General features: G+C 43.5%; 1 protein-coding gene across 4 annotated transcripts; it reads left to right on the top strand.

The window, feature by feature from the left end:
- The first annotated feature begins 11,857 nt into the window (after positions 1 to 11,857).
- Positions 11,858 to 67,433, top strand: LOC147459255 (pentatricopeptide repeat-containing protein At4g18520, chloroplastic-like). 4 transcript variants are annotated; one of them, XM_086510549.1, is made up of 2 exons: positions 11,858 to 14,309; positions 66,941 to 67,433. In XM_086510549.1, the coding sequence occupies exon 1, from the start codon at positions 12,016 to 12,018 to the stop codon at positions 14,215 to 14,217; it is 2,202 nt and encodes a 733-aa protein (XP_086366675.1). In that variant the 5' UTR covers positions 11,858 to 12,015; the 3' UTR covers positions 14,218 to 14,309; positions 66,941 to 67,433. The 4 variants fall into 4 exon arrangements, with proteins under 4 accessions (XP_086366675.1, XP_086366674.1, XP_086366673.1 ...); XM_086510548.1 differs by lacking the exon at positions 66,941 to 67,433 and adding an exon at positions 52,397 to 53,463; XM_086510547.1 differs by lacking the exon at positions 66,941 to 67,433 and adding an exon at positions 44,272 to 45,542.
- Positions 67,434 to 72,089: the final 4,656 nt, after the last annotated feature.

Raw genomic sequence — 72,089 nt, 5'->3', positions numbered from 1 at the left:
AAAGTGTTTCAAAACCCAAAACAATCTTGGCTTATTATTGCCAAGCTAGAGCACTAGACTGTTGAGCAGAGAGAACGGTTTCTTATAGAAACTTTGAAGCCTTGGATTTCTCTTTGGCTTCCAACTGATGATCAGACTGGATATTTGCTGATAATGTGTTTGATACATGCTCCGATGCCTTTTTTGGTGCAGACATCAACAAATTGCATGCCATCAAATGAGACAAAATGAGATTTGTCACCAACAAATTATGGAAGCTGACCTAGAAGAAGAGAGGAATGAGAAAGCTAGGTTGGAGAGGGAAAGCAAAGAAAATGAGTAGCATAGAGCAGAACAAGAGTAGAATTTGCAAGATTGTCGAATGAAAAATGTTTCGCTCGTTCTCTACAAGTGCCATCCGAGAGGCATAAAAAGTAGAAAGTATGACCTCTTTATTTTTAAATTTTGCAACAGTAGTCCTTTTGTACAATTGACTCTTTTTGTAAACCGCGGCTTAGTTTTTTAGAGTTGGCAGCACTAACTCTTATTGTAATATTAAAACCTACATAAAGTCATTTGATGTTGAAAATTAATGATAAGATAACATTTTCAACCTCCAAAAGTTAAGTTGGAAACTCACTTCTACTATTCCATTTCTATGTGATGAAAAATGATGTCTTGTATTGGGTCTTTTTGTTAAGTAGCACAATGGTTTTCAAGATAGTATACCTAGTATGCTGGGTAGCATATCTGGTATGCTAGTTACCATACCTTGTTAGGGAATAAATCAACTACTTTGCAAACAAAAATCTAGTTCGGATAGAGTATATCGTAGTTAGCACACACTATATAGTAATTAGCACATAATGTGTGTTAGTATGCATATACTTTATGCTAGTTAGTATACTCTATATGCTAGGTAGCACAATTATATAGTAGTTAGTATACACTGTATGCTAGTTAGCATGCATTGTATAGTAGTTACGATACTTTGTAAGGGAATAGCTCAACTACTTTGCAGACAGAAATCTAGTTAGTTTAATAATGTATGCTAGTTAATATATACAATATATACCAGTCACACACATTGTATAGTAGTTAGCAAATATCGTATGGTACTTAGTATACACTATATGCTAGTTAGCACACATTGTGTAGTAGTTACCATACCTTGTGAGGGAATAAATCGACTACTTTGTATAGTAGTTAGCAAATATCGTATGGTAGTTAGTATACACTATATGCTAGTTAGCACACATTGTGTAGTAGTTACCATACCTTGTGAGGGAATAAATCGACTACTTTGCAGACAAAAAGCTAGCTAGTTTAATAACTTATGCTAGTTAGTATACAATATAGACTAGTTAGCACACGTTGTATAGTAGTTAGCATATACTTTGTGCTAGTAAGCATATATTGTATGCTAGCTAGTATACACTCTATGCTAGTTAGCACAAACTGTGTAGTAGTTAGCATATGCTATATTCTAGTAATCATATACATATGCAGACTGCTAGTAGCATGAATAGTATGCTAATTAGCATACTTATACTTATCAACAAGTATCATTTTGAGTGAAATGTATTAGCCACAACAAAAAGTATATTGAAACTTTATTCGAGACTTTGTTGATCACATTGTTTCATTCATCAATGTAACCATGTTTAGCATTTTCTTTTACTGCAATTCTCTTTATCAATTAAAGGTCTACATTCTCATCATTGGTTGTAGCTTCCAAATTCGTTGCAAAAGTCTTCAAGGGAAACATCAGTCGACGTATCATCTTCATCAGACAAAGTCATCAGAAGGTAATAATCCCAAGGCTACACATGAGATTTGTTAGTGCGGAGATTCCAACCTCGTCTTCATTTCATCCTTAGCTTCATCAGAAAAAGGCATCAAAAGGTAATAATCCCAAGGCTCCACATGAGATTTATTAGTGCAGCGATTCCAACTACAATTCATACATGCACCACAAAAAGCATGGCAATGGTCCTGTGGCAATGGAAGTTGGATCTTGTCGGTTGTAAAAGTGAAAAATTTGCAAGGTACGGGACTTCTCAACTATGGAACAATTTCATCTAACCACCCTCTTTACATCTCCTACTTTGATCTCTGAAAACACGTGGTCCCTTTCTTTTAAAGGATATGTTGCAGTTGCTCCCTTTGATAGGTTGGCTTGGCAATAAGCAACCACATATGCAACACACTTTAAAGTGGCCCCATTAGGCTTCAATTGTTCATGTGCCAACGATCTTTTAACAACCACACCTGCATCGTCATGCTCTCCCTTGCCATGTCCTGATCTGAAGAAGAACCAGTCCATCTCCATTCCTATCAGTCCAAGATACCTTGCAACAAAATAGAAAGGCCTAGCAGTCTCAAACTATGATGTAGCACCATCTGGCCAAACGCAGTGTCGTTTTGGAGTGTCACCTTCTCTTTGACACCAGCCACAATGTAGCATAAAACAATGTCTCATGCACCTTGTCATCTGATAATGAAGAAGTGGATTGCCTTGACTACTTCCCCTTCCCTGCGGTAGTAAGCTATGTGCACAAAAATGGTTACTTGAGGTGAGCGCCAATGCATGAATTGAGAATCTCACTTTTCTCCTTGAATGCACAGTTTTTTGGAAAATCTACAACCGAACAACTAGATCGTCGAGAAATCTAATAACACAATCCTTGAACTATTGTGCTTGCCATTGAGCAATATAGTTATGTTTGATAAAAACCTTGAGCTTGGTCTGTAAGAGTTTAACTCCCAATACTACATTTCTTTATTCACAAGATCTTTCTTTTTTTTTTGCATGCTTATTTGTTGCCTCCACATAGGCGAACAATTTACAAAGATGTTCTTACATGGCCTTTGTGTCTCTAAGAAACATGTTTCCAAATTGTTTATACCACACTTCTTACATTCTCCCATCAAACATCCATGTTGTGGTAACCAGCATCGTCTATCTGCTTTGGGTAGAGAACTGACTCCCATAGATGTGTGACACCAATGTGACATAAAGCCATGCAACCCATGCTAATTTCATCACCTCTAACACAAATGATACATGTACATTTGCATTGGACTCCATGGAGTTCGAATGATTGAGACCACATATGGTTAAATGTGTCTTTTAGAAAGGACATTTGCACATGATATTCACGGCAACATGTGTATCTATCTTTCAACCACGGCACAAAAAATGGCTTCATCATCTCAAACAATCTCATACCAATTTTGCAATCTGGATGTTTTTCGTTGAATCTGTAGTAGAGCTCAACCAGCAAATATGGGAGAAGTTAGAAGATTGTGTGTGTTCTAGCTATACCTTGCATGCATTGTAGTTGAACCCAAAATGCTTAATAGAATCTACCTAATTAGCATTACTAGTATAATAGCTATTACACTCAATAAGATAATTAACATATTTAGGATTCTAACTAGCATACACAGCATGCTAGTTGGCATTTACAATATGCTAACTATGACTTAAAGTATGCTAGCTAGCACATACATTATGCTTCCATGTATGGCTTGTATACATTAGCATTACTAGTATGATAACCAGCACCTCAATAAGCTAATTAACATCTTCAGGATTTTAACTAGCTTACACAGTACTGTATACACAATATGCCAACTACCACATACAGTATAATTCCATGTATGGATTGTATTCTGATTAGCATTACTAGTATATTAGCCAACATACTCGGTAAGCTAATTAGCACATACAATATGCTTCCATGTATGGCTTGTATACTAATTAGCATTACTAGTATAATAACTAGCACACTCAGTAAGCTAATTAACATAGTCAATATTTTAACTAGCATACACAATATGCTAACTTATATACAATATGCTAATTAGCACATATAGTATGCTAACTAGCACATAGAGTATGCTTTCATGTATAGCTTGTATACTAATTAGCATTACTAGTATAATAACCACCAAGACACGTAGTAAGATAATTAGCACTTATAGTATGCTAACTAGCATTTAATAGTATGCTAATTGGCACATATAATATGCTTCCATGTATGGTTTGTATACTGATTAGCATTACTAGTATCATAACTAGCACACTAAATAAGCGAGTTACCATATTTGAAATTTTAATTAACATACACAATATGCTAAGTAGCACATACAATATGTTAGCTATCACTTACAATATGCTTACATATATGGCTTGTATACTGATTAGCATTACTAGTATGATAACTAGCACACTCATTAAGCTAATTAACATATTCAAGATTTTAACTAGCGCACAATATATTAACTAACATTTACAATATACTAACTAGAACTTACAATATGCCTCCATGTAGGACTTGTATGCTAATTAGCATTACTAGTATGATAACTAACACACTCAATAAGGTAATTAACATATTCAACATTTTAACATTTCAACTAGCACATACAACATGCTAACTACCATCATACAATATAACACGTGCTAGCTAAAATAGCCCATATTCTCATTAGCATACTCAGTATAATAGCTAGCAAATCAACATATTTTGGACTTTAACTATCCTATTCAGTATGCACATTAGCACATTGTTAAATAACAACAAAATGTATAAGGTGCTTTATGTAACTTTTTTTCCCATTCTCTTTCAAAAAACATCCTTTTTGTTAGGGTCTCATTAGGGGATACACGTGTCTCATCCCTCCAAAATGTGTAAACCGATTCTTTCATTTCATCCGTGATTACGGTATGACAAGCATGTTTGTGACATGCAGCCAATAAAAACATTACACCATCAACATTCGATCTCACTTGCAATTTAGCCTTGTACAAGGGTCGACATGGAACTTTAAGGACTCAAGACTTTTGACATATACATGTTCTCCTTTGAATTTAACATCATTGGACAATGTTGTATTCTTCAAATACAACTCCTCATTACAACTTGACTGTTCCTCATTACAACTTGACTGATTCGCAAGAGCAAAGGTGTTGCAAACATTGCACATGATTGCACTTTGAATAGTAGACTCCTCTAGTGCAGACTTTGGAGAAATTGCTTTCTTGACTTCTATACTAATGCCTTTGGTCCTCCTCTTGAACATTGCCACAATCTCAATAAGATTTTCTTCTTGTTTTCCTCATAAAAGGCAAGCTCTCCAAAGTGAACTTGTGTAAGCTTTTTCTTCTCTCATTGTTTCCTCTTTCTTTGTCTCTCATAATCCCTAATGATACTAAAAATTGAATCCTCTAAGTTGGGATTCATCATCTGTAAAGGATCCTTTCTGCTACTTTAATTGGCTGCATTTGCACTATATTCGGCTCAATCTTCAATTGCACCTTCCTTGCTTCTTGTTGAAGATGATGAAACAGGAAATAGAAGGAAGACAGCAACTCAGAGTAGGAAGAAGATGGAGAAGGACAAGACACAGAGCTTGCGTACGAGATCTCTGTAGTCTCTCTCTCTGTATTAGAATAATAGTGTATACAAACTCAGAGCTACAAAGCTTATATGAAACCCTAAGAGATAAGGTGTCCTTTTACACCGGATGTCCGGGGGGAAAAACCTAGTGGGAGAAAAGTGCCCCTGGTGAAGCGCGTATACACACTAACACTACTACATGTCTACACTTCTGTGTTGGTCACGTTTAATGACAGTAAGGTATCCCAAGCCTCCTTAGGAGAGTGAGCATCTTGTATGTGCCCAATCATAGTGTCTAGCATACTCATAGAAAGCGAGTGCATGACCTTCCAAGCTCCTTGGTTCCAATCATTAAAGTCCTTTATCTACGCAGTAGTTGCATCTTGCTCTAGGAACATTGGTGCTATCTCACGCTCTCCATCAATGTACTCCCACCAATAACCTTTACGCATAAGGAAATTGGTCATTCTAAACTTCCAAGCATGGAATTTGTTCTTGCTTAGCTTCTTGTTGACAATCTGGTTAAGTCCATCATTGCTTGATCACATACTTACAGAAATTTTACACTCTGCATTATCTCTAAGTAACCCACTAAAAATAGTAAGTTATTGCATGTAACCATAGTATGCGTAAATATACATGTTCTACAATAATTGTATCCGTGAACATTGCAGCCAAGATGAAACCTTTTACACCACTCAAGGATAGATTTGCAGAATCTCAAACCTGAGTATTTTTGCATGCGAACGCATTCTAATTTTAAAACAGGGGTTGAAACGCACTTGAAATGGAAATCTTTCTGTACACAAATCCAAGACACACAATTTCTAAAAATAAGCACCTCAATCAAAGATTGTTTAATGATGGCTCCGGTGAATCCCAAGACCGCTTCTTCTACTACTCTCGCTTGCTGCTCCAAGCTCCTTAGGCACAACCAACCTCTAATACCATGTTAAGAGATAGAGAAGGAGAGAGCTTGAGCTCTTGCGAGTATGCGTGTGCACACACACACACACACACACATGGAGGGGAACCCTGCTTCTTCTTCTTCTTCACTAACTAAAGTTAAGAATTCTACAATGCATTTAAGGGAAAAATACAACATAAAGGGAAAACAGAACAACGGTCTAGTGTGAACCTCTAGTGAGAGAGCTGGATGGATAAGTGTGTCATCACTTCAATTGGTAAATCAAGTCAAGGTAGTCCAATTGCTCTATCACTAGCAAAGATACGCGCATCCACCAAGGCACGAGTGATACTAGTGATGATGACTATCGATAATAATCATCCACGAGTAGTAAATGTTGAGCTTGACATCTCGACATTAAACACATCTACAAGAAGACTTATGGGTATTTCCTATGGAAGCATCCAAAGAAAAAAAAGGGAACTCCTCATCAAGTGGTTTGCGATAGGGCAATGTAATTATAGGTACTTAAAGAATTTTTTGAGTCACTATGGGTAGAATGCAAGGGTGTTTGGGCCACTTTTGCCAAAATCAAAGATCGGTATTTTTGGAAAGGTATGTACAAAGATGTATTGTTGTATGTCAGTTTCACTCAAATGAAAAGCATCATGATGGATTACATCCACCAACGTATCCATTATCTATGCATTTCAAGTGGGTTGTCGATTTGATTACACTACCAGTAGGTTTATGGTAGATGAGATACATCGTGCTTGCCAGAGAAGATTTGACAAACCAAGTTGAAGAGAGAGCTTTGAGAACTAAAGCCACAAATGCGGTACACAAGTTTTTGCTTGATGATGTGATATACAGGTATGGATGTGTTGGTAAGATTACTACAGAAAGGGTGAATTGGATGTCGATGAAGCAAGAGACTGGTTTGCTTGTATGACATCAGACTAGACCTTACTATTGCATACAATCCATAAGAGAATGGTAAGAGTGAAAGGGGGCATCCTCCCATTATCAAAGGCTTGGCTAAAGCAGGTTGAGTTGGTGATTGGCCTCAATTATTGCCATATGCTTTATGGGTGGATCACACTACACATAGTAGAGTTACAGGTTTTATGCGATCACCATCTAATGTACGAACAAAAGCCTATTCTTCCTACAAAGGAGGCAATGACTACATGGAGTGTATTTCCATGGGATACAGAGTTAAGCAAAGAAGGTTCGCTTGCCTTGAGGATTCAACAGCTAGAAAAGAGAAGCGGGGATATTGAAGCTACAAAAGAAAATTGAAGAATGTGCATTTGAAGAACAAAGATGCTTTTGACAATGGCATATACTAAGGCCCAGTGATATCCAAGAGGGTGACTGGGTTCTAGTTTATGATAGCGGGTTGGATAACCAGTACATATCTATATACACAAGATGTTTAACTGATGGTTTGATCCATATGTGGTTAAGCATGCTTTTCCTAATTTGCCATGCTTTATTTTTGCCATGATGGTGACAATAATAGACGTATCAACGCTGACCCGTTTCATTTCTAGCATGGAAAATATACCGTTCTATCATATTAACAATTTTTTTTTAAATGCTTGTATGATATGTTTTTTCTTGAAATTACATAGAAAGTATCTAACTCCTTTTATCTTATTTGTTTTATTGCCTTGTGTTCTCTTACATAACAAAATAGATTTACGACAAACTATAAATCCACAAAACTATCAACCTATCAGGTTTATTATCTTGCTCTGAATTTTAATGTGTATGCATTAGACTTGAATGTGCACCAGATTACAGGGCAGGCACGCTTCTGCTCCTTATACTTCTTGGGGAGACATGGTGCCAACTCTCCACCATACGTCTATACTACACTTTCATAGTTCGTGTACTATATAGTATGCAATATGTGTGATTTTTTTGCGTCATGGATGAATTTTTAACAAGTCACATGGTTCTTTCTGTAGCTTGTCACAATGGTCTTTGTTTATTCTTAAAATTGGGAAAGATACATGCTCAATTACCAAGTTAACTCTCTACCTTGACTTATGCAATTCAATACCACTCCTGATAGTTTACTTCAAGTACATGTTTTGTAAATATTAGATGTCTAATGTCATGCTTATGTGTTGTTTGTGGAAAAAGTGTTGACAAAATTTTGCTAGCTCTAATATGTTCCATGGTAACTTCATTTCCATAACAAAGTTTTGCTTCTTGTGAATATGTATACATGATTTTGAACAAATCAAAATTGTGTGTATCTTTGGAGATGCTCTCTCTCTCTCTCTCTCTCTCTCTCTCTCTCTCTCCACGCATGACAAGTGGCGCATATAGGTGGGAGATTACAAGACAACGGCTGTTGCAAAAGCAATGGAGGATGGGAGATTGCGAGGCACGGCTGTTGTAGAAACAAGGTAACTCTCTCTCTCTCTCTCTCTCTCTCTCTCTCTCTCTCTCTCTCACACACACACACACACACACACACACACACACACACACACACATTCTATGGAGTTGTTGGAGGATGACATCAGGATGTAGATGGTTGGGTGCAAAGAAGAGCCGAGTTAGAGAATGGTATCAAATCGCAAGGAAGAGAAGTTGTAGACGGATGGGATTTAATAAATGAATTTCATAAAAATGAAGCTAGTATGTCTAAAAGTTTAAAGCAATTTTATTGCAAAACTATCATTAAACTTCATATCCTTTCATAATTGGCTTCAAAAAATATATATTCACTACTTGCATAGTGCAAGAACACTCTAAAAAGAAGAAAACTCTTCAAGGGAAAACAAGCAAAGAAAAACACAAATCTTATCAAGGTGCATTGGACCATCTCTATTTATATGGACCATCTCTATTTATATGGACACACACAAAAAGTCTTTTGACTTTCCACTTCCATGGGTCTTTTCATTTCCTAAACTCACCCTTCACTTATGCACTTAAGATGGTTTGAAAGGATTTTTAATTCTCCTAGATTAGGGAGACCTAATTGGCTAATGATAAGTATAATTTTATGTCTTGCATATATAGCAATTTTATTCCAAAACTACGATTAAACTTCCTTTCCTTTCATAGTTGGCTAGTAATATGTCTTGCACATACCGGCTCTTAGTATTTTTCTATTCATACATTCATGAGATTCCTCCCAAATCCCACACTTATGTCTCATTGCCAACCCTCACTAATGAAAGGCACAGGAAATTTAATGAGGCCAAGAGGTGGGATCAACGGTGGGGGGATCGTGCGTGCGAATCTCAAGGAGGTTTAAGGGCTCAAAAAAATGGGCCTCCGGTATCGCGCGCGGGATTTAAACCGGGGTGGGGACCATGCAAGGCATGCCGCCTATCCAAGTCTCCCGTGTGCATATGTTGACCATGATGGGAAACGTATGCATGATAAGTAAACGTGAACATGCTCCCTGCTTGTCCAAGTTTACTTTTTCGTGTTCTAGTTTACTTCTGGGTCATCCTACGGCTACGTGTGTCCCGATCTACATGTTCTAGTTCCCCTGTCGTAGATCCCACTGCTTGGGCTTAATTTAATTGCCCGTGCCCTTTAGTGCTAAGGATTGCCAACCTTGGAATTCATATCTCCCACCCTCTAAAAGAGAGGATGTAAGACTCGAACACGAACTAGCTAGCTCAAGTCAAACTAGGTGACGGCTCTCATAGCCAACACAACAGCCACATGATCTTGTCACAAAGTGTCACCCATAATTTTAAAAAAATTTGTGAATGTCATCCCTGATTGCACGCTCTTGGCCCATCACCTCATGCATCCTCCTTATATGTCCAACCTCACCTGATGCATCGCGTCCCCATGCCCCTGAGAGAGAGAGAGAGAGAGAGAGAGAGAGAGAGAGAGAGAGAGAGAGAGAGAGAGAGAGAGAGAGAGAGAGAGAGAGAGAGAGAGAGACGTCTTCCCATGCACACGACCTCAAATAGGAAGAAAGGGGGTCTAACCGCCATTCAAGAAAGAAAAGAGGGAGAATCCACTTAGATTCCCTTCTTTCAAGATTTTTCATGAATGTAGGGACATACTTCTTTCTATTGGCAAGTTCTCAATTTATTACAAGGAATCCTCCAAAGATTCCTCCTCAACGTCACTGTCACAGGACAAGCATTCCCCTTCTCTCAGCAAAAGAGGGATTTGAACTCGCATGCAAACGACGAGGATTTCAATTTCGTACCCTACACTAGAACTGCCAATGCAGCCATGTGGTAATGTGCTTGCATACTATTTAAAAAAAAACAATATGTTCGCCACTTCACTATGTCCCTCTCCCCTCCGCCTCCTGCTTGCATGACCCCCTACGCTTTTGTCTTGCCTCTTCCGCCTCCTACTTGCATGGTCTATGCCCCCTCTTCCGCCTCCTGCTTCCATAGCCTACGCACCCCATCTCCACATCAAGTGAGATTTTCCTTTTTTCTTGAATCTACCCCAGCTGGTACCCCCTACTGGCTCGTTGTTATTTATATTCGATTTATCTCTAAGATTACTCCCTCTCAAGGGAATCATAGGAATTTCTATCTTACCCTTACCTTGTAAAATGAACAGAGGGAAATTCGAACCCGCACCAAAGGACAAGCATTGACTTTATGTGGCCTCACGTAACCACTCGTGCAACCGCCCTGAGACGCTCTCCTTTGCAACCCATGCAATTAAAAAAAGCTTACACTTGTTACTTCTCTACATACGCCCCCTACCCCCTTTTCGTTTGACCGCCACCCTCAGCCTTTGCGTCCACACTTCTATTCTACCGGCTGCCATGCTGATAGTTGCTCATGTTTACCTGCCATGTCGTGCGTCGATCGCATCTCCCTTGATTCTCGTTGTTTTTTGAATTTAACCCAGCCCGTACCCCCTACTTGTTGGCACCGCCTGCTTGCAAGTAGTGATATAGACGTGGTGCCTATCAAATCTTGTACACATATTTTAGGCTTTTTAGGTTGTTTTTTTAGGCTTTGTAATAAAAATAACGCTTGCGTACAAAAGGCTTTGTCGATAGCAATGCAAAGACAAGCCTCATGGACACGGAGCATTTAAGAGGGGGGTTGAGGGGATATGTGGCCGTCGAGAAATCTGCACCGTAGATGTCTTGTTAAAACTAAACCCGGCCAAGAACTAAACCCGGACATGGGGCCTGTCCGAATTTAGTTCTAAGCCAGTTCAGGTTTATCGTTTATAATACCATGTAAAATGGCATTTCTTTCACATGCACGTGGACGGGCGATGTGGTTAGCTCAAGCCTCAAAAGGATGAGGTCATGGGTTCCAATCCGAGCTCCTCACCTGCGCCGCCATTTTTTGGGGGGCTTGCCCACCTCGGGATCCCTGCCAACCCTCCTCCATCATCGATCCCCTTACCCACCCCCACATGCGCCCTCGTGTCACTTAGTTCCATGGAAAGATGAGAGCAAGCTAACAGTCTCTCTCTCTCTCTCTCTCTCTCTCTCTCTCTCTCCTCTCTAACGTCATTGCCACTTCGCCTCCGACACTCATAATATACCGAGTTGACTTCTAGTTCTAAATTGTCATTTATACCTATATGCGTCTTTTGACCATTCCGACTCCGTTCTTCCAACTCTGTTTTTGCACGTGCGCGCTCCGCCCCGCCGCCCACGCACATGCACTGGATTCGGCACCGCTGGTTTCATGTTCACAGAGCAGTGCCCTGAAATCAGCAATATCCGCTACACAAGCAAACATGGAGAGGAAGAGAATGAACCTTTCTTTAATGAGCTCACTTAAAGACTGTGCTAAGAAGAAGGATTTGTACCAAGGCACTAGAATACATGCTCATATTCGCGATAGTGGGTTACTTGAAAACAACACATACTTAGGCAACACATTAGTCAGTATGTATGCCAAGTGTGGTGCACTTGTCAGAGCGCAACAAGTCCTTGACGAGCTTCCTGTCCGGAATGTGGTCTCTTGGAGTGCATTGATTGCAGGATATGTTCAACAGGGGCATGGCCAGGAAGCTCTGGGCTGTTTTCAGCAGATGCAAAGAGAGGGCATCTCTCCAAATGCAATCACCTACACTTCCATCTTGAAGGCATGTGGCAGAGCGCAAGACACTGATATGGGCAAAAGAATTCATGATGATATTGTCAGTCAAGGGCTGTTGAAAGAAAACGTCGTGCTTGGCTCTGCCTTGGTGGACATGTACGCCAAGTGTGGTGTACTCCAGAAAGCACAACGAGTGCTTGAGGAGCTACCTATCAGGGATGTCATCTCTTGGAGTGCACTGATTGCGGGATACGCCCAACAAGGGCATGGCCAAGAGGCTCTGGGCTGTTTTCAGCAGATGCGAAACGAGGGCATCTCTCCAGATGCAATCACCTATGCTTGCATCCTGAAGGCATGTGGCACTATGCAAGATGCTGATAAGGGCAAAAAAATTCACGACGATATTGTTAGTCAGGGGCTGTTGGAAAACAACGTCCTGCTCGGCAATGCCTTGGTCAACATGTATGCCAAATGTGGAGAACTTCAGAAAGCACAGAAAGTGCTTGATGAGCTGCCTGTCCGGGATGTGATTTCTTGGAGTGCACTGATTGCGGGATATGCAGAACAAGGGCAAGGCCAGGAAGCTTTGGGCTGTTTTCAGCGGATGCGAAGCGAGGGCATCTCTCCAGATGCAATCACCTATGCTTGCATCTTGAAGGCGTGTGGCACTATGCAAGACACAGATATGGGCAAACGAATTCATGATGATATTAATAGTCAGGGGCTGCTGAAAGAAAACGTTGTGCTTGGCACGGCCTTGGTTGACATGTATGCTAAATGTCGTGAACTTCAGAAAGCACAGAAAGTGCTTGAGGAGATGCCTGTCCGGGATGTCGTCTCTTGGAGTGCACTAATTGCGGGATATTCCGAACAGGGGCAGGGCCAGGAAGCTCTGGGCTGTTTTCAGCGCATGCGAAGTGAGGGAATCTCTCCAGATGCAATCACCTATGCTTGCATCTTGAAGGCATGTGGCATTATGCAAGATGCTGATATGGGCAAAAGAATTCACGTTGATATTGTTAGTCAGGGGCTGTTGAGAAAACGCGTGATGCTTGGCATTGCCTTGGTCGACATGTATGCCAAATGTGGTGTACTACAGAAAGCACAAAGAGTGCTCCAGGAGTTGCCTGCCCGAGATGTTGTCTCTTGGAGTGCACTGATTACGGGATATGTTGAACAGGGGCTGGGCCAGGAAGCTCTGGACTGTTTTCAGCGGATGCAAAGCGAGGGCATTTCTCCAGATGCAATCACCTATGCTTGCATCTTGAAGGCATGTGGCATTACACAAGATGCTGATATGGGCAAAAGAGTTCACGATGATATTAATAATCACGGGCTGCTGGAAAAAAATGTCGTGCTTGGCACTGCCTTGATCGACATGTATGCCAGATGTGGTGTACTTCAGAAAGCACAAAAAGTGCTTGACGAGCTTCCTGCCCGAAATGTCATCTCTTGGAACACACTGATTGCAGGGTATGCCCAACAGGGGCAGGGCGAGAAAGCTCTGCGCTGTTTTCAGCGGATGCAAAGTGAGGGCGTCTCTCCAGATGAAAGCACCTATGCTTTCATCTTAAATGCATGTGGCAGTACGCAAGATGCTGATATGGGCCAAAAAATTCATGATGATATTGTTAGTCAGGGGCTGTTGAAGAAAGAAGTGATTGGCTTTGCCTTGGTCAACATGTATGCCAAGTGTGGTGTACTTCAGAAAGCAGAAAAAGTGCTCGAGGAGCTTCCTGTCCGGAATGTCTATTCTTGGAACGCACTGATTGCAGGATATGCCGAACAGGGGCAGGGCCAGAAAGCTCTGGGCTGTTTTCATCAGATGCACAGTGAGGACGTCTCTCCAGATGAAATCACCTATGCTCTGGTCTTGAAGGCTATGCTTACATCTTGAGGGGATGCGGCGTTACGCAAGAGCTGACAAGGGGAAATGAAATCACCTATGGTTTGGCCTTGAAGGCTATACATCTTGGAGCTTGCACACAGGTATGCCATCTGTTTCTCTAGACACTTTGAGTCTCCTCTCTCTCTCTTTCTCTCTCTTGCACTTTTATGCATAGATAGAACAATGTTTTCCTGTTGCTGCAGTCTATCAACATCATTCGGCAAGCATGAGTGGATTTGTGTTGATGTTCACAGTAGCTTCAGATGCAAAGGACTCTCAGATTCCTGTAGTTGTCTTTGACAAGACCTTCACTCTTACCACTCTGGACGACAGATTTTCCAGTTAAAATCGGTACACCTCTCGAGTCGTCCATTCAGTTACAGTCACCGTTCCGCTCTGTAAAGGTGCCAGTTTCCCTCTACGAAATTTCAATAGTTTGTTTCATTTGAGTTGATGGGTCACTGGTAGGCCTAAGCATGTGCTGAGCACATAAGCACAGCCAGCCACTGCAGTCACCCACACACCTTCTACAGGGGCGTCGGCAATGTGGCCACTCCTTTTCGGGTGAGGGTTGCTGCTCCAGCGACCAGAAATTTATGCCTACTGAATTCACAGCCAGCCGGCCAGCAGGGCTTCTTCCTCTTGTTCAACACAAGAGTCTCTACTGTGTTTATGTGCTCAAGTTCTTGGGTGGCCTGAGGCAAACCTGAGAGCGGCTGTGATTATGTGCTCAAGCTTGTAGGCTGAGCACCCACTAGGCCAGATTTCTTGTACGGCTTTATGCGCTCAAGCTATCAGCGTCTAAGATGCCATGCTATGGGTCATTGCCCCATGGCATTGCGGAGACAGGCTAGGCAGCTGAGAGCTAGACCTTCTTGGTCACAATGCAGAACCTTATAGCAGGTAGCACAAGATAGGAGTCAGAGTCTGCAGCAGCAGGATCAGTGTTGGACAGAGAGTTCCGACTTGCAGCTGCAATGACAGAAGGATTTGCCTAGGCAGAGACAACCACAAATAATCTATCGGAGGGAGAGGAGGTTGCAGAGACCAAACAAGCCGGTTTTTTATCGCAGTAGGAAAGAGCAGTTAGCACAAACGCTTCTATCTGAGGGGCCTTCAATGGTTCCACTCACACTTATACACAAAGGCCAGCACAAAGGCAAGAGTAGCCAATCTTTCATCCCAGTAGGAGAGAGCAGATAACACAAATGCCTTCTCTCTCCACCACCTTAACCACGTACCCATGCACTCATGAGGCATAACGTAAGCATGGTAGGTTATGTCAATGCAGCCAACTACCTGGTTCATGCTATCTTCTTGTACAAAGGTCTTGGTTATTGGCACCTCCTCCATCAAAGCCATCTCTTTCTCCTTTTGTGGTTTGGGAGATGCAATTTTAACACTAACACTGTCTCTCAATGCAGACATCCCGAGTTTCAAATGTAAACCACAACTCCTATGCCCTTGGACCGGACCCGCCGCTCTTGCAGCCGGTGTCAAAACGGTGTCGTTATGCTTCGCATCTCCAATGTGAAAGAATCAAGAAAATTTACTTGAAAGATTAACCTAAAGTTGAAGGTTTTTGGTCAATATATGTATGCCAAATGTGGCACTTGTGCGGAGGTTTACATAGCCCTTGAAGAGAATTGTGTTGTGGGTCCCACCTCCCATTATGCTGGGGTTTACAATCCATTTGGGTTCAATTTGAGTCAATTAGGGAGTTTTTTGAGAAGTTTGGGTGACAGAAACGGGGGAATCATTGTGGAGTTTCCTCGTGGCTGTAGTTTTATCCCATGTGCAATTCAAGGAGAATGGTATTTGGGGTATATCTATATGGGGGGATGAAGGCTAAGGGCATCACAAAGACCAGCTGGGGAGCTCCATCAGTCCATGGCTATTCAGGACTCTTGGTTGATGTGTGCATGCGCGTATGTGAGTGTTGTTGTGGTGCTGTACAGTGTTGCCATTTCGTGCCATTCGTCGGCGTGTTGCCGGTTGAGGATGGTCGTTGCCGTCGCGAGGCATTGCTGCTGTCGGATGCAAGTTTCACATGTGGAGGGCAGTTTTGGCACAAGGAAAGAAGTGGAACATATAGTTGTTTTAGGGGAATATATGCATGTGGTAAAAGGAAAAGAAGGGAAGTAGCATCTAAACTGGTTGGATCCATCACCAACCCTAACCTTATTCATATATACTTATAGAAGAGAATAAGGAGGTGTGAGCTTATCCTCATTGTGCTCAACCCAACTCTGTGCTCTCCTGCATCTCCCCCTTACCTGCACGTGCACTCGCAAGAGGCACACCATCTCACAAGTCGTATTAGAGCTTCAGTTGCCATCTTCCCCATTTTGGTGCACGTGCATTGCTCCCAACTTCAAGCTAAGGTGTGAGGTAGTTAAGCTTCTGGACCGGATGAAGCCTTGGGTGAACCAAATCAAGCAAGCAGCAAGTGCTTCTGCAAGCATCGCTAAAGAGGGCAAGTAGCGCTGGGGTTTTTTGTTTTGTAAAACTTCTTGGTAGCGTAAATTAAAAAGACACATAGCAGGGCTGGAAACTCCTTAAAGTAGCGCTGCAGTGCACAGTTGGTGAGTTTGGACAATAGCGCAAGATAAAGAGCAGGGCAGCGTTTCAAATTTGGCAAGGGTGTGTGTGCGTACACTGTTTTGAAGAAGCAGAGTGTGTGAAAACACACACATACATACTGGCTCCTCTCTCCCGGCATCAGATTTGATAGCAAGAGAGAGAGTAGAGGTGTGCTTTCGGATACACACACGTCTCCACTCTCAGCATCGACGGACTCGCCTTCTGAATTGTGGCATCGGCGGTGGATTTCGACATTTGGCTTTTCGTCATCAGCATCCCATCGCATCCTCGCCGTCGGTGGCCTTACACGGCTTACCTTCGATGTTAGAGTTACACCACCGTTGCTTTGCCATTTTGTACGGGTAGTGATTGTCCCGGGTCGGCCACCCATCGCACATCATGTAGATTGCATGGGCGGACACTTTAGCACGTGTCTGGCCGGTCATTTTCTGAGCTTGGCTTGGTGCACACATTTTTAGCCATTTTTGGGCTTTTATGTTTTTTGCACTAGTTACACATTTTTGCCCTACCTCAACCTAAGATTCTATAAATAGAATGCTTAGGGTCTTGTAGTCATTCAGATTGTGTATTGAGAGCACTTGTGTTCTCTCTCTCTCTCTCTCGGCGCATGTGGCTCACACTCTTTCCGTTGCTCACTCACATGGTATCGGTCGCCAAGACGCGGAGAATCTACATCGATTCCTCCTCCTGAGGCTAGGGCTAGCACTCCTGTCGGTTTTTCATCGCGGCAAACCTCAAAAACGTTGATCAACGTTTTTCAGCCCTAGCATTTTTTGCAAGAACAGTCTGATATGCAACCTACCTCTCTAGCGCTCTCCTTCAACAACAAAAACGCACCCCAAATGGCATCAGATCAGCTTGCGTTTTTCAAACCAGGTTGCGTTTGCTGAACAGATTTGTTTTTTCAGATCTTGCTGCGTTTTTTGTGCACTTCTGCGTTTTCTGAGGTTGCTGCATTTTCTGCAAACGCTAAGTCTCTTGTACGATCGGGAGCGGCCACGACTTGCACGGGAGACCCTTCTACCGAGTCCCGATAGACACTTGCAGATCTACACCTTGGATAGGTATCTACACCCAATTGGCACCATTTTGGTACTTATTACTTGCTGTTTTTTCTCTGTTTTTAGCCCTTGATGGTTGAAAAGTGCGAGAACCCCCCCCTCTGACACTCTGCGATGCTCCCGTACCGATCGGTGGCGTACAGGCACGTTGGAATCTCTATTATAGCAGCGTTTTCAGCACCCTCAGTAGCGTTTTTTAGGGTGGACACTTTTAGTACGTGTCCGGCCAGTCATTTTCTGAGCCTGGCTTGGTGCACACATTTTTAGCCATTTTTGGGCTTTTATGTTTTTTGCACTAGTTTGGAGATGGCTCGTGCAATGATTGCGCATGCTTCTTTGCCCCGGGTTTACTGGGCAGAGGCGTGCAACACGACGGTTTACATCCAAAACCGTTCTCCTACCCATGCTTTGCAGGACATGACTCCTTATCAAGCTTACTACGAGCGCAAGCCCTCGGTCTCACACTTTCAAGTTTTTGGGTGTGCGGCCTTTGTCCATGTGTCAAAGGAGAAGCGTTAGAAGTTAGACTTCAAGGCGAAGAAGCTCACCTTCCTGGGCTATTCACGAGAGTCTGACGGATACCGGCTTTACGATCCTAACGCCAATACCACCACAGTTAGCCGTGATGTGACTTTCATGGAGCTCTTCAACACATCTACAGAGGGAGCAACATCCAAGCCTATACCTTCCCTACCTACCTCCTCGTCCACCTCCTACACCTGATCCTGTTCCTGTTCATGTTCCCTCTACACCGCAGCCCGTTACTTCACCCAATCATGCCATGTCAGATTCCGATTCTGATGTGGATGATGGTTCTCCTTGGGTGAAGGCGGTCCCACCTCGCAAGGAGAAGTTAGTTCTTGGTTGGCACTACTCTATGGTTTCTTTCTCTGGCGTCACGAAGTTACCAGACTTGCCAAACCCTGGACAACCTCGAGGTTCCGCACGCCTCAAGGACATGCAAGTTTATGATGGCGCAGAGTTCGTGAACTTTTCCCTCATGTCTCAGATTCAAGCTTCACCAGCTAAGCCTTTCTCGGTGGAGGAAGCACTCCAGCATGGAAGCGTGCCATGCAGACAGAGATGGACGTTATCGAGCTGAATAAAACGTGGACTTTGTTTCCCAGGCCCAACAAGCGGAAGGTGGTTTCTACGAAATGGATTCTCAAGACAAATTACAAGGCCAATGGTTCCCTCGACAAACACAAGGCGAGACTTGTTGCTCGGGCTTTCACACAACGACCGGGCGTGGACTTTGACGAGACCTTTGCTCCCACCGCTCGCATGACTACCATATGCACAGTGTTTGCTCTCGTAGCCAACTTTGGTTGGTCTATCTTCCAGATGGATGTCAAAAGTGCGTTTCTGAATGGAGGTTTGGATAAAGAAGTTTATGTGGAGCAGCTTCTTGGGTTTCGTATACCAGGCAAGGTGTCACAAAAATACGGAAGCGTAAACTGACTTTTAATTATACTTCTAATACTCAAGAGAAGTGGAGAGAGAGAGAGAGAGAGAGAGAGAGAGAGAGAGAGAGAGAGAGAGCTTGACACTTCATTGGGGACCAGAAGATGGGTTGGTCCCCCCCCCCCCTCCCTCCCCCATAAAAAGATTATCTTTATTACTAAGGGAGAATCTTTACAAGCACAAGAACGGGGCATAAGCCTGTCCTCTATTCTTTCTTTTCTGCTTCTGACTGAGAGAGTGCGAAAGCTACTCTCTGAATACTAAGAGGATTTTCCCTCTACTATGAGATTTTGGGAAGCTCTCGAAAAGGAGAGTCCATCTTCCACAAAACTCAACGGAACCTCTTGAAAATGAGAGTCTACCTTCCGCTAACTGTGTCCCTTTATGCATAATCATTCCTGCAATAAAGAAACACGCAAAATGCACGCACACATGCTTGCTGTAACTTTCCGCACATAACTTGAAAATGTTACCTGAGCACATTCCAATGCCGAAATAGAGACCTTTTTTGTGATGGAATCGCACCAAACTTAGTGTACGCGTAGTGTAGGTAGAGAAGAACTAGATTCTATGAGTGCTTTGCTGAAATTCACCCTAATGGAGGTGATTAAGGGCTGAAAACAGAGAATTTGCAGCAGCTAGGTGTGAAAGAAAGAGAGTTTCCTTCTACTTTTTCGCGATGAATCTTCCCCCACAGTAGCCTATGATAAAGAGAAACCTTGTTCTAGGTGATGGGAGCTCCAAGACTCCACATGCACCACAAGGGCTGATTCTCTAGCTTCAATGGAGAGCTTCGATGCGTAGAGCACGCTCACATTTGGGGGGGAGGGGTAGGTGCAGTGCCAACCTGAGATTTTCGGCACGCGTGGCTCACACTCTTTCCGCTGCTCACTCTCACATTCGACATCCTTTTTTCTCAATTTCGGCTTAGCATGTGAGAGAGAGCACATCGGCTCTCCTTTAGCGTTGGTTACATCATCGACATACTCGAGCGAGGTGCCTCTTTTATAGAGGAGTGACACCTAGCATCGCATCGGCGACGATGCGGCATCGACTCCAGATTCTCACAGGCACACAGTCATGCATCATAGAGAGCGAGAAAGAGAGAGATTGTCAGCAGCAGGTACAGGCGGAGTTACAACTTGCCATGAGTAGCAATTCTATGCGTTTTTTTAGAGCAGTTTTTGATTGCCATATATGTTCTTGGCCATGATGTATGTTTTATGCCGTATTGCATATGCATAGCTATTGACGGCTTCTCAAAGACAGTTCACAGATCCAGCATTACACGCACAGAGACAGTCACAGGTTCGTATGACAGCTTACAGATTTGTTGTCGAAGTGTTTACAAGCCTTATACGAGTGATTTCAATTCCAGTGGGAGTTGTATGCATAGGTTTTTATGCATGATTAGCACTTTGAGAGTGCTTGTGCTCTGTTGAGAGTGTAGACTCTCCATAGGTTGTTAAGTTTAGTACTTTTGTGATATGTTATGCTTGCACACTTATTGGCGCTTGTTTTTGTGCGTATGCTACACCGTGCAGTGATTTTACGACCTATTACGTTGTGATGGGGATAGTGTCACTGGACACCCATGTTGTGAAGCCCCTTGGACTGCCTAAGCCTCGATCCTCCACCCAACCTCCCTTTATAGGCCTTGCCCCTAGGATCCCGTATCCATTAGCAGTTGGCCCTTGGCCCGATCCTTGACCTCCAGGGTGGTCCTTGGCCTGACATTACTCCCCCCTTGGAGAAGCATTTTCGTCCTCGAAAACAAGAGTGATGATACACTAATGTTTTCCACAGTGGCATCCTGCATGGATCCAGTTGTTTGCTTGACCGGAACACGGTGTCAGGAGTTTTTTGGAACAAGGAACATGGTGCATTGAATAAAGAATTGTCCATTTTCCAGAGCCAAGTGGTTACGTGGGGCCCACATATGTACAGGTAGGACAGCGTGTACATAGTGCATCGATTTCACTATTACTAGTACCAATGTGTTTTTTCTATAATAATGAGGAGTTGGTAGCGCGTAAAACTTCTCGAGGAAGCTATCCGCGGGCCGACGACATGAGGTAAGCAGGTGCGTCAGATGGCATCTAGTGGCATCAGGAGGTCGAACGGGGTCAATATTTGCACGTGGATGAGTACGCACACAACGTGGATGTTTTCTTGTGATAATTATGCAGAAATGTCATCATGAGGACCATCTTTTGGGGCCACTTCATGTGGTTGCGAGACGCATTATTGGAAAAAGCTGAGTGCCAGGTGTGCGGATGATGCAAAAAGGTGATAACTATGCACTACGAGGTCAGTTTTTGGCATGTTCGGGGTCCGTTTGAGGTCATCTAAAAGGCCAAGGGTGCCCAAGTAAAAAAGCTAAGTGTGGGAACTGAAAAAAAGAAGAGAAGACCAGAAAAAACGTGGAGAAGAGAGGAGGAACAGCCGCAACTGTGTTTTTGGGGTTTTTGGAGCTTGTTTTGGCCGTAAACTGCTCATCCGAGGTCGGATTTGAGCACTTTGACATTGTAGACTGGGGTTTTGGGCCGTTCCGGACGCGATGGCGCTGTCCATTTTGCCAAATTCCTCACTCTTTTTCTGCTGTTTTTCTGTGTTATCTTCTCCTGTGACTGAAGCCTCTGCTTAACTTTGTGGTTGTATCTGGTGTATTTCTCAAATACTGTGTAAACTATTTGTCCCATTGGTGTTGGCCCAAGCTCATTTGTACCTAAACATCAAAAATTCTCCTCTTTTGAGCTGAGGTTTTTGGGTGTGTGTGTGTGAGTGTCTCTCTGTGTGGAGTGGGTAAAAGGATAGTCTCTCTCCTCCCATTCCATCGGTGTGTTCCCTGTCTCGGCCAGGCGGGTCGTGTAAGCCGAGTGGTGCCCCATAGTGTGTGTGTGTGTATCTTTCCAAGAGTGTGTGTCGGGTCGGTATAGAGGCGTTCTGTGTGTTTCCATCCTGCTCACATTCTTTTGGCGCCCCCACGGAGGATCTTCTTCGAGTACCTTTTGCTTCGAGCTTCGAGATTCGAGATTACAGGTTGCAGACTACAGGTTACAGGTTACAGGGACAGGTACAGGTACAGGTACAGGTGATTTACATAGGTACAGGTAGCTGGAGTACAGTGATACACTGCAGTGGTGTCACTTATAGTTGTTGTGGGTATGCATCAGTTGGCGCCTGTTTGAGCGCATTGTCTGTTGGTATCGTACGTTACTTGTGGAAACTGCCATTGTACGCCTTTGTGGAGCCATATTTGGTTTTATTTGGCAATCCTAGCCATTTCTGAGACTTGGTCTGGAAGATAGTCATTTCTGAGACTTGACTATACGCGATTTGCATTAGCCTTCGTGTGAGGGTCGATAGTGTGAGGTTTTATTGAGCTGGGGGATTCTCAAATGTGGAGATCCTTTTGGTGATACAGGTAGTTGGAGCACCCTTTACGTGACCTCGCCATAGGCTATGTACTAGTGGTTCCTACTTGATGCTCGGGTTCTATTGTTGACAGTTTATGCATACGTATACAGTCTATATTTTGGATTCACACTGCTCTACTTCCGGGGAAACTCTGTCAAAATTTTTCCAAGTTGTGATGGTTGGTTTTTTGGTCTTTTGAGCCATTTATGTTGTTATGCTGCTGAAATCTTGGCAAAATCAGAGGATAAGACAGGTCTGCCTTCTTGGGAGCTGCATGGTTGACTTTAATGGATGATCAAAATGGCCCTCAATTCACTCCTTTTCATTTAACTCAAAGAATCTAGATAAATGTTCATGTGTCCAGGAAGATTTTTTCCAGCAGCGCATAGTCTTTATGTTCGGGCCAAGAAGATTAAGAGAGATACTGGAATGTCCTTTGCCTGTTGTGATTCCAATGATTAACTATGAAAACTCATTTGATGTGCCTGTGTTTGACCTTATCTAAAGTTGACCTCCATTGAAGTTTCTGGGAATTGAGTCAGTCAAAAGTTTTGGGTTCTTGCACGTGTGTTCGAAGGGGTTCTCAAAGTATTATAACTTGGGTAGCCATGGCTTTCTCTTATCCGGAGTTTCATGGAAGAAGTGATGAAGATGTGGAAGACTTTTTGGAAAAGATGGAGGTTGCATGCATTAGCAACCAGATTCATAACCCTGCGCAGATGTTACGCCTTCTCCAAATTTGTTTGAAGAGTGATACACGAGTTTGGTCTAAAGCATTTGAAGAGGAGTTGCGTGTGGGTGATCCACCTGTAAGATTGAGTTGGGACAATCTAAGGCATGGATTGAAAGTGGAGTTTGTGAAAATAGAAGATCCTGACAAAGTGTGGCAAGAAGTACAAGGTTTGGTACAAAAGGAAGGTGAGCCAGTAGATGTGTACATCCATAAGTTCTCATTGGCATGGGAGAGGATGTGCAAGGCCTTAGCACCACAGGTACCCCTGCCTGACATGATGAAAAAGGATAGGTTCTTGGCTGGTCTTTGGGAGAATATACGTTGGAGAGTGGAGCTAAAGAAGCCTAGGACATATGAAGATGCATTGGAGGTGGCAAGGAACAAAGAGTGGAAGCTTAGGAAAATGAGCCAGTTAGGGGTGGAGTTTTTGCCCATAAGGTCTGAATTTCAGCCTATGGATTTTTCACAAGGTCGCATGCCAGGGGTTCATCATGAACTAGTGGTTGCTGTTACTCCTCAGGTTCTGCCAGCAATGGTCACCACAGCAGTGCAAGATGATGGGTTAAGGCAAGATATGAGGCAAGTGGTAGATTTGATGAAGAATCTCAGCCTAAACATGCTAGGTCAAGTGGGAAATAATCGAGGTCAAGGGAGGTTTGCAAATCAGCCAGGAGGTGAAGAAAGACCTAGGAATGGTGCTGGACAAAGCAACGGTAGGTTCTGGAGGCAGACGCCCACATGTTATAATTGCGGAGAGTTGGGCCACATCAGCCCGCAATGTGATAAGCCACCAAGGATGGGTGGAGACATGTATCCATTGCCAAGACAAGTGCTAACTAGGTCAAATGATTATGGCATCGAAATTAAGGGAGATGAAGGAACCAGTGGATTAACCCAGGAGGAAAAGGGAAAGACAAAAGTGCTAAGTGTAGTCACCTTGGAGAAGGCATCAAATCTAGAGGATACATTAGTGATGCCTATTTGGAAGAGGACCACAGAGGAAAAGGAAGGAAGAAGTACCCCAGGTCCTAGTAAGAAGAAGGGAAAGAGTCATGAAGGCGAGGATGTCAAGGCTAAGAGGAAAAGAAGGGCCCGTCGCAAGTTTCATGTTTCAGATTTTCCACTAGGGGATGGGCAATTAAGCTATGACTTAAAGGAGGATCTGACAAGCAGGAAGACAGATGTTACTTTTGGGCAGTTTATAGAGATGGTGCCTAAACTAAAGCGACAGTGGAAGAGGATGGTTAACCCAATGGAGAAAGAACCAGAGAGAGGTTCCGTGAAGGTGTTGGCAATGGATGAGCTACCAGATATTTGTCCAATAGTAGATGTGTAGCATAAAAGGAAAAATTTGGGACAAGGTTATGTGGATGGCGGAGCCCAAATATATGTCATTACACACTCATGCGTTGAGAAGATGGATCTTACAGTGAGTGGGGTGTCAGGCTTTCGGATCAGATTGGCCAACCATCAAAAAGTAAAATGTTTGGGTGTTGTAAAGAGTTTAGAAGTGGAGGCATATGATGCGAAGGCAGTGGTTGATTTTCATGTGATGCCAGCAGGGTTGGGAGCATATCCTATTATCCTGGGCAGACCATGGTTGCGTGCAGTGGGAGTTGTTCAAGATTGGCGACATGGTACTATTAGCCTCAATGGAAAGACAGGTGCCAAGAAGCTATACAATATGGACACAAGGAAATGATTAGAGGAGCTTTATGAAGATGAGGATGAGTCTAGTGATGAAGACTCTTCCACGGTGACAAATGAGGACATTGATAGCGCTACCAGTAGTGATGAGGATGTTGATGTTGCATTTCTTTTGATGGACAAAGGAATCCAGGAGTCTGGTGTAGTCGCATTTGCAAATGAGGTTAAAGATGAAAGTGAAGGGTCTTATGAAGTGATTGAAGGGCTGATGCAATCAAACGTTGAATTGTCAAAGAAGCAGGAATTGATGACACGAATGATTAGTGGAGACCTCTCAGCTATGGAGAAGGAGATATATTTGCACATGCTGGCTAGTTTTCCTGATTTGTTCATTATTTCATATGAAGAGATCAGAGGGTTCAAGGGCGAAGAGATGCATATAGAGCTGAAAGAAGGTGCTAAGCCAGTGCGACAAAGGCTAAGAAGGATGGGTCAAGAGCAAATGGAAGCCTTGCGAGAAGAGGTGGACAAGTTATTGAAGGCAGGGTTCATAGTCTCTGTGGAGACCACAGAATGTGTGAGTCCAGTAGTAGTCAGTCCAAAGAAGGATGGGAAGTGGAGGATTTGTGTAGATTTTAAACCCTTAAATGCAGCCACTAAGAAGAACCCATATCCTCTTCCATTCATCGATCAGATCTTGGATTCAGTGGCAGGTTATGAGAGGTGCAGTGTATGTGATGGTTTTTCAGGCTATTTTCAATTGAAGATTGCTCTTAAAGACCGCACAAAGACAACTTTTATTACGCCATGGTGTTGCTATTGCTACACAGTGTTGCCGTTTGGGTTGTCAAATGGACCATCTTTCTATCAAGAGAGAGCAAATTGGGTGCTGGAACCATTCATTGGTAGTTGTGTTAAGGCTTTCATGGACGACTTCTGTGTCTATACCAGTAGGGTTGAGCATCATGAGAAGTTGCAGATGGTATTGGCTAGATACGATGAATGTGGAGGACAACTAAATCCAAAGAAATGTCATCTAGCACAGCCAAGGGTGAAGTTGTTGGGCCACATGGTGTGAGAAAATGGCATTGAGGCTGATCCAGACAAGGTTAAGTCTATTATTCTTCTTCCATCACCTACGAGTACAAAGCAATTGGCAGCCTTTATACACAAAGTGAAGTACATGGCACGGTTTATTCCATTGTCTTCTCAGCTTCTTTATCCATTACAACAAGTGGCAAAGCATGATCCATTGCAATGGGATGACAAGTGTGAAGAAATGTTTCAAGAGGTGAAGGAGGTGTTAGGGGGGTTGTCAGCCATGCAGGCTCATGATTGGGAGCAAGTGTTTTATGTAAATTCATCAGTAGGGAATGATGCCATTGGAGCCATGCTATTGCAAAAGGGGAAGGGCAGCCATTATATGAGGCCAGTGTATTGTGTAAGTCGAGTGAAGTTGGTAGCAGAGAGAAAATTCTCGGAAGTAGAGCTAGTGATGGCCAGTGTGGTATTTGCTTGTCGACGATTTCGTCATCACTTGCTACCACGACCTTTTGTTTTCTTGACGAGTTACGCCTTTTTGCCACATTTAATTAATGGCACTAACATGTCAAATGTGGTGAAGAAATGGGTAATTGAACTGCAAGAGTTTGAGTTCTCTTTTCTAGTGGAAGACAGTACAAGGGCTACCCTAGCTGATTTGTTGACCTACAAGGAGAATCCCCTTATTGTTAAGGCAGAGATGGTGAGAAAGGTAGTTGAAGAAGTGCCACAGATTAGCAATGCACATGTGTTGTTCTTTGATGGCTCATACAGAAAGAGCCATGATGCGGCTTCAGGGGGTATAGCACTTTATGATCCAGAGGGGAAGCTAGTATGCAAGAGAGGGTTCAAGTTGGATGCGCATAGTAACAATGAGGCTGAATATGCTACCTTGGAAGCCGGATTACACATTTGTTTGAAGCATGGGGTTAGAAGGTTGAGCATAAAAGGTGATACCTTGTTAGTGGTGAAGCAAGTGTTGGGTGTGTGGAAGAGCAAGAACAGCTCATTGAAGGAAATGTGTTTCAGAATTAAAGGCCTGTTAAAAAAGTTTGAAGCATGGAGCATCAGACACATTGAACGTTTGAAGCGTGGAGCATCAGACACATTGAACGTGCTCTAAATGGAGAGGCACATGAAACAGTTCAAAGCATCATTGGGGAGCTATTTGTGTTGAGGACCACTTTACCTCTTTATCATGGCCGGGAAATTTTGGCTCAAGAAGAGAAGTTTTTGCTAACAGGAATCATTCCGAAGGACATTCAGAAGTCTAAGAAGTATGGTTTTGTGCGTAGAACATACAGGTACAAATTGATTGGTGATGTCTTATACATGAAAGGGGTTGATCTCGTGTTGAGACGTGTACCTTGGAGGGAGGAGCTTTACAGAGTGTTGGAAGGGAATCATGAAGGCGCACGTGGCGGCCATTTTGCTCTAAAGATCACTTTGCATAAGATCTTGCAAGAGGGGTATGTCTGGCCTAGTTTGCACAAGGATGTTCACCATTGGTGTAGGTCTTGCAATAGGTGTCAAGCATTTGGGAAGAGAGTGTTGAAGCCAGAGCTACGAAAAACCATTATGGCGTTTGATGTGTTTGAAAAGTGGGGGATTGATGCAATAGGTCCATTACCTATCACAAGCAGGGGCAAAAGCTATATTTTGACTGCAGTGGACTATCTCTCTAGATGGGCAGAGGTTATAGCAGTAAAACAAATCACTGCAAAGGATGTGGCAAAATTTGTGTATGATGAAATATGTTGCAAGTTTGGGGTGCCACTGGAGCTACTTTCGGATAAGGGGCCTGGCTTTAGAGCTAAACTGCTAGATTTTTTATGTGCAAAGATGAAGATTAGGCACCAGCATACCACTCCTTATTACCCACAGTGTAATGGCTTAAATGAAAGATTCAATGGTGAGTTGGTACAAATTCTTTCTAAAGTAACAGAGCACCAAGGAAAGAATTGGGATTTGGAATTGCCTAGTGCATTATGGGCTTACCGTACTTCGGTGAAGACAAGTACAGGGTTTACTCCATTTCATTTGGTGTATGGAAAGGAAGCACTATTGCCTGTGGAGGTAGAGTTGCCTACGGTCAAGATGTTAGAGAAGTTGCTTGGGCCACCTAGTGATGCATTCAAAGAGAGGCTCTTGCAGTTACAAGAGGTTCAGTTGGATAGGATGAGCGCATTGGAACATTATGGGCAGATGCAAGATAGGGCTTTGGCAAAGATAAATGAAAAGGTCAAGAGTAAGGGTATCAAGAAGCATGACTTGGTTTTGCGCTACAACAGTAAGCTGGACAACACCTTCCAAAAGAAGTTTCAGATTAAGTGGGAAGGCCCTTTTAAGGTAGTGGAGTGTTTTCCGAATGGTACTTATCAGTTAGCTAACCTGGATGGGATTCTGCATAAGTCAAGGGTAAATGGATTGCGTCTTAAATTGTATCATGCTAGGTTAATGATGGTGGAGCAAGATGAGATGTCTGCAGAACAAATAATGTATGTGAAGGATGAGGAGACTTGTGACGCTGCGAGTCTCATATCTCTTTTTGCTGCTGCTGATCATGAATGATCTAGCAGGCTAGGAGATGGGCAAATGATGTCAGGAGTTTTTTGGAGCAAGGGCTTGCGCATATGTACATACACATGCATGGTGCATTGAATAAAGAATTGCCCATTTTCCAGAGCCAAGTGGTTACGTGGGGCCCACATGTGTATAGGTAGGACAGCGTGTACATAGTGCATCGATTTCACTATTACTAGTACCAGTGTGTTTTTTCTATAATAATGAGGAGTTGGTAGCGCGTAAAACTTCTCGAGGAAGCTATCTGCGGGCCGACGACATGAGGTAAGCAGGTACGTCAGATGGCATCTAGTGGCGTCAGGAGGTCGAACGGGTCAATATTTGCACGTGGATGAGTACGGACACAACGTGGATGTTTTTTTGTGATAATTATGCAGAAAGGTCATCATGAGGACCATCTTTTGGGGCCACTTCATGTGGTTGTGAGACGCATTATTGGAAAAAGCTGAGTGCCAGGTGTGCGGATGATGCAAAAAGGTGACAACTATGCACTGCGAGGTCAGTTTTTGGCTTGTTCGGGGTCCGTTTGAGGTCATCTAAAGGGCCAAGGGTGCCCAAGTAAAAAAGATAAGTGTGGGAACTGAAAAAAAGAAGAGAAGACCAGAAAAAACGTGGAGAAGAGAGGAGGAACAGCCGCAACTGTGTTTTTGGGGTTTTTGGAGCTTGTTTTGGCTGTAAACTGCTCATCCGAGGTCGGATTTGAGCACTTTGACATTGTAGACTCGGGTTTTGGGCCGTTCCGGACGCAATGGCGCTGTCCATTTTGCCAAATTTCTCACTCTTTTTCTACTGTTTTTCTGTGTAATCTTCTCCGGCGAGTGAAGCCTCTGCTTAACTTTGTGGTTGTATCTGGTGTATTTCTCAAATACTGTGTAAACTATTTGCCCCATTGGTGTTGGCCCAAGCTCATTTATACCTAAACATCAGAAATTCTCCTCTTTTGAGCTGAGGTTTTTGGGTGTGTGCGTGTGTGAGTGTCTCTCTGTGTGGAGTGGGTAAAAGGGTAGTCTCTCTCCTCTCAGTCCATCGGTGTGTTCCCTGTCTCGGCCAGGTGGGTTGTATAAGCCGAGTGGTGCTCTATAGTGTGTGTGTATGTATTTCCAAGAGTGTGTGTCGGGTCGTTATAGAGGCGTTCTGTGTGTTTCCATCGCGCTCACAACGGTTCAACAGGAGGTTCAATGAAACCAAGAGTAACCATCTTGTGTTACCGATTCTTGTCCAATCATAGTGTGTAGACTCCATTTAGAGTGCACATGATCATGCTAAACGAGTTATCACAACAAAGATGTACCAGAAAGAGTACCTCTTTTCACTTTTCATGAAAGTAACTTTTTGACATAACTCATCAGCCAAGTTTTAAGTCCTTGACTTGTTCTCAAATTTCATCAGTAAACAACCCCACCATAACTAGTGTTCAAGGTTAAGAACCTGACCTATACATGAAGAGACTAAACCTAGTCGCAAACATGCTTTAACTTATGGTAAGCAAACTCCAAGTAGAGCAATAAATGCTTACTAATTGGATTGCTTAGTGCTAATGTACGCACTTTGCATATCTTTTAGCACAAGATTACACTTTGTAATTTGTCTATCCCCTTGGATAACTGACAGTACTGAGGTGTTTTTCCCCCCGGTTTACACACAGTCTTTCCAGATGACTAGTAAACGGGGATCACAATATCGTACTAGATTGTTGAGGAATCAACAATGACATACATAACCATCTTGGTGAACTTGAAAGATCCACAAGCACCCAAACCGAGCCATGACCTCTATTAGTGATTGATAGATCCAAAAGTAATCTCATAGAGATACTGCACATGGAGTGCAAAATGCTTCATAGCACTAATGCGATGAATATTCATGATGCTCGTAATCAACCTTTGCTAAAACACTAGGGCCCATAACACCTAGTGTGCATGCATAGCAAAAATAGATATAAACCTGTATATCCAAAATCATTTTTGCCAATACTTACGGCGAATGTGATTCTCCTAGCACACATTAAAGAGGAGTGTAAATAGTTTTGAAAAGAAACTAAATAGTTTCCGCTGCAATCATTTGCAAGCCTTTCTAAACCCTAATAGAAGGTGAAACATTAATCACTTCTAGTTGCAAACAATGAAACTTTTTCATTAACAACACACAGCCTTGCTATATGCATAAACAACAATCTGTTAATGTTATTTAGCAGCACTTGTATCTTAACAAGTCATTTTGGGTATCCAACAATTTCTGGCCATTGAAATTGTTCCTGACATGTCGGGCTGAAAACGGTCTATAAAACGGATTCGACCAGCACCTAGGGACAAGTGGGTCTACAACTACATAATGCAAAAACTTATATTGGACACTACAGCCCAAATTTCTTGGCTCTTACTTGACCTTGTCATCTCGCCGAAGAGCAAAAATGGATGAAAGCATAGAAGTTTATACATCCTACTTGGAAAAGGAAACAAAAACATAGAAATAAAACTAGAGTGCTTCGTTAGGCGCATTTGTATTGAATCAAATTGAGGGTTGTCACCTTAAGGTAATAGGATTTGTGGAAAACAAAGCACAAACTCTCTCTCTCTCTCTCTCTCTCAAGCTTTTCTCTTCTATGTTCTTGTTTTCTTGTGTTTACAATGTCACGATCTTGATGTCTCAATTTTGATGTCTAAATATGTCCTTAGTGATTAAATTGTATTAATTCTTTGATCCAATGTCGCTTTATTTTGTACATTCTTGTTATTTGTGTAAGCATGGTTGCGTCATTCGAAGATTCAACTAGTGTATATATTCTTGGAGAAGAAAATGGAGAGAGAGAGAGAGAGAGAGAGAGAGAGAGAGAGCTTGCTACCTTTCGTCAAAGCAAGGCTTTTTGTTTCTTAATTGGTATTGTCTCAAGTGCATTACGATTGTGATGCAACAATTTTGAGTCGTGTACCTCGTCAAAGAACCGTAAGAAGGGTTAGAATTTATATAAAGTGATATGGATCGTTTAAAATATGTTCATTTTTAGATATTGTCCCCTTTTTCATGTTTAGAAGAAAAAGAAAACATGCAAGTCTCCTTGCATGGGGGAGTTTGCACAGTCCTCCCCAATTTTAATAATACAAGGGAACGTGCCATTCCCACGGCAGCGTGCAATTTCCAGTGTGTTCGTTTCAGTGTTCTCAGTAATGAGTAAAGAATACAAAGTATTTACATACCTTCTGTTTCTACATTCATTTATCGATTGTCCTAACCATCATGATGATGTCAGCTAAAGCTCCTTTCCAAAGAGTCTCCTTGTCTTTGTTGCTTTCATGGATCACACCATCTGTCTCACAAAAAGTCTGCACGTCTTTGCCTCTGTTAAAAATTGCAAGAAAGATACAGAGTCTGCCACAGCCATGTTGAGGATATCCTGCAGTAAACACATTCCAAGAGATAACATTTCAGAAAAAGAACTTCTCATGCTTTCATGCGGGTACCAGATTTGGCATACGAACTTCAAAAATGTGTTCCCCAAAAATTGGTGAAGCTTTGTTTGTCCTGTTGGATTGGTTTTGACAGCTCATCGCTTTTGACGCTCTGTCTGTCTATGCTATCAACCATAGTATCACCAATCACATCTTTTTGCACAGCCAACAATTTTGTTGTGAATTCTCCCACATGTAAGTGTCTTGCGTTAGGCCATAAGTCTTCATGGTGTAAGCATAGGAGATTGCAGTAGGAGAAAGGCCTTCCCTTCACATCTGGTTAAAACCACCCAGAGCTTCCTTGTCCTAGCCATGTTGGACATATCCTGCAGTCAATACATTCCGAGTGATAAAAGTCCAGAGAGAATCAACCAAAGCGCCACCAAGCATGTCATTTTGCATATGGAAACATGCCTTCCCTTTGCATCCAATGTGCGTCTTTGCCACAACCGTGTTGGGCATATCAGCCATGACATTCAGGGCAAGAAGCCCATCGAGAGAAAACTTGTGCTTTCGTGAGCTTCGTAAATCTATGTCTTTTTTAAGTAGCGCGTTGTTGAGGAGCTTACTATTTATCCTCCTGATCTAGTACAAATCCTTCCTCTGAGCTGTCGCATTTCTTGCAATCAACACACTCCAAGAAATGGCACAAGAAATAATTTTGATGAAATGCCCTTGTGTTACATCAAAGAAAAAGTTTAGAGCTTTCTTAGTAAGATCGAGCTAGGCATCAAACTTCTATATGAGTACTCCAATTGTTTTTGCCTAGTGAGAAACCATCAAGACGAGTGTATAGGTGACCCAATTTGGAGAGATATAGTTGCTTTGCATCTGCTGAAAACAGCCTAGAGCTTTTTGGCCCTGCTCTTGTCGTGTGTATCCCGCTATCAGTGCATTCGAAGAGGCGACATTCCGGATAGGAAGCTCCTAAAGCATTTTTTGTGATTTCCCAAGCGCACCACATTTGGCATACATATCAACCAAGATAGTGGCAAGCACGACATCCTTTTTCACTATCGTAGAAAAAGCTCATCTAGAACTTTTTGTAGTTGCGTGAGGGCACCACATTCAGCATACATATTGATCAAATCATCGTTAAGCATGACATTCCCCTCCAACGGCCGTGACTAGCAATTACATCATGGATTCTCAAACCCATGTGAAGGTCTTGCATAAGGTGACTAACTTTCAAGGTGCAAGCATGGGTGAATGGAGTTGGAATTGATGTGTGTTGCGAGTATTGCTTCTTCCCTAGAGTTGTTAGTGGATTTTTTGCCTCTCTATGGATATTTGTTGGCACCACAATTGATATACATATCGACCAACGTACACAGTCACCAGTATGATCCTAAATGTACTTTTCTAATGCGAAGCAACATATCTCAATGTTGACTTGGTACAAATCCTTCTTTTGAGCACCTGCTTCTATTTCAAATGCATGAAGACCATGATGAGGACTCAAGCACGCGTATGTGATTGCATCTGGAGAGAGCCCCTCTCTTTTCATCTGCTAAAAATAGCCAAGAGCTTTCTGGCCCTGCTCCTGTTGCGCCTATCCCGCAATCAATGCACCCCAAGAGACGGCATTCGGGACAAGAAGCTCCTCAATAACATTTTGTGCTTTTTGAAGTGCACCGCATCTAGCATATATATCAACCAAGGCATTGCCAAGCACGATTTCTTTTTGCAATAGCCCTTCACGAATAATATCAAAGTGAATTTTTAAACTCATATCAGCATCTTGTGTAGAGCCACATGCCTTCAAGATGCACGCTTAGGTGATTGCTTCTGGACAGAGGCCCTCACTTTGTATCCGTTGAAAAAAGCCTAGAGCTTTCTGTCCCTACTCCTGTTGTGTGTATCCCGTAATTAGTTGACATTGTTCCAAACAGTAAGCTTCTCAAGCACATTTTGTGCTTGCTCAAGTGTCCCACATTTGGCATACATATCGACTAAGGCAGTGCCAAGCACGCCATCTCTTTTCAAGGGCATCTTGCATAGAGCCACATGCTCGCAAGCTACACACATAGGTGATAGTCTGGAAAAAGGCCCTTGCTTCACACCTGCTGAAAACAGCCCACAGCTTTCTAGCCCGCTGGCCCTTGTTGGGCATATCTTGCAATAAGTGCGTTCCAAAAGACGACATCCTGCATAGGAGCACCACATTTGGCATACATATCGACCAAGGCATTGCTAAGCACATTATTTTTTAGCAACAGCCCCTGACTAACAACATCATAGTGAATTTTTACGCCCATATCAACATCTTGCATACGGACACATGCCTTCAAGATGCATGCATATTTCATTGCATCTAGAGAGAGGGCCTCGCTTTGCATTCGCTGAAAAAAGTCGAGAGCTTTCTGGCCCAGCTCATGTTGCGTGTATCTCGCAATCAATACACTCCAAGAGAAGGCATTCGGGATAGGAAGCTCCTCAGGCACGTTTTGTGCTTCTTGAAGTGCACCACATTTGCAACATATCAACCAAGGCATTGCCAAGCACGAAATTTTTTTGCAACAGCCCTTGACTAGCAATATCATAGTGAATTTTTAAGCTCATATCATCATCTTGCATAGAGCCACATGCCTTCAAGATGCATGCGTAGGTGATTGCATCTAGACAGAGGCCCTCACTTTGCATCGGTTGAAAACAGTCAAGAGCTTTTTGGCCCTGCTCCTGTTGCGCCTATCCCGCAATCAATGCACTCCAAGAGATGGCATTCAGGATAGGAAACTCCTCAAGCACATTTTGTGCTTTCTCAAGTGCACCACATTTGGCATACATATCGACAAAGGCATTGCCAAGCACGGCAATTTTTTGCAACAGCCCTTGACTAACAATATCAAAGTGAATTTTTAAGTTCATATCAGCATCTTGCGTAGAGCCACATGCCTTCAAGATGCACGCGTAGGTGATTACATCTTGACAGAGGCCCTCACTTTGCATCCGCCGAAAACAGCCCAGAGTTTTTCGTCTCTATTCCTATTGTGTGTATCCCGCAATCAGTTGACGTCGTTTCGAACAGTAAGCTCCTCAAGCACATGCTGAAAACAGCCCAGAGCTTCCTGGCCTGGGCCTTGTCGGGTATATCGTGCAATTAGTGTGTTCCAAAAGACGACATCCCGCACCACATTTGGCATACATATCGACCAAGGCATTGCCAAGCACGACAGTTTCTTGCAGCAGTCCCTGACCAACAATATCAGAGTGAATTTCTAAGCCCATATCGGCATCTTGCTTCTAGACACATGCCTTCAAGATGCACACGTATGTGATTGCATCTGGAGAGGGGCCCTCGCTTTACATCCACTGAAAACAGTCGAGAGCTTTTTGGCCCTGCTCCTAATGCGCGTATCCCACAATCAATGCACTCCAAGAGATGGCATTCGGGACAAGAAGCTCCTCATGCACCATTTGTGCTTTTTGAAGTGCACCACATTTGTCATACATATTGACTAAGGCATTGCCAAGCATGAGGAGCTTGACTAACAATATCAGAGTGAATTTTTAAGCCTATATCGACATCTTTCGTACCAACACATGCCTTCAAGATGCACGCGTATGTGATTTCATCTGGAGAGCTTTTTGGCCCTGCTCCTATTGCACGTATCTCGTAATCAATGCACTCCAAGAGACGGCATTCGCAGGAAGCTCCTCAACACGTTTTGTGCTTTTTGAAGTGCACCACATTTGGCATACATATCGACCAAGGCATTGCCAAGTACGACAATTTTTTGCAATAGCCCCTAACTGACAATATGAATTTTAAGCTCATATCAGCATTTTTCGTAGAGTCACATGCCTTCAAGATGCACACGTAGGTGATTGCAAGAGACGACATTCCGGACAGGAAGCTCCACAAGCACTTTTGTGCTTTCTCAAGCACACCACAGTTGGCACACATATCGACCAAGACAATGCCAAGCATGGCATCTTGAACTTTTTGAACAACCCTTGACTATAGCACTCTCATCATGAATTATCTCACCCAGGGGGAGGCTTTCAAAGTGCTTGCAGGTCTTTGCTTCAAATCTTGTGTGAAAAGAACCCAAAGCTTCCTTGCCACAGCTATGTTGAGTATACCTTGCAATCAAAGCACTACAAGAGACATCCCAAAAAGGATGCCCATCAAGAACTTACGTGCTTTGGTGAGGGCACCACAGTCGACATACATATCTAGCATACATACTCTCATCCATGTCATCAAGGTGCAAGATGCATCTGGAGACTTGCCTTCGCATCTTCTGAAGTATACGATCTCATCATGAATTCTCTATCAGTTGTTGCTGCCCTACTGCTGGGTCGAGAGGTGCCTCAATTCAAGACTTGCAGTTTGCAACAGAGAGCTGTTTAGATTCAAGGAGTTGTTCAGCAACACGAGGACCGTCGCACGTGAGCTGTGAGCATTGAGTAGCTGTATGTGCGCTTTCTTGTTGTCTTTTTCATGCAGCTCGCCATCATGATGAGGAAAGGTGACGCCGGCCCAGGAGACTACACAGGGTGGAGGTAGCCGCAGGCAAATAGAGCCAAAGGATGATGGCGTAGCACTGTCGAAAAGTATACGAGCCATATAAACAGCATAAATAACAAGCGAACCTGTTGTTTGAAAGTCCACATGTGGATTAATGAGAGGGCAGCATTGATACCCCCAACACGTCGATACCCAACTCTTTCAGTGATTGTACGGCCTCATCAACATTTTTATGAACAAAAAGAAAAATAGAGCTTAGCTGAGAACACGTTGTTGGGTGTGCTTAGCAATTTCTGGAATTGCTTGCAATCGCACTACCTTAATTAAAGAGAAGAAAGCGGAACATGACTTGCAGAAACCCGGTGTTTGGCAGTAATTCAATTACCTGCTTTCGGGAGGAGATAACGAGAGAAGCTCCTTCAAGACCGAGCCGGCAGGCGATCCCGTAGCTAAATGCCCTGCGTGGAGGCAGTTAGTGCAGCCACCTTGCCTTTGATCCGTTTGGGTATCTCTGGCACAGCCATGGATTGCGAAATAGAATGCTGCAGCTCGTTGCAAGTCTGTCTCTCTCGGAGCGCGCTTTTATTTTTAAGCCTTGCGATTAAAAAAGCTTGCGAATGTTATGCTAGCCACGTGGACGAAGGTGCTTCCAGATTTTCGAATTTGCCTTCTACGCTAACGAAGTAACCAAATCAGATGCGTACCTCGTGGTTGAACATAGTGTTCACTTATTTGTAGTGAAAGGCACCTGCCCAAATTTCCCGCTTGCAAAGGCCTAGGAACACTAATTGAAAATTAGTGAAATGCAAGTAGTATTGCACATGTAACCTTGGGTATTGCCTTTGCAATCCAGACCCCTTGGTTAAAATCAACATTGTCAAACCCCTTGGTTAAACTGTGCAGGAAAACTGCTCAACTAGCCCTTGGCCTATGTCCGTGACCCCCCTTGGGGTTGCTCGTATGAATACGAAAGCTTAAGATTATCCACTACCCCTTGGCAGTTGGTGGGACTTCGTTCCTTGAAAGCGTAAGTGTGAAGGTTCCAAGAACTGACCATCAACGCTTAATAAGTGAATTAGTAATCACGAGTTGGGTCTTATCCCAAAGCTGTACTCATGTAGACACTCGTAGTGCAATAGATAAATTAGGACATCACTGAAATTGGAATCATATTCACAACAAAGATCTTTTCCGGACCCAAAAATCCATAATGTCTGGTTTTTGTGAACAGCCGTGCTGTTTGAAATGTTGGCTTCATCTATACACCTTGGGAGAGATAAGCCCTTACGAGTTTAAGACGTCCAAAAACTCAACTTGATGTTCACACACTAAGTGTTGTGTTAAAATAATGCCCAAAAATTTGCTAATGGCAAGACTCTTGCTCGTCCATTAGATTGATGGGTACTTCATCTTAATAGAATTGTTTGATCACTAATGGATTACAAACATATGCCTCTTAGCCATTTCAAATTAGGTGGCAATAGATGATGTGTATTGACACAAAAGGATGTAAATAATATCATGCCTAGTTTCACCTTTCCTGCATAGAAGTGGAAACGAGAGAGAGAAAGAATGCTGGTTGAGGAAAACTCCTTATTTTTGAATGTGTTGTATGCCCCATACATATAATCCAGTGCAGACCATGGCTGTGTCGTAGCTTATCCTATAAGCGTACGACAGTATACTTGTACCATGAAAACGTCAACAACTGAGCTCGTCCTTAATAGAGTAGCTAGTGCTATAGCGGAAGCGTATGCAATGATGGGTGTCGTACGTCCATCGTACTAGTATGCCGTGCATACATTGCAAAAAATAAAATATTAAGCCATTGGCTTCAATGATAGTCTCACCATGTGAGCCTCTGGTATACGTGCCTTGCACGATTACACTGGCAGGATACATCACAATGCGCCATTGTGTAAACTGTGAGCTTATATCCACGTAGTGCTAAAGATGTGTGCCATTATCGTTGATCTAAAGTCAATCGATAATACCTGCGCTCATAAGAGAAGCCTTGTGGCGCATGATATACCTGGCAAAGCACTTTGCGTTGTACAACGGCTTCGTATGGAGTCTACCCAAGCACTTTGCTTTGTAGAGCACAGAGATCGTTTGCAAAGTGAAAAGAAAAAAAGAGACAAAGCAAACATAACTTGACATTTGCTAACCGTGTCGCCCACTTGTGGCCAGGTTTTCGGTAATGCACTCGAATCTGGCTCATAGCCATATGTACTGCTTGAGTGAGTTAGCGGATGTGTTAGATACACCCTCGTGGGATTTAAAAATCTGCAAACATTTTGGCATACGAACTTGGGAAACCGTGATGCCAAAATGTCGAAAGGGTAGCCGTGCTTCACGTAAGTCCACATGGAGTGCTAGTGCTTATAGCTAACACATACTCTTGCCAATGTACAATGGCATACATAACAAAAGAAAGTCGACCTTGTCGAGCATTTACTGATAATCAACCTTGTCGAATTGTAGGTAACGGTTAGTCTTGCTGAGGTACCTGTGCCTCCTTCATCAAAGCTAGCAACAGGCCGTGCCAATCTCCATGACATTCTCAAACACTACCATGCCCTGACACTTTCCATGCAGGGAAGAAGCCTTGCTTGTAAACGAGATCATTTCTCACGCAAGCCTTGCTTGACTATGAATGGTTGTTGCACACCGTGTGTTCAAAAACAAAAATATCATGCTTTTGATAATGTTGACAAGCCTTGCTATAGCTTAACACAAGCCGTGCTTGGCTGATATGATGTTGCAACAGATCATATATGCATAAGCCATATGTTCGTGCAATCCTAGAAATGAACAATCAAGCATGCGTGCCAATCCATGCAGAGAAATGGAATTGACCAGGCTAGTAACAATCTTGTAGGAATGGTAGTCAAGCTATGATTGACAATTTCCAACCAACCCCTTGGGCAACAATCAGTGCGTAAGTTGGAATCGACAAACCTCAACAAAATTCATATGATTGCATAACCATTATGAAATCAAAGTGAAAACTTAAACATGAGTACCTGAAGTTTTGTCGGTAAATCCATGAAGACAGCATAGTTGACGGCATCTACTCTATCCCTTGGATATCCATGCATGCAAGTGGAGACAATATCATCCGATGAAGTCTTACCCATAACGACAATGTTTCTATGCTTTCCGTATTGGTTTGCCTCCCTTTGAGCACTCCTTGCATGCCTTTTGTCGAGTCTTTTGATTCTGAAAGCTCACCAAAATCACTTATAGGCAATGAGCACAGATGTTTTTCAATAACCGCCTCGCTGATGATCAGTTATGTTGTCCAATAACCACTTCAAATATTTTCCGAAGGCACCAGATTCAAACGGTCGTCGGAATCCTCAAGCTGACTGTAAAGACATGGAAGAATTTTTCCCAAAAAGTTTTTCTGCAATCTCAGAAAATACTGAGATTTTGGCCATTGAAGGTATCTTCTATTCCCCGCAGTCACCACAACGCCTCCGTGAGGAGTGTGTGGGGGGGAACTGTGGGTACCCTCCCTTATGCAATTAAAAAGAACCTAAGGCCCTTGGCCTTGGGTGCTCGCTATGTGAAAGCAAAGCATGCCTGGGTGATGGCGACGAGCAGCATGTCGCAGAAGAGAGGAGAGAGAGATGTCGCGCGGGGCTTGCACCCGTTGGAGATGATGACGCAGCGGGAGTTGCTCCCCTTGTCCTCGCGACCCCGGAGATGTCATTCTTGCCTGCTGCCAACACTGTCGACCCATCCCCTCCCCGACTAAGGGTGCTTGCCCACGGTCCTCAAGCTACCTCCCTTCGCCTGCTAAGCGGCCATGCCCGCCTACGAGGTGTCTTCGGCCCTCCTCTTTGTGATTGTCTCATTTTTACAATGTGAAAAATATAAAGCCGTTGTCAAGTCTGATCGTCCTAAGGACAATGCGAAGATTGAGGAGCTCAATGTAGTTGAGTCTCCACCAATAGAGGTGGTTCCTGACGTGCCATAGCCATCAGATGTCTTGATATTCACTGCCGACTTGAGTCCACATGTATTGTTTGCTCTCGATGAGTGTTATACACAAAATTGAATCATTGACTCAAGTGTCAGTTTCCATGTTACTCCTCATAGGGAATGGTTCTCTAGTTATGCTCCTATGCATGGTTTAGTCAAGCTAGGTGATTCGTAATAGCTTGACATTTGTGGCATTCGAGATGTTAAGTTATTTATACATAACGGCATTGCGTTTATGCTTCGAGGTGTCAAGCATATGTCAAAGTTGACTAAGAGTTTAGTGTCAACTGGTCAGCTCGGGATATACTATAGTTTTTAAAAATGGTTCCTAGATTCACAAGGAAAATTTGGTCAGCTTGAAAGGTCAAAAGTATGGCTCATTGTACTCTTTGTACGTCTCTTTTGTGAAAAAGAATTCCGCTTATGTTGCCGAGATGCCTTCTAGTGAGTTGTGGCATAGCCGGCTTGTTTATATGGGTCAGAAAAGAATGAAACAACTTCAATGTTTGGGCTACTTATCTATCTTAAACTATCCTGATTTAGCTTGTGTGAGCATTACATTTATGGCAGCCTATGTCGCATACATCTTTAGAGGGGCATTATATTTTCTAACATTCATAGATGACTCTACTCGGAAGGTATGGGTCTACCTCTTAAAGAGGAAAGATGAAGTTTTGCTACCTTTCAGAAATTCCTTGCAATGGTAGAGATCCAATCATGCAAAAAGCTGAAGGCTTTGTGCACTGACAACGGGAAGAATACGTCTCCATTGAGTTCAAGAATTTTTATAGCAAAAGAAGCATTAGACGACAGTTTACTACGCCCTACACACCTACTCAATGGTGTGTCAGTCTCACGTTTCATATCATCATAAACAAACCGTTCTAAGTCCATGATTATTTCAATAATTTCATCAATTATTGACTTATATATCTCTTAGTCGGGGTGATACTTTGCATGTCACCCTACGAGCTTGATGATACTTGAGGCGTAGTCGTGTAAGTTCAATAAGTGGGAAAGAGGTATTTTGTCACAAATTGGTGAGTGGCTGGCCCCCGGACAAACCCTGCAACTGGTGATGTGGCAACAGCCCGGATAAGGCGCCGACAGGCTGACACGTGGCAGATTGTACTGACCCCCGTAAATTGCAATGACTACTGACATGGCAGTTTTCCGTAAAACGCGCTGACATTGCTGACGTGTCATTCCGTACGGATCTCCGCAAATTACGCTGGCCAGCTTTTGGGATGATGCTTTAATTTTGAGAAGCTTTTAATTTTAAAAGATTTTGGGGCTATGCTTTTGGGCATCCCTTGTACCAATAAATAAGTGGGCTAGGCCTCATTACTCAGAGCATCTAGACACAGAGTCTGAGAGTGAGTGCCTGCCTACTCTCTTGTACTTTGAACACAGATTAATATAAAAAGAAATACCGAAAGGGGCGCCAGTCTTTGGGGCCAATACCTCTGGGCACGGAACTACGCTAGTGCATGTTGTCTTTGTGAACTGTTTGAAGTGAATCTCTGTTGTGTCGGCAGTAGAATCTGGACTTGGGGTGTCCAAGTTTGTTACATATTTTACTAATGTCGTTCACAAATATCGATGAATTGCAATTGGCAATAATTTGATTTATAATTGATGAATCAAACTCACTATATTCATGGGCAACTCTCATGCAACACGCCGTGTTTGATGCACCTTGCCAAGAGATAGGACGGTACGCATTGTCGTCGCTATTTATAATGCTTGTAAACACAGCCGTAAACATAAAGTTAATTTCAAATCTATACTTAACTCGAAAAACGATACATAACCCTAAACCTAAATGTAATCTTCCAAAAAATGCAAATGGACTTCAGAAACGGCTAACAAAAATGCAAACGTCTTGCCCAAACCATCAATAGTCAAGTGAGCAATCTATATGCGAAGCGACAAGCAGCAATGGCAAGCGTGCAAGCCATTTTTGAAGTCTATTATTATTTTTTCTTATAAAAACGCAATCAAACTTCAAAAACGGCTTACGTACTTGCCATTTTTGCTTGTCTCTTTTCACACAGCTTACTCTTATACCTACCGATGGTTTGGGCAAGCCATATGTAAAGTGGCAAACACAAACGACAAGAGGGAAAGCTGTTTCTGAAATTCGTTTGTGTTTCCATGAGAAAAAATGCGAATGTACTTCAAAAAATGGCTTGTTCTCTTGCCGTCTGTACTAACAAGAATGCTTACAGCTTGCCTAAACCAACAATAGACAAGTGGGCCAACCATATACAAAGCAGCAAGCACAAATGGAAAGTGCACAAGCCATTTTTAAGGTTTGTTTATGTTTTTTCTCTTAAAACACAAATGGACTTCAAAAACGGCTTGCACACTTTTCATTTCTACTTGCCACTTTGCACACGACTTGGTTTTCTTCTTTCCTTGCGTTAGTACCACCTATGGATCCTCCAAGCCGTCCCCCAACCCCTCCTCCTTTGCCACCAAATCCCATGGATGCTATGATGCGGATGATGATGGAGCAAGAGGAGGCATGTCAATTAGAGCGTGTGGAAGCGGGGCAGAGCGAGAGGAGCGTCGATTGGCAGCCAAAGCCGAGGCTCGTAGGCTAGAAAGGGATTCCATGTGTGATCTCATCACCACCTTGGCGGTGCGATCCGATACACCACCTTTGGAGCCCGATTATGACAAGCTTGCCAAGACCATTGCGGAGGCGACCAAGGCTACACGATTGGCCAATGACCCGATTCCCGACAAGATCATGTTCAGTAAGTATGATGGTAAGATGGATGCTATTGTCGTTTACTCTTGGTTGCATCAATTTACATCCTATTTTGTGGTTGTTAAAAAGTCTGACAATAACAAGGTTCTCTTGACTTCCATGCATCTCACGGGTGATGCCATCACCACCTGGAAGGATGAATGGATGGAGAAGCAAGAGGTGGCCCATATGGCTGCTCATGCCGAGTCCTACCTCGTTCCCCCTCTCGAGCTTAGTTGGGAGGAGTTTGCGGAGGATCTCAAGACTCACTTCCTCCCTCCTCAGTACTTGAAGCAATTGAAGGAGGATTTTTGGGCTTTGTCTCAACAAGGTAAACCGTGATGTCATATGCTAACCGTGTATCGTAGCTAGGTGGACAATTGCGAAAATCCGATGAGTAAAGGTTAGAGGCCTTTCTCTTTGGATTGGACCACACGATCAAGTTTGATGTGAAAGCCGGTGATCCAAAGACATTGCAAGATGCTATACGCTTGGCTCAACTCCAAGAATGAAGCACAACAAGGGTAAGCTCAAGATGGCCTCGGGTAATGGTAACTTTTCCTCTCAAGACTCGTCTAAAGAAAAGAACTCTAATGGAAATGGTAACAAAAAGAACTCTCTCATTTCTTCTTCTCAATCTAATTCTCCAACTAGGTGTATTTAAGGATCATGAAGCAAACGTCTCAAGCAAGTTGGTAAGTGGTGTCCTAAACTCTCTTTTTGTATGTATGGTTTGTTTCCAATCGTCAAAAAGGTAAATGATGTTTCCATGCAATTACGTTTGTCATCTTTTTGGACAATACATAATGTTTTCCATGTTTCTTGGCTTAAATTGTTTCAAGGTGAACCTCAAAGGAGCGTTCCAAGCGAGGAGCAACCGGAGATTGTTGCCCAAAGTGATGGAACCCAAGCATATCTTTTTGCATCGATTCAAGCACGGAACGAAGAAGCAAGCACAACAATATTTTCTCAAATTCAAGGGTCAAGGGACACATGAAGCAGCGTGGGTGGACGAGGAGTTGTTTACCGATTACCCGGATTTGCTAGCCTCATACAAGGAGGCCACGCAGATCGGTACCGTTACCTCACCTTAAGCAGAAGGGGATGTCACATGCACATGGCTCAGTGTGCTATGTGGACATACTTCATCGACTTGTAGAGCTAGTTTTCCTCTTCTTCCTAAATAGGGATGTCTAGAATCCTAGGAGGATTAATACCGGCAATTTTGTGAGCCTATTTGTAGGACCTGCATGTCCGGACAAGTCCATTAGATTAGGTTTTCCAGTTTTGGAACCCTCTTGCATAAATGGTTTGTACACGCGTTTTGACAAATGTCATTACACTTCGGTGGGAATCTAGCATAATGTGCATGTGGTTCTAGGTTAGAGGAATCCAATGAGCCATTCCCCGTGTCGATCGGATTCCCGGGTGGGCGGATTTGGGACAGTTGGACCCAGATCTGGACCCCTGTACCTATTTTTAATAAATCATTTTTATGATTTATTTGTTGGAAAACTTGGTGGACACTTGTCCTACCTGAAGCCTAATAACTTTATAACCGGCAAACTTTACCTATAAAGGGAACCATCTACTAGCACTTGAAGCAAGAAGGAAGAAGCGCCCAGTTCAGCGAGTGTTTTAGCAAAGGGCAGCCAATGTTTTCTCAGTAGGAGCATCCAGCGTTTTTGCAGAGTTCAGGCAGCAGCCAGCGTTTCCAAAATTCAGCCCCATCGCTGGCAATTCTCAGCCATACCAGCCAGTGTTTTTGGTTTTCAGCCCAAGCGCTGTGGCAGCAGCAGATCAAACATGCGTTTTTCAGTTTTCAGCCCATCCCTCGCCCGGTGTGCAAAAGATCCGTAGCAATTTCCATTGATGGATGCGGTCCAGTACTTCGGCAGCAAATTGAGCCCTCCCCTCAGCTATTCCCTCGCCGAAATTGAGTGCTCCATCGCTGTCCATCATCTGACCCGTCGAGATCTGCGTTTTCAGCCCTTCATTCCTCTCACATCGGGTGCGCATCTCAGTCCCAAATCTTCCCCTTGGTGGCCATCGGCAATCCCACATTGAGACAGTTTCAAAGGTGCATCAAATCAGCCCCGGAGGTGCCTCATCTTGAGGAGTTACCACGGCGACATTCCCTAATCGAGTCGGTAGAGTCCGCATTGAGGTACTGCATGTGTGTACTTCCATTTACGCAATCAAAAGAAAATACCACATCGGTAACGGTGTGAGGGACCCTTGAGAGGGTTGGTTGGGACCCCATCGAGTGTCGCTCTCTCTCTCTCTCTCTCTCTCTTCTCTACACATCTCTATTGCATTCTCTCAGCCCCTCTCCTTAGGGGAACATAAAAGGAACATTCATTGAAGCACAAAACATTCACTAATGCAAGGAAAGAAGTTGAAGGATTGTGGAAGTGTAAAACTGGATCTTCACCATATTCAATTGCACAAATTTCAAACATTCACTAATACAAGGAAAGAAGTTGAAGGATTGTGAAAGTGTAAAACTGGATCTTCACCATATTCAATTTTGCTGCACCTAACATACGGATGCGACCGGCACACGAAATGGAGCCCAAAATAGTAAAATACAGTTTGCTGTGTATTTTTGCAGGTTTAGGGTTTTGACCTTAGTTGATCCCTAATACTCCCAGGAGCTTCGGGGAAGCGAGGGGATCGTTGTATAGGTGTTCTGGTGTATTTTCAGGGCAGAAAACAAAGAATTCAGCGTGCTGCAGATTCTCGCCAAGTTTGGGAAGGTGTCTGTATGCGCCGAGAAAGTCACCTTTGGCATGGGGATTTTGTCTATGAAGCCTCCTACTGTGGTTATTGTTAGACTTACACCACTCTACTGCTTCACACAGGTCTAGGGCATACATGTGCATCCGGGCTGGCCACCCTTTGCATACGCATACAGACTGCACTGTCCGGCCACCCACTTCTGGGCCCGTCACCCACCTTGTCCGGGTGTTCTCATATATTCCTATTTTTTCTTGTTGGGTCGTGGGGGATTTTTCCAGGCTTTGCCCTACCTCCCCTTGGGTACCTATTAATGGGGCTAGGGGGGTACCCACTTCCATCCCCTGGAGTGTATTGGGTCTTCTGCTCATGGTAGTCATGGGGGGTATCGCCCCCTCTTCACCATCTCTGGCATTTGTGCTCTCTCTCTCTCTCTCTCTCTCTCTCTCTCTCTCTCTCTCTCTCTCTCTCTCTCTCTCTCTCTCGCGTGCGAACCCTAGATCTCTCCCTTCCATAGGTCTCCCCGGGGCGATGGGCATCTCTATGGGGGGGCGTCAAGGCATAGCCCTGCCCCTCCTACCCCTCAAGCTTGGCGCGAGCTCCACAGCAGGTCCGAAACGACCCTGCCCGACACCGCTTACAAACTCGACAGTAAATCTGGAACAACATGCCCAACAACAACTGAATGCGTTCTGCTAAGGAGCATTCTCGAAAAACTCCCGACATTGCCCACGCGACCTGCTCAACAGGTCCGACACCCTCGCGTAGCACCCTTGTGTGCCCGACAGTAAATATGGAATAGCATGCTCGACAGTAACTGATTCCTCATGCGGTATAGCTAGTGCGTTCTGCTGAGCAGCAGGCTCAAAAAACTCCTGACATTGCCTGCGTGACCTGCTCAATAGGTCCGACCTCAGGTGGTTATGGAGCGAATGCCTCAGCAGGACAACCGAGTTGCATCAGTGGGGATGCCCAACCAATTAGTGAAACCTTTCGTAGAAAACACAGGCAGTACTGCGACGATGTCCACCCCACGCATGCCAGCTCCCCCTTCTCGCAGGAGCTTTCTTGCAGTGGCAGCAGCACCCAAGAAGGATCCTCTCGCCCGTCAAGAAGCAAGAATCTCAGCCCTTGAGGCCCATATTCACGGAGCTCATTGGGGAAAATGTTGCTCTCAAGCAACGCCTACAGAAGCTTGAGAATGCAAGAGAAATAGAGAGTCAAGCTCTCCTTGTGAAAGCACGAGAGGTCGAAACATCCCTCAATGAATCTGTGTCAACGGTCCATAAGGAACTTCACGAAGTAACCCATGGAATCACAAAGAAAATTGACATCGAGCTACAGGTGGCTCTTCAGGAACGCTAGCTACAAGAATCCCTTGGTCTCAAAGTTAGAATCGGGGGGCTCCTATCACCATGGTGTACTGTCGAGGATACTCTCGAAGAAGCGATCTTCAAGCTCAATAACATACTTCAACCAGTCACTATCGAACCCAGCACAGTCTCTTGGATCAACGACACAAACGGACACTTACCACCCGAGCAATGCATCCTTGCGCTCAAGGACAAAGACGAGCGTTTGAGGTTGTTACGTCAATCTCGCCTCTTCAAGGGAAAGAAGCTCTGGATTGCCGAGGAATTGACGACAAACCAACTCAAACTCAAAGCAAGCGAACTCAAAAAGATGCATGACACTCGCAAACAAGGCAAATGGGTAGTCTATCGAAATGGACGGGCTATCATCCAGGATTTTCGAACTCCGAAGAAGACCTCGCCGCAATCGACTGAAGATATCTCTTAGGTTTATCTTTTAAATTTCTTTCTAGCCCCCCTTATTCTCGTCTTATGTCAACTGGCTAGTACATCCCTAAGTATGATTTCTCAAAAGCTAGAATTTCCCATCCAATCTATGTCCTACCCAAATGAGTTGTATCAATCATATGAGGGAGCCACTTTGTAACGTTTTATTTGGTCCCATAGGTCATATTTGACCTCAGAGGACGATAATCAAATCTCTCTCTCTCTCTCACACACACACACACACACACACTCACGCTTCCCGCACACGCGCACTCTCACATGGTATCAACAGCTTCAGGCTCTTCATGTCCAAGGCGCATCACCCGCATCAGGTTCCTCTCCACAAGGATCAGATCTGCCAGCGTTTTCATGCAAATTCTGCCAGCGTTTTGCAAACAACCAGGCACGCGATGAGATCTGCGTTTTTCCGCACGGAGGATCTCCCTCCACCTGAGTTTTTGCAGATCAGGTCAACGTTTTTGCATCAGGCTGCTAGCGCTTCACTTCTAGGATCATTTCATCGCCAGAAACCTCCTCTGCTCCATCTGCGTTTTTCAGCCAGATCTGCGTTTTTGGGATCTGCTGCGTTTTTGGATAGTTGCATTTTTGCAGCAAGAGGGGGCAGCGCCAGCATCAGCCCACTAAGATCTTGCTATTCCCATCGGCCTTGGCATCTGGTGCCTTGCCGGTTTTGTTCCTCTTCAGATCGACAGATTTCAGCCATATGCACCTGCTGTTTTCTCTGTTTTCAGCCCACCAAGGGTTGTGACATTGATTACCCACCTTCCCCATACCCTCTGCACCGCTTCGGACCCTGCCGAGAGCTATGAGCACGCTGAAAATTGCTGGACAGCAGGGTTTTCATCACCTCGCAGTTGCGTTTTTGGGTGGACAGCAGCCTCGTGGCTTGTGTTTTTCACAGAGGATGAAGTTACCTCATGCCTGGACACCATCCGGTGGTGGTCCATGCGGTCTCTCATTGACTGCTGCAGTATACGGTATCTTTATCGGCTTGATCATTTACGGGCGTACAATCCTTGGGAGATCCATTCATTCCAGCCATCATTCGGCGGTTGCGCACTCCAGAGGGGGTGGTGACTTGTGGTTTGCTATGGACACACGTATGCACTCATCTGAGGTGTTTACACGAGATATGGCCATGCTCATGGCATATGGGATCACGACAAGACACCACCATCTTTGGTGGACAGACACTTACCACTTGACCTCAACACGTCAGATCACTTGCTTACACAGGAGCATCTACATGGACTTAGGGAGAGGATCTTGGATCTCTTCTTGGACAGGTTCATTGCTTGGATCTACAGACTGGAATGGGACTTCAGTTCTTTAGACTCTCTTGGAGAGTTTACCCGCGAGATGCGGGAGATCGGGCATCCCCCGACTACATCTGGAGTCACCCAGAGCTTGGCTTGGATGGTAGTGCAGTTGCTCTTCTACACTCTTGATCATTTGGATTGCTACCTTCATAGTTGCTTACACTCACCCTCGGTAACCTTATAGCAAACTTATCTCTCGACCTGGGCAGTAGGCCACTCCCAACTCATTCACATTGAGAGACACACCGAGTTGCGGTTTGGTGGTGGTGTTGTCGCAGATTCTGTCTTGGTTGACAGCGGAGGATTGGAGGCAGGAGATACATGCAAGACGGGGTAGACAGATTGGTCTGGCCTTTCCTCTTCTCAAAGGATTTTCACAGCGCAGACTGTGCAGTCTGGCTTCCCTACTTCTACAGGATGATTACGGTGCAGACAGCTTAGTCTGACCATACCTCTTCTCAGAGGCTCTTCACAACGCAGAGTGTTGAGTCTAGCTTTCCCCTCATCTTGGATTACCCTACCTACTGACAGGACACCATCCGATGGTGGTCCATGCGGTCTCTCGGTGATTGCAGCTACCGTAGTTCTACAATGCAGGCTGCTTAGTTTGGCTTTCCTTGATTCGGAGGACGTCTATGGCGCAGATTGCTACATCTTGCCTTTCTGGAGTTTTACACAGCTTAACCACCTAGCCACACTGGGTTGCAAGTTTGCATTGACAGGCATCCGGTCATGCTCATGACGGTTCCTGGGCTTCTCCATTTTCTCCAGACAGTTTGAATACAGACACCACAGATCTTATTGGGCAGAATACATGCAAGTCTATTGACACTTCTTTTACGACAAGGAGTTGTTTCCACACTCAGTTCGGGACCTTCACGCAGTATCTTCACCTTGTATCGGCGGAGTACAACAGTTTGCTACACTCCTCGTGACGGCACTTTACCTTGGAGATTTCTCAGCGGTTGTGACACCCCAATTGCTGCTACACTCATGGAGTATTGTCCTTCAGTGGACATCGCAGCAGACATCTTCGGCATCTGCCTCACATCTTCGGCTTCATGTAGTTTGTTGAGCATTAGGTGTTGAGAGGCGGTGTTAGACTTACACCACTCTGCTGCTTCACAGGTCTAGGGCATACTTGTATGGCTAGTATGTCTCCAAGTTGGCCACCCATAGTCTAGGTTGTACCCTGGCCGCCCAAGTTTGGGGTTGGCCGCCCACTTTGTTCAGCGTCCTCATATATTTCCATATATCATTTTCTTATTGGGTTGTGGGGGATTTTTCCAGGCATTGCCCTACCTCCCCTTGGGCACCTATTTATGGGGCCAAGGGAGTGAGACTGCTCGTGACAGCACTCTACCATGGAGATTACTTGGCGGTTGTGACACCCAAACTGCTGCTACACTCGCAGAGTTCGCCGGAGTATTGTCCTTTAGTGGTCATTGCAACAGACATCTTCATCATTTGCCTCACATCTTCGGCTTCATACTGTTTGTTTAGCATCCGGTGCTGAGAGGGGGTGTTAGACTTACACCACTCTGTTGTTTCGCACAGGTCTAGGGCATGCATGTACGGCTAGTGTATCTCCGGGCTAGCCACCCTTTGCATACGCATACAGATTGCACTGTCCGGCCGTCCACTTTTGGGCCGGCCGCCCACCTTGTCCGGGTGCCCTTATATATTCCTATTTTTTCTTGTTGGGTTGTGGGGGATTTTCCCAAGCTTTGCCCTACCTCCCCTTGGGCACCAATTTATGGGGACAGGGGTGTACCCACTTCCATCATCTGGTGATAGTGCATTGGGTCCTTCGCTCATGGTAGTCATGGGGGGCTGATCGCCCCCTCTTCACCATCTCTGGCGTTTGTGTTCTCTCTCTCTCTCTCTCTCTCTCTCTCTCTCTCTCTCTCTCTCTCTCTCTCTCTCTCTCTCTCTCTCTCTCTCTTCTCCACACACGCGCACTCTCACGGTTATGCTGCCAAAATCGGGCTAGAGTAGGCCATTTTCAGCCCCGTAAAAATGGGACAGCTCGTAAGAACTAGCAGGTTTTCTCTTAAGTTTTGTAATAAAAAAGAAATACTGAAAGGGGCACCAGTTTGATACAGCTTATCCAAGGTTAGGAAAGCTGCCACTTTCTTGAAAGGCAATACGCTTACATGGTGGACGACACTGTTGATGCAAGGACAGGCACCCGCCACATGGGTATACTTCAAGCAAATGTTTGCATTTGCGTGGCCGTCAAATCAATTTGAAGCTGATGTCATGATGGATTGGCAACAACTCACTACGGCTACTTGCAAGAGCCTACAGGAGTACAATCAGAGGTTCTGTAAAGCGTTGATCTCAGTAACTTTCTACAGGTTTGTGCCACTAACAGAGCAGATTGAGAAGTACTGTTGTGGGCTGCCTAAAGGGCTTTGAGATTATTGTACAAAGAATAGAGTGGCTACCCTTACTCAGCTTATGGAAGTTGCCAACACTGGTCTTGCCTTGTTGAAGAGAGAGGACAGTGGGTTTCCGGGCAACGTGAAAGACGGTTAGCAAAAGAGCATATGTAAGTCATTTTGGTACTCCTATTTTGTTTGTTCACAAGAAAGATGGGTTGTCTCATTTGTGTGTAGATTATAGGCCACTCAACAAGATGACCGTGAAGAACAAATTCTCAATGTCTCACATTGAGTATATCCTCGATGGGCTCAATGGCGTGAAGGTTTTCAGCAAAGTCTATCTCAAGAGTGGGTACCATCAGGTAAGGGTATTCAACCTCATGGTATTCAACGGTGACATCTACAAGATGGCTTTCCGCACAGAGCGGGGGCAGTGGGAGTATGTTGTTATGTCTTTTGGTTTGATAGGTGCCGTGGGTACGTTCAACCGTCTCATGGTAGGTCATTTTGGAGATATGATTGGCATGTGTGTTTTTATTTACCTAGATAACATTCTTATTTTTTCTGCCTCATGGTAGCAGCATAAACGAAATGTGGAAATGGTTTTAGCTTGTTTAGATGAGTGTCAGTTTTGCATTACAGCTAAGAAGTCAGAATTTTTTCTAACTGAAGTTACTTATTTGGGCTATATCCTTTCTGCAGATGGTGTCAGGTTGGACCCCACAAAGGTAGAACAGGTTCGTAATTGGGATTTGCCAAAAACTGCATTTGATGTGCGTTCTTTTTTAGGTCTGTGTCAGGCATATAGTTCGCATATTTGAAGAATTTTGCACGCATTGCCGCACCCATGATTGATGTTTTGAAATGGGTGAAAACTCGTCGACAGCGCGTTGCCTTGGCTGAATCAGCCGTTGAGGCTTTTGAAGCTCTCAAGGTTGCGGTGACTGAGGCTCCGTGTCTCATCCTTGCCTCTCGGGATGACCCGTTTGAGGTATGGACGGATGCGAGCAACGTCGCCATAGGAGCTATGCATGGCCGTCCAGTTGCATTTCTCAGTAGAAAGTTAAACAATGTTGAAAAGAATTATTCTGTGTATGATAAGGAACTTCTCTTTGTCATTCACTCTCTCAAACATTGGAAGCATTTCTTGTATGGTAGAGAGTTTACTATGCATACTGATCATCAAGCCCTTAACTGGCTTTAATCTATGCCTAGTGCACATTGGAGTGACTGCCAAGCACGGTGATCTCAGTTTTTTGAGCAATTTGGAGGTTTGATTGAGTATGTTCCAGATAAAGCTAACCCTGTTGCAGATATGTTAAGTCGCAAAGGACAGATTTTGGCTCTAGAGACAAGTTCAGCAGTCTCTATTCAAGGAGTCTCTTTGGACAGCATGAAGAACAAGTATGCAGATTCTGAGTTTGGTAGGCAATGGTTGCAGGCTCTTGCTTCCCAAGGGCTTAGCAACTATCTCATTCGTAAGAGTCTTTTGTATTTTCGTCACCGTCTGTGTGTGTTGCCTCCTCTTAGGCAAGCCATATTACGCGATGCACATGATGCACTCACGGGTGGGCACAGAGGCATGAATACCACTTCAGTAAAGGTAGAAAGATTCTTTTTGTGGCCTAAAATGCGAAAAGATGTGTTCAAGTATGTCACACAGTGTTCCATTTTGTCAAAAAGTAAAAGCCCCTAGGATTAAGCAGCAAGGCCTCTTGCTACCGCTGCCTATTCCCGAAAGCCCATTTCAGTATGTTTCCATGGATTTTGTGACTAACCTTCCACTCTAGTTTTCATCCAAGGAATACTCAATGTCTAACCATCGTTGATCATTTCAACAAATTTTGCATGTTGATTCCTTGTAAGGCCATAGTGACAGCACAAGATGTAGCACGTTTGTCCATTAAGCACTGGTAACCCCTTTGTGGTTTGCCAAAGTCAATTGTGTCAAATAGGGATGTCAAATTCACGTCACATTTTTGGAAAGCACTTTTGGAAATTTTTGGCACCAAATTGAATTTTTCATCCGCATTTCACCCACAGTTCGACGGTCAAACTGACATCGACAATCAGTTGGCTTTCGATGTTTTAAAGTCTTATGTGCATGATCAGCAATCTCATTGGGAGCTGTATCTCTTAGTTAAAGCAATTTTGAATGACTCATATTCCAGTGCCATTGATAGAATTCCGTATGAGGAAGCATTCGGCCGTCCATTTCAGTCTTTGTTGACTCGATCGGTCATTCAGTTGCCTGATGCCAATGCTGAGGGTCAGTCTTTGGATGAGATTATTGAGAGTGTGAAGCTTGCTAAGCAAGGCTCAAGAGTCTTATTCTCGTCATGCCAATAAGCATCGTCAGGATGTTACTATCAAGGAAGGGGATTGGTTCTATCTTCGCATCATGAAACGACATCTCACAAAAGTAGGAAAGAAGCGTCCAAAGTTGTCTTTTCGTATGTATGGTCCATTTCCAGTCATTAAAAAGATAAATGAGGTTTCTATGAAATTGCAGTTAGAAGGACATTTCTAAAGAAGAAAAATCAAAAATCATTGATGAAGCAGAAGTCATGGAATCGAAGCATATTTTTTTGCATTGGTTTCGCAATGGATCAAAGAAGCAAGCACAACAATACCTTTTGAAGCTCAAAGATTGAGGAACCCACGAGGCAGTGTGGGTTGATGAAGAATTTTTCACAGGTTACCCTGAGTTGTTGGCAAACTACAAAGAAGCCATGCAGCTCAGTACCAGTACCTCACCTTGAAAAGGGGAGGATGTCACGTGCACATCTAACCCTATGTGCATGTAGACAAGCTATTCCTACTTCTAGGGTTTTGATAGCCTAGGAAGTGTTCTGGCAACCTTCTGAGCCTGTACGCGGGCCGTGCATGTCCAGGCACTTAGAGTAGCTGCATACCTCTGACCAGCATGAGCATTTTCCAGTGCATGAACCCATTTTTGTGACGGCATGTGAACAACCTCTTTTCATCTATTTATTAATCAAGTGACTTTTTAATAATCCAAATCGTGGGGGTTGGGATTGTACTGCTCGACCCAGATGTTAAGGGCTATATAAGGAGCCATAGGGCGCCATGAGAAAGCAGAAGACTCAGAGGCAGAATACAGTGCCCAACAAACAACAGGCTCTCCAGCGTTTTCTCAACAGTAAGATCAGCGTTTTTGCCGCAAGGCATCAGTGTTTTCAACCATCAAGATCAGTGTTTTCAGATCAGCCCTTAGCCTCGCCGTACCGCCACTTCCTGGTAGCAGATCCTCGTTGGTTCTCCCTACCACAATAGATCAGCCAGCGATCCATTTTCAGCCACAATTCAGCCCTCATTTTCAGATTTCAGCTATCAGCGTTTTTGCATAGCCTCGTCGTCGTCGTCGCTGGCATAGTTGCAGAATTCAGCCCTAAGACAATGCTCAGTTTTCAACCAGCCTCAGCTCTAGCGTTTTTCATTTTCAGCCCTCAGTCTTCGTCGTCGTCGTCGTTGACATCGCTATTGTCAAGTACCACAACATCCAGACCTTTGTGAATCTAAAGCAAATACCTCTCTAGCAACAGAGAGGGGGCCCCTTGGAGGGGGGGTTTGGGACCCCATCTGGTGTCGTCTCTTTCACTTTGCAGTTTTCCACTCTCTTTGTTTGGTCATTGTACATTCTCTCTCTAAGCAAGGAAGGATCTCCCTTCCTCTAAAGTAAAAGGAACCTTGAGCACTCACTGATCACTCATCCTGAGCTACACCATCATTCACCTCCGTTGCACATTGCACTGGAGGAATCCATGGCGAAATTCAGTAGAAAACCGAAAATTTCACGTGAAAATGGGCCTTTTCGATGCGAAAAGCTCTGGGGAGCTCTCCGCATCAGCGTGAGCGTCCGGAAACGGGTAGGTGGCGGCAGAAGCGTGTGAGCGCTAGCAGGTGGGAGAGAGGAGGCTCGAGAGAGAAGCAGAGAGCTGAGAAAAATGACTATGTAAAGCTGTTCACTTTTTGTAAGTGAATACTTTTAATGAAACTCAAGTTTCATACTTAATTTAGAAAAACCCAAGGTGTCCTAGCCACTTCAAAAGGGGGCGATTAAAAAAATATCCAACGCAAGGAGCTATGCTACGTTAAAAAAATCAATGGAAGGGGTGGAAGGCACCGTTTGACACATGGAGAGGAGGAAAGCACTCTTTTGCTCGTTGCTAAGCATGCCCAACACACGCCAGACTCCCCACGTTGGCGCCAGTGAAGAGGAGAATCAACATACTGGTAACTCTTCTTCTATGATTTTTATCAAAAGTCACATTAAAAATCACCAAACTCTGTGTTCTACTGCACAAAAATAGAAGAATTTGATTAAATTTTTTATTTTCAGCATTCCTACCTGTTAAATTAAAAATCAACAAAAAGAACATTAAGTTTCACCTGCACACCTACTTACAAGAAGGAAAACATATAATTTCAGCAATTAGTCATTAAAAATTAGACTTAACCGAGGTTATCCGACTCGAACCGACCCATAGGTGTGCACATGGTCCTTCTTGCCGCCAAGCCAGCTCTAATACCATGAAACGAACAAGCGGAGAGGATCTCTCGGCTACACAAACCGCCTACAGACACTCGTCAAATGAACCATCCGACCATAGCCACCATCCGGCAACACCCCCCGTGCTGGGGCTAGCGTTTGAGGACGTAGGCATGCACCTTTAAGACCGAGCGTTCCATACAACCCGGCCTCACCTCCTCAAGGTGACCTCGCGCACTTCTAGCCTCACGGGCTAACCACTAGCACTGTCAGTGGTGGTCGATAACTACAAATGAGGTCTTGGCCTCCCTTTTATAAAAGTGGCCGGCCACACTGGCCAAGTTCACACTATATCCGCTCCGACACCGGACGCCCATCCCAATGGTGTCTTAGCTAGATCCCCTCTCCCGTAAGCAGGACATAACAGATACCAACCAACAATAACCTTTGTTGTCCCAACTCGAATGGTGTGAACCACATTGCAAACCTAATGGATGCACGTGGCGCGAATGGCTGGATATGCAAATGCCGATGTCCACGAAGGTTACTAGCCAGCCTACATTGCCCCTACGCAGAAAGATTGGCCAGAGCAACGCCGAATGGGAGATGAAAATGGATATGTCCTTTGGAATGCCCACGAACCATGGCAAGTCCTCTTTATGATGTCTCATGAAACCGCTAAGTAATTCCTCAAAGATAGAGGCCCCTCTAGGGGCTTCAACTAGATTGTCGTATGATGGAAGCTCTAGGTAAATCCTCGTCTCTGCAACAGATGTGGCTGCGAATGTAGGCTCACAATGCCTGCGAAATCCCACGGTGGTTGCCTCGGATTGGATGGCTACCGATTGTCGAGAAGATGAAGATGGCGTGGACCCGATGGGTTACCAAAGATGTGTACACAATGACTCTTCTGAAATGATGGAATTCCCAAGCAGATGGAAGAGATTGTCACAAACGGGAGCGCATAACAATATAAAATACATTCGGATAAATAGGATTTATCACTTATTATTGAAGAGAAGTCTATACAAGCACTTGAACCGAACGTATTACCACGTTCGTTCTAGAATAAGACTTGATGGTTCCTGGAAGCCTCAGCTTCCGATTCCTAGGGCAAAACCCTATTCCAAGGAACTTCCGTTCCTTGTTCCAAATCCTTGAGAACCAAGGTTCTTGCCTCTGGATCTTACCTTCCAAACTCAGGGCATGACATCCCTGCAACTCTCTTTTCCAACTCTGTTTCCAGAGTCCTCTTCCCGCAGAACAACTCTGCTTTCCTGGACACGAAGTCCTTACTTGGGAATCCCAACTTCTGGATCACAAACTTGAGAGACTACCTCTCTCCGATCCGTGGATCTACTTCCCAAACTTGGGTATGAAACCCTTAGGCTGATCTGGCTCTAGTTCCTGAGAGCGCTTTTCTCCTGCAGAGGCTCATGCCTTCCTCTGCACCTACTTCCTCACGAAGAGGAAGTACACCTGCAATCAAATACTTAGAGATCATAACATGAAAACCGTACCTTCAAAGTCTCGACGCTCGTAACGCAACTCGGTTCTCGAAAAAAAAGCAATTCCCCGGAAGAGATCTCTACATAGAAAATCCTCTCTTCCAATCCTACACACAAAAGAGGTGTGTTCTCGGGTTCCTTCTCGTAAATCAGTCCCGTCTACGACATTTATGGGTTGAAAACAGAGAAAAACAGCAGCTTGTCGCGATGGAAACACGCTCCGTAGGCACTTCTTCGCGAGGGAACTCGCGCACTTGGTCTTGGCGACATCGAGTACACTTGGGGCAGCCATGGGCATCACCGGCAAACGTCTTCTTTGCGGGTGAACTCTGCAGCAGCATCTCCTTCTTGCAAAAACTGATCCCCCTCCGAGTGAGGGCATGTGATGCTTTTATAGCTCCTAGCCATGGGCACGAATAGCTGCTCGCGTAGAGATCGCGGTCGTTTTTTTATTTTATTTTTTTCATTTTTTTTCGTTGTTCTGCCCGAAAAAGAGAGAGAGAAAACACTGGCTGATCTGTTGCCTTATTTATCAGATGACTGCCCACTTATTAAATGGGCGGCCGGCGTATTTTAAAAATAGTCTGAATCTGCCCAAAAACTCAATAAAACCTTATAAGTTGAAAACAATGCTTTCACAGCACTTCCTAGGCGTCCCTGGATGCAATCACATGCACAGTTGCAATGCAGACATAGACTTCCTCGCGGGAAAGCATCTGCTTTCCCGAAAAGCAATCCCGCTTTCTCGGAAAGCATCTGTTTTTCCTCAAAGTTTCCTCTGAACCCATCTTCATTAAAGTGCTTGCTTTTCCTTGTGCACAATACCAACACAGTTTGGAATTTCCTCCTGACTATTGATATTCCCTTTCCGATGCACTCATCACCCACCTTGTGACGCATCAGGAATACCCATCACCTAGTCCTTTCCTACCGAACTTACGGTACAATCTCCTTCACGATGCTCTATGTCACCCATCCTATGACGCATCAAAGATGTCCGTTCTTGGATGGTGGGATACTTCTTTCCGATGCTCCCTGTCACCCATCCGATGTGACGCATCAGAAGTACCCGTTCTTGGTGGCCTTTCAGATATTCCCGTTCTCAGTGCTCCCGTCATTACTTTGAATGACGCACTAGGAATACTCTATATTCGGTTGTCTCCAGTGAGAAAAACCCTCTCACTTAAAATTCCAATAATTCATTTAGAATTATTTTTCCTTGGGGTTCCAAGCGAGAAAACCCTCTCACTTATAAATCCAATAATTCATTTTGAATTATTTTTCTGTAAGATAAAGCCAATTTAGCAATATCCCTCTCACTTATAAACAGTTTTCTCAACTGTAGAGGTCCAACTGAACTGCCAGGGAGAAACCGGAAAGATTCAAATCTTGCTCAATGGTGAGTTGAGCTAGTCCTTTCTCAAAAGAGAACTTAAAAATTAAATTAAAGAAAAATTAAATAATTCAATACTTACCTTACCGGTTCATGTCTTTCCTCTAGTACCTCGAGGATATCTTTCACCTTTCATTAAAGTTACGAGCCATGTAAGAACTCATCATTCGCGTCTTTCCAACAGATTGGAAGTTTCCTTATCCGAGAATCTGTTAACTCAATTCCACCTTCTCAATTCCAAGAATAATAATCCTCCTAGAAATAAATCTAGGTCTAATGTCCTTGCGCATAACCTTGCGCTATTAGTCCTGAGGATATTAAACCTCTTGTGTCCTCCCGCATAGGGCATGTCGAGAGCATTAAGCTCATGTGAATCTTCCTACGGCAGACAAAGTGTGTCATCTTACCAAAGTAAGTTCTTATTCCGGGCTTTTGCTTTGGGTAGGCTAATTGTTCTGATGTAAAGTTTCCTTATCCGAGACTCTGTTAACTTGATTCCGTCTTCTCAAATTCGAGAAGAATAATCTTCCTAGAAATCAATCTAGGTATCTGTCCTTGCGCATAATCCTACGATGTTAGTCCAGAGGGTATTAAACCTCTTGTGTCCTCCCACATAGGGAATGCCCAAGTCATAGAGCATTAAGCTCGATGTCTTTCTTTCACAATTTGCGATCACCTTAAAGAAGGTTCTTGTTCCGAGCCGTCACTCAACGTAGGCGGACGGTTCCAACCCGAAGATTCCTTGTGCACGGCGGCACTTCCTTCCAATTTTTTTCCTCCTGCGAGTTATTACCACCAGCAGTGTTTTCCAGACACCCATTAGAGTCTCTTCCTTACAGAATCATAAAAAATGATTCACCTTGCGAGCACCAACGACGCCTTGCAAAATCTCAGGCAGATAGGATTCTAGCCATAGGATTTTCTGAACGTACGTTCAAACCCGGTTCACAATAGAGCGAACCCTCTTTGATTCTCAGGGATGTTCTCCCATATGTAAATCTTACCATTTTGAAACGGTTGGCGAACTATATTCTTACGAACATAGTATTTCGAATTTATTTCAGCAGCGTGTAAATGCTACTTGATCTGCTCATGGAGAAACATATACCGCAACCAAAAGTTACTATTGTAATGGTAAAGGCACATAGCGTACTCAATGATCAACGACCATCAGAAAACCTCTTCTCCGTAGAGAAACTCAAATTCCCTCTACCAAACACATCTCAAATATAGATTCTCGTGTCGGAATATCCTTGCGCGCAAAAAGGCACTCAAGAGAGTATAACAAAATCTCGTCCAGTTCCTTGGCATAGGTCTGCATCTTTGTGTGTTATCCATGTCCTCAAAAGTATACATAATTCTTAAGCTGTGTTAGAGTTTCAGTGAACCTAGGAAATTACCTTCCCTTCGTGAGATCCTTAGAGCGAAGACGCTCAACTTGACGATCTCTTGGCTCGATCTTAGAGCAAAACCCGCTCATCAAATAATCTAGGATTTTAATCCTTGGATTCCTCAAGCACAGGCCGTAGTCGTTGCTTGTTCCTTTCCCCGTAAAGAGAGTGTTCATTCACTTGTGCGAAAAGCACTACCATATCTTCCCTTACCAGGTAGGGGGTGTGGGCTTAAAGAGCATTCAAGCTTAATGAAAGATTTTCTTTGCTGGAAAGCTCAGAATGCTTCCTTCGTAATTTCCTACCCGCAGTAGCAGGTAATCTGTTCGAGAATTACCGGATACCAGATCAATAGTTGACCTTCCGGCTAGTTAAGCAAACCAATTCATCTTAAAAAACAATGTTTCAATTTGATCTTGCTCTCATAAACACTCGAGAGTGAGTAGTCCCGGTTAGACATAACCATACCTCGTGCAAAAGAGCAAACAAGCACAATGCACTTTATGATTTCTGCAAAATGTAACTTTGATCGAAAACCTGCCCTCTCACTTAAAGTTCGAGGGTCTTCTATTCAAGAACTCAAGAGTTAGATTGAATTCCCTTACTCCAAACTTTCTGTGTTCAATGGTTCCCGTCCCACTACGGGGATTGGATTCTCTGTGCACTAAGGTGTACACTTTCAGCTTTTATTGTTGACTCTACCATCTGCTGCAAAGTATTTTGCAGATGCGTCTACAAAATTCGGGCAAAAGTCCTTTGTTTAATCTCTTCATCTTTCCTCCCTCAAAGAAGGTCGAGAGTGGAGCTACCTTCGCAAGAGTGAACCACTACTTGCTTTGTCTCGCTCGTATTCCTTTGGGGCAAACCGATCCCAATCTTCTTTGATGCCTTCCTCAAAGCATAGACGAAAAAAATTTGTTGAAAAATTCAGCCTTGAAGTAAATCCAAGTCTTGATATATGTTCCTTGCAGAGCTTCGGTATACCACCAAGTACTTGCAATTCCCCTTGAGGTTTTTGGTCACATGTCTCACCTTCGACGCTTCTGAGAAACTGTCATTTGCAACGCAACTTCAAACTGTCGAATAGCTTTTGGGACATCTTCCCTTTCGTCAAAAGTATCAAACTTGACTGGAGTGTTTCTAGGTCTAGAGACCTTCCTATTCTTCCCGAAATGACGGAATTTCTTGGCTATGGTTCTGGATTGATGTTCATGGATATCTTTTGGGTTCTGAAGGATCTTGAGCATTCCGATCCTTAGATTCTCTAGGTTCTTGAGCATCATACTCTTGTCACCTTCGTAGAGAATCCCAAGTCTTGTGTCGACTTCTTGCAGAGAGAAAAAAATTCCCAACTCTACGAGCTTTTTCTTGCAGGACTTAGGGTTCCGTCTGCTTACTTCTCTCTTGGCTTCTCATGGCTTCTTCCCGTATCTTCCCAGAGTCGTCCTCCTTTACAGAGAAAGAGAGGAGACCATGCTCTGATACCACTGTCACAAACGGGAGCGCATAACAATATAAAATACATTCGGATAAATAGGATTTATCACTTATTACTGAAGAGAAGTCTATGCATTGTACAAGCACTTGAACCGAACGTATTACCACATTCGTTCTAGAATAAGACTTGATGGTTCCTAGAAGCCTCAACTTCCGATTCCTAGGGCAAAACCCTATTCCAAGGAACTTCCGTTCCTTATTCCAAATCCTTGAGAACCAAGGTTCTCGCCTCTGGATCTCACCTTCCAGACTCAGGGCATGACATCCTTGCAACTCTCTTTTCCAACTCTGTTTCCAGAGTCCTCTTCCCGCAGAACAACTCTGCTTTCCCGGACACGAAGTCCTTACTTGGGAATCCCAACTTCCTGATCACAAACTTGAGAGACTACCTCTCTCCGATCCGTGGATCTACTTGCCAAACTCGGGTATGAAACCCTTGGGCTCATCTGACTCTAGTTTCTGAGAGCGCTTTTCTCCTTTAGAGGCTCGTGCCTTCCTCTGCTTCTACTCCCTCACGAAGAGGAAGTACACCTGCAATCAAATACTTAGAGATCATAACATGAAAATCGTACCTTCAAAATCTGGACGCTCGTAACGCAACTCGGTTCTCGAAAAAAAAAAAAATCCCCGGAAGAGATCTCTACATAGAAAATCCTCTGTTCCAATCCTACACACAATAGAGGTGTGTTCTCGGGTTCCTTCTCGTAAATCAGCCCCGTCTACGATGTTTATGGATTGAAAACAGAGAAAAACAGCAGCTTGTCGCGATGGAAATACGCTCCGTAGGCACTTCTTCGCGAGGGAACTCGCACACTGGGTCTTGGCGACATCGAGTACACTTGGGGCAACCATAGGCATCACCGGCAAATGTCTTCTTTGCTGGTGAACTCTGCAGCAGCATCTCCTTCTTGCAAAAACTGATCCCCCTCCAAGTGAGGGCATGTGATGCTTTTATAGCTCCTAGCCATGGGCACGAATAGCTGCTTGCGTAGAGATCGCAGCCTTTTTTTTTTCCCCCTTTTTTTCCCCTTTTTTTTTTCGTTGTTCTGCCAGAAAAAGAGAGAGAGAAAACACTGGCTGATCTGTTGCCTTATTTATCAGATGACTGTCCACTTATTAAATGGGCGGCCGGCGTATTTTAAAAATAGTCTGAATCTGCCCAAAAACTCAATAAAACCTTATAAGTTAAAAACAATGCTTTCACAGCACTTCTCAGGCGTCCCTGGATGCAATCACACGCACAGTTACAATGCAGACATAGACTTCCTCGCGGGAAAGCATCTGCTTTCCCGAAAAGCAATCCCGCTTTCTCAGAAATCATCTGTTTTTCCTCAAAGGTTCCTCTGAACCCATCTTCATTCAAGTGCTTGCTTTTCCTTGTGCACGATACCAACACAATTCGGAATTTCCTCCTGACTATGAATATTCCCTTTCCGATGCATTCATCACCCACCTTGTGACGCATCAGGAATACCCATCACCTAGTCCTTTCCTACCGAACTTACGGTGCAATCTCCTTCACGATGCTCTATGTCACCCATCCTATGACGCATCAAAGATGTCCGTTCTCGGATGGTCGGATACTTCTTTCCGATGCTCCCTATCACCCATCCAATGTGACGCATCAGAAGTACCTGTTCTTGGTGGCCTTACAAATATTCCCGTTCTCAGTGCTCCCGTCATTACTTTGAATGACGCATTAGGAATACTCTGTACTCGGATGTCTCCAGTGAGAAAAACCCTCTCACTTAAAATTCCAATAATTCATTTAGAATTATGTTTCATTGGGTTCCAAGCGAGAAAACCCTCTCACTTATAAATCCAATAATTCATTTTAAATTATTTTTTTGTAAGATAAAGGCAATTTAGCAACAGAGATGGTTGTGCAAACAATGCCAAGACTCTAAAGTTAATAGGCTGATCTGGATGGCGCCTTCCTTTGTCGTCATAGGATGCTAATCCTGATACTCGCAATCAACATCTTCACGTTTCCAATGCATGTCTTCAGTGATGCGCTCTGTCATGTCAAAGAATTTATGACTGCAAATATCCATGCTAGGATTTCTTTATGTTGAGGTGGTCGAGCGTGCACACCATGTCACCATTCAAGGGAGGAAAGGTGTTATCAAGAGAGAAAATGCTTTGGAACTTTGTGCAATCTAGTACTCGCATGCCTGTTGAAAGGGCTTTTGGCATGTTGAAAGCTCGATTTAGAATTCTATTGAAAAGATGTGACATGGATCTAACCAATATGCCACACATGGTTGCCACATGTCTTGTTTTGCATAACATGTGCATTCTTCACAAAGATACTTTTGATATGAGTTGGATTGAAGAGGCTCAAGGTGATAATTGCTACTTGTCAAAGACGCGAGTTGCAAATTGCTTCATGAGGTGGAAGCAATATCAACTGAAGATGAAGTCGGTATAGTGCGGCGAGGACAAGAAGGAGCAAATACAATTGAGAAGGAGGATGTGGATACATCTGGTTCCAAAATTCGTGATAATCTCACGAGATTTATGTATAGAGAGTTTTTGAGAAGACACTTTGCTTCGCCATCAGGGTTTTCTTCCTCAGATGCATTGTCATCATGCAGTAGCAAGCTGGTGTCTCACTCTTGCCTAGTAATAGCAGCACTGATCTTTTGATTCTTGCCTCTGCTGGGGCTTTCTTGCTTATTTCAATGTATGCTTGAAAATTTGAATTTTGTAAGTTGTAATAGCATTGATCTTTTGGTTCTTTCCTCTTTTGGATCTTTCTTGCTATAAGCTGTATGGAAATTATATATGAGTCGAGAGAGAAATGGTGAAAGCAGAATAATCAGCTTGTCCGCGGACGTTTGTGGATCTGCCCTTAAGAGTTTTTTTTGGAAAATGCTCTACTAACCAAATCCAGCAAAAAAGCTCGCTTTGAAAGCTCGCTCCAAATAGATCCTTTCAAGCAAGCTTTTGGAGCAAGATTTTTTTGTTCCTCTCTCTCACTCCCCTTAGTCTTCCTCTCTCTCTCCCCTTCAATCTCTCTCTTCCTCACTCTCCCTCTCAAACCCTCTCTCTCTCTCTCTCTCACACACACACACACACACATGTTAAGCTCAAGTGGGCGCAGGGCAACATAGCTTTCCATGAGTTCATTCAAGATCTCTCTCTCTCTCTCTCTCTCTCTCTCTCTCTCTCTCTCCTAGGCATTCTTTTCCAGTTTCTCTTTCATTCATGTGTGAACCATTCCAGCTCTGACAAAAGCTGAAAGCACATGGCATTCCAGCTGTAAAAAAGGGGCTATGCAACCATAGAGATTGCATATCTACAATGCGGACCATTGAACATACGATAACGACACATTTCTCCTAGACAGAACAAAGCCTCACTAACTACAGAGCTATTTATTGAGCTTCTAAAGGTTATTTACAATGAGGAAATGAAAAAGCCTCCAAGTAGACCTGAGATCTACCTCTGTGAGGGTTCAGAGCTTTCAAACCCCTCTAACAAAAGCATAGAAGCCTCAAAGGGAGAGCACTTGCTGTTCTACTAGCTCTCTCTGCACAAAGAAAAACGAGCAGTAACTCTTTCAACAAGCTGACTGATCGGCATTTAGCCAGATCTTGCGCATCCAAGGCTTTTGGGGCTGTGATACCTTCAAGGGCTTCTCCAGGTATGGCAAGGGACTGAATGGATGTCTACCAAGCTTCATAGGTGGGCCTTCTCCTTTTGAGCCGGACAGGCGTACAAACTTGCTTGAAGCAGGCAGATGGTCCTCTAGTCCACATTCAGAAGGTCGAGCATGTCGAACTAGGAAGCAAGTTGCATTTCTGGATCAAATCGTTCTGCAAGCCAATACTCTTGAAAGGCAGGCAAAATCTGCACAAGATTCCACCACTCTCCATGATATCTTCATCGACCATTGTCCCTCTGCCTAGCTTTTACAAACCAGACAGCACTGCTCTACATGTGCGCTTGCGATAGAGTGTGTTGCATCTCAACGTTGCCAATATCTTCTTGAGTGTAGCTATTGAGTCTTGGTTAGCCTTGAACTTGCCTCTTCCTTGAGCTGCCTGGCTACTACGATCTCCATCATCATCTCTTCAGCAATTTCTGCCATGTTGACTCTCACGTTCTGGCTATGGGAATAGCTCAAGCGCCCATCTTGATGTCTAGGGACATAACAAGTGTGAGCTTTTTGCTTTCAGTATTGCCTCTACTTTCAGAGCGCCATCGCAGCTGAAAGACCTCTCTCTCTCTCTCACACACACACACACACACACGCGTGCAGAGAGAATTTGATGGCATTGAGGCTTGGGACGGTGGTCCTTGACTTCAAAGCAGAGCAACATAGATTTCATTCGATCCTCTTCTCGCACCCCAATGACTTCACGCCTGTCTCCACACAGAACTGTGCTTCATGGCCTCCTACATGCTCGAGTTCAGTAGCAGGCCGGGAATCGGCCTGCTGGCCCTCAGCTGCAATGATCTACTTTCACACCTCCAATGGATTCCCGACTTTGACAGCGCCAACAAGCAGAGCTGTGTTGTCTCTTTCCCTATTCTCTGTGATCTCGGCCCTGCCATCCATGACCCCACAAAGTGGATTCGTCAGGTGTCTTTCTTGCTGCATGCGCAGTCCTCATAGTGGGCCCTGACAAGAAGCCTTTTTCGATTCTCTAGGCTAATGCGAGCTCCAAGTGGGCCATTTTTGGTAAGCAAAAGCCGGGTTGAGGTGCCGAACTGCGCGCTTACTCTTGTCAACTGGAAGCTCTAATCATATGAGGCTAGAAGGAAGTTCCCCCGAGGGATTTGAAAGTAAATTGACAAAATTTGAAGGTTTTTACACGGAATTACACTGTTTTTATCAATCATTGGTAGGTTTTCTCACCTTCAAATACAAAATTATTAGGTAAATTCCAAAATTTGTAGGTGGAAATACACTAAACCTAGGTTTTTTTTTAGCAGTGCTTCCTTCACGTTACTCCTCAACTTGATCTTTTGAATGAATTTTGCAATCTTAGAAACTACTCACCCACGAGGAGTTGATTGTCTAAGCATGATGAAAGAATAGGCAATCTTTAGGGACCATGGCACCAATACCCATCATGGATTCCATTACATATGGACCAAGTGGACCTATCCGAAAGAGTTTTATTTTATGTTTTATTGAGGTCATGTTATGTATTTTCATGTACAAGTTTTTGTGATCTTTTGTCTGGCCCCTGCTTGTATGTTTCCAATTCTGGATCCAACATGCAAAAGTTTGAAGACTAAAAGTGTTGTTTTATGGCATCAAAGAGAGAGAGAGAGAGAGAGAGATAACAATTTTAAAAAAGCTCTCTCTCAAAAGCTTGCTCCAATCGCTTCTTGAGCGAGCATTTTTGGTAAAACACAACATCTAAGCAGAAAAGAGAAGAAAAGCTCGCTCAAAAAGCTCACTTCATTCCAATCCCCTTTCCACATTATGCAACATGCTTATTTTATATTTGTTTACAATCTCTGCACGCTATGCACATACGTTTTCCCGCATCATGCATATATGTTCATTCCACACGTATTTGAAATTTATGTCTCTGCTTCCTTGAATTTCTCAGTTTTTGCCAAACTTGAATTTTGAATTCTGAAAATCCCAAAAAAAAAATGAAAAATCTTGAATCTGAAATTCTAAAAAATCTGAGAAATTTTGAAAAAAAATTAGTCTGAAAAGAAGGGGGGCTCTTAAAATTTTGAAAATCCCGAATTCTGTAGATTTGAGGGGGGGGGAGAGAGAGAGAGGGGGAGAAGAAGAAGAAGATAATTTTAACATCATAGGAAACTATCTCGAGAGACTCAAAGATCTATTCGACGAGAATTGAACTCAAGACTTGTTATTCAAGAGGAAAACGGCATAACCAATCTACCACACTTGGGTGAGAGAGAGAGAGAGAGAGAGAGAGAGAGAGAGAGAGAGGTAAAGCTTACCTATAGCAAACACGGAGAAGATGGATCTACTTCTTACCGCGAGTAGCTCAAAATGAGCTCACGACCTCGTTCAAAAAAAATAGGCCCTCGCGAAGCATCAATATCACAGTCGGTATTTGCGTCGATATTTGTGATGCACATATCGACATCGAGGGAAAGTCCAAAAAGCATTGATCTTTTTGCATCGATATTTGCAACCCGCATATCGACACCAAGGGCAAGTAAAAAAAGCATCACTCTTTTTACGTTGATAAGCTAAAGAGCCGCTAGTAGTGTAAGCTGACATGATATGTGGCCATCTTTAGGTAGACCAAGTTGGTGAAGTTCAGATATGGTATCACTAGCGATGATCCTCATACTAGTGATATATATAGGTGAGAATTCATGTGGGTTTACCATGTGTGAGCTTGATATCTCAACACAATTATACATCAATTACGACAAGGGTGGTGGAGAGAGGATTTATCGCTTGTCTATCCACCATTTCATATATCAATCCTAGGTTTATGGTTTTTCATGTTTTGGGTTGAAGATGGGAGGCCCTGTGCCTTCACGGTCTCTTGAGCAACTTCTCCAACAAAATGGACTATCATGCCACTTTCCTTATGTGATATGAAGCTTGGCTTCTATTGTTTACCCATATCGTCTTCAATCCCAACTACCTACGATGCCTCGACGCTCTTGTGTCACTTGGTGTATACGAGGAGAAAATAGGCCATTTCTACCAATTCAGGAAAGGTGTGTTTCAACTTAGCATTGAGCCGGTTAAAAACTCAAGATAGTCGGTGGATAGGAAGTTAAAAGGAAAAATCCCACATGGATTTTGCAAGGAAATAGTGTAGTTAAATCAAAAATATAATATAATTTGCAAATTTTTAGCTTGAAGGATTTGTATATACTCGGTATAGAGGTTTCCGGAGCAGTGCTATGCATTACAAACTTTGAGCTATGAACATCGTTTGGTTTTGTGGATATAACAAGAAATGGGCACTTGGCCTTTGGTCATCAAAGAAAAAGAAGTCTTTTGGCTTTGGGGCTTGACTTTGGGCATATTGGGAACCCTATGGTCATTCAATGGGCATCCACCGATTAAATTGTGCTTGGTAATAAGAAAAAAGTCAATATAAATCTTGTGAGAATGGTGTGAGCCATATATGAATGGGGGTGTTGTGAGGAAGCTACAATGCATAACATCATGAGCTTCTGCTCGAGAGGCATGACATACCTAGCTAGGTACGATTGGGGGCAGGGGACCACCAGCCCCCCCACCGGGCCGGCGGTCCCTTGCCCCCAATCATACCTAGCTAGGTATGTCGTGCCTCCCTCGCAGAAGCTCGTGATGTTGAGGTAAGTCACAATGTGAGAATTATTGTGAGAATCTATCCAAAACTTCTTGTGAAGTGGAAGGTGTTTTTGTGAAATTCAGATCTTGAGCTATGACATCATCAAGAGGCATTCCCACACGAGATTTTTGAAAAGAGAAAGCCTTTATGCTTTTAGATGGAGACAAATTAGAATTAAAAGCTAGATAGATTATGAGTAATTTAAGGGGAGGCATACTCAGAGTAAGGGAGGGAAATTAGAGAATGAGGGAGTTAATAGCAAAAGCCAATATGCTTTTAGATGGCGCCAATTTAGGGGTTAAAAACTAGGTAGAGTAGGAGCTATTTAAGGGGAGGCATACTCAAAGTAAGGGTCTCAAAGTCGGGGAACGAAATCGGAGAATGAGGGGGATCGGGGAATCAGGAGACAATGTGTATCAAGTTTTAGAGAACTAGAAGGAAATTTAGGTATGAAGCAAGTCAAAATGTTGAAATGTTGGTTTGTAATATAAATCAGTGTATTTGATTTCTATGAAATAAAGTGTAGGAAATATATTAGGGCAAGAAAAATATTCAAAGATGGTGTGTAATATGGGTGATATCTCTATCCTCTGTGAAGATACAAATAATGACGCTTTTCATGAAGTGTATGTGCAAAGTTATGTGATGATGAAGATGAGTGTATCTTCAATTTGATTATTTAAGACACTACTAATATAAGTGTTCATGCAAAGGGGAAAAAGATGATTTGGAGTCTTTTCTTGCCAATAGGTTAAATGGTTATTATGATGATATGGATAGGGAAATAGACACGATTTTTGAGAAACATGTGTAAAGTATTATGATGCAAAGTTATCTGAAAGAAGGTGAGCGCATCGAAGAAGGTTTATCACTGATATGCTTGAGGTTTCTTTGTATGATGGGAAGGGTTGTCTAGACGGTTCTCCAGAGAAGGAAGATGTAGAACTTATCAGTAAATCTTTAGAAGAGTTTCAAGCTATCAACAACGTGGGTTTCTCTCAATTTGATGAGATTTGCGATTTAGTGTTATTGGAAAAACATGATACTATTGATGTGAAGATTTTGAATAAGGTTTTGAAATTCTCGTGCCAAATAAAGAACATTGCTTGAGTACGAGAGGATTTAGGGTTATCGGGTGTGGTTCAAGATACTAGAGGAGTTGAAGCTAAAAGATCTATTTGGTTTTATGAGGATACAAAGATGTGATCAATAATATAGGCTTATTTGATGAAGCCCTATGACCCGAGAGGTTTTGAAAGGTGCACAGAGTTTTAAAGAGGTTTTGAAGAATGCAAAGAGTTTCAAAATGGCTCTAAGCATTATAAGGGTACTATCTAGGCAGCTCATTGCTAACCAAATGATTATGCTCAGTGCATACAAAATTTTTAAGTTCCCAATATGATCCTATAGGAGGTTTTGGGATGATAGAGGATATTGAGGATGCAAGAGGTTATAGGTTGGCACATACCAGAGGATGTGTAGGATTAAAGGGGTTGGATGTCATTTCACTTCATGTCTAAAGGAGAAAATAGGCATTTGGACCCAATGTTCTTGAAAGGTGTATTTTAGCTTAGCGTTTAGCCAGTTAGAAACTCAAAATAACCAGTTGAGAGGAGATTAAAAAGGAAAAATTCTTCTTAGATTTTGCAAAAATAGTGTAATTATAGAAAAAATATACTATAATTTGCAAAATTTAAGTTTGAAGACTGGATAAAATGGATTTTGTGTATGCTTGGGATAAACGTTTTTACAGATCAATGCTTTAGGCCATGGAGAAAGTACACAGATTTGGGTCAATAAATTGAAAGGAATTGGAAAGGCTTCGACATTTCATGGGCCTTACAAAATTTGAGCTATGGACATCTCTTTTGGCCTTTGGATGTAGCAAGAAATGGGAACTTGGCCTTTGGGTAATATTTTGGCCTTTGGTCATCAAAGAAAATAGGTCTTTTGCCTTTTGGAGCTTGGCTTTGAATATTGGGTACCCTATAGTCACTCAATGGGTGCCCACCAATAAAACTAGGCTTGGCAATATGAAAACTCAATAAAAAGCTTGTTGGAATGGTGTGAGCTGCAAGCAGGGGTGCCCAAAGGAAGCTTTTGAGCTCGCATTGGTGCAATAGTGGTCAAATGATGATAGGGCTCTTTTATCTGACACAAGTGGCGAGTGTTTTTCTACAGTTCATATCTTGGGTTCTCATATCATCAAGAGGCATTACACGGGGGTTTTGAAAAGCAAAAGCCTTTATGCCTTTAGATAGTGCCAATTCAGGGCTAAAATCTAGGTAGATTAGAAATTATTTAAGGGGAGGCTTCCAAGCCAATCTAGGACTTTCATAGTAGGTATACTAAGAGCAAGGGACTCAAAGTTAGGGGAAAGAATGACAGGAGGAAATTTAGGAAATCACGAGACAATGTGTAGCACATTTGCAAAGAACTAAACCAAGATTAGGGGATGATGCAAATCAAAATGCTAGCTTGTTGATTTGTAATATAAATCAATGTGTTTGGCTTATGAAATTGTCTTCCAAGAAGATGGACCTGCACGTGCAAGGCAAAATGTCAGGGCTCAAGAGGAGCAAGGACAAGATAGAGTGGAACCACAGGTTGTGGCTGAGCCTGAGCCACCTATTGTGCGTAGATCTGGACGTGTCACGCGACCTCCTGATAGGTTCGTTCCATCGATGAACTATGTCATGTTGACTGATTGCAATGAGCCTTCATGTTACAAGGAAGCAGTGCAAATGAAGGACTCCTGGAATTGGCAATTGGCCATGAAGTCAGAGATGACAGCTCTGCATAAAAACAAG

Source organism: Adiantum capillus-veneris, chromosome 4 (genome assembly GCF_014529385.1).
Source record: "Adiantum capillus-veneris isolate H3 chromosome 4, ASM1452938v2, whole genome shotgun sequence".
Taxonomy (NCBI): Eukaryota; Viridiplantae; Streptophyta; class Polypodiopsida; order Polypodiales; family Pteridaceae; genus Adiantum; species Adiantum capillus-veneris.
Note: the sequence above shows the minus strand (reverse complement) of the source record. Positions and strands in the feature narration are given on the sequence as shown.

Excerpts from the sequence above, each read along its gene's own strand:
- LOC147459255 (XM_086510549.1), top strand. The coding sequence starts at position 12,016 with ATGGAGAGGAAGAGAATGAACCTTTCTTTAATGAGCTCACTTAAAGAC.